At 32.5% G+C, this 72,089-nt stretch overlaps 5 protein-coding genes across 5 annotated transcripts in view; 4 read left to right on the forward strand and 1 right to left on the reverse strand.

The window, feature by feature from the left end:
- Nucleotides 1-1,066: 1,066 nt before the first annotated feature.
- Nucleotides 1,067-12,351, forward strand: LOC132759256 (trimethylamine monooxygenase-like). Its single transcript, XM_060750998.1, has 5 exons — nt 1,067-1,154; nt 1,408-1,572; nt 9,333-9,500; nt 11,006-11,696; nt 12,051-12,351. Exons 1-5 carry the CDS (start codon nt 1,082-1,084, stop codon nt 12,349-12,351), a joined length of 1,398 nt encoding a protein of 465 aa, XP_060606981.1. The 5' UTR covers nt 1,067-1,081.
- Nucleotides 12,352-12,508: 157 nt separating this feature from the next.
- LOC132759247 (trimethylamine monooxygenase-like) lies at nt 12,509-16,758 on the reverse strand. The gene is made up of 4 exons (XM_060750988.1): nt 16,457-16,758; nt 15,021-15,185; nt 14,136-14,832; nt 12,509-13,947 (listed from the first exon to the last, which is right to left on the reverse strand). Exons 1-4 carry the CDS (start codon nt 16,602-16,604, stop codon nt 13,593-13,595), a joined length of 1,365 nt encoding a protein of 454 aa, XP_060606971.1. The 5' UTR covers nt 16,605-16,758; the 3' UTR covers nt 12,509-13,592.
- Nucleotides 16,759-19,281: 2,523 nt separating this feature from the next.
- LOC132759260 (trimethylamine monooxygenase-like) lies at nt 19,282-28,815 on the forward strand. The gene is made up of 4 exons (XM_060751000.1): nt 19,282-19,554; nt 24,061-24,228; nt 25,436-26,126; nt 27,722-28,815. The coding sequence occupies exons 2-4, from the start codon at nt 24,096-24,098 to the stop codon at nt 28,062-28,064; spliced, it is 1,167 nt and encodes a 388-aa protein (XP_060606983.1). The 5' UTR covers nt 19,282-19,554; nt 24,061-24,095; the 3' UTR covers nt 28,065-28,815.
- Nucleotides 28,816-42,081: 13,266 nt separating this feature from the next.
- On the forward strand, nt 42,082-43,820 carry LOC132759248 (craniofacial development protein 2-like). The gene has a single exon (XM_060750989.1). It carries the CDS (start codon nt 42,243-42,245, stop codon nt 43,818-43,820), a length of 1,578 nt encoding a protein of 525 aa, XP_060606972.1. The 5' UTR covers nt 42,082-42,242.
- A 5,033-nt stretch (nt 43,821-48,853) lies between these two features.
- LOC132759257 (sushi, von Willebrand factor type A, EGF and pentraxin domain-containing protein 1-like) overlaps nt 48,854-72,089 on the forward strand; it is a 26,006-nt gene continuing 2,770 nt past the window's right edge. The window contains exons 1-8 of the mRNA XM_060750999.1: nt 48,854-49,019; nt 55,849-55,912; nt 56,797-56,932; nt 63,314-63,441; nt 64,155-64,299; nt 65,807-65,980; nt 69,028-69,201; nt 70,873-71,046. Coding sequence (XP_060606982.1) covers nt 48,970-49,019; nt 55,849-55,912; nt 56,797-56,932; nt 63,314-63,441; nt 64,155-64,299; nt 65,807-65,980; nt 69,028-69,201; nt 70,873-71,046 — 1,045 coding nt within the window. The 5' untranslated portion in view covers nt 48,854-48,969. The remainder of the gene's footprint in view (nt 49,020-55,848; nt 55,913-56,796; nt 56,933-63,313; nt 63,442-64,154; nt 64,300-65,806; nt 65,981-69,027; nt 69,202-70,872; nt 71,047-72,089) is intronic.

Here is a 72,089-nt window from a genome sequence, read left to right on the forward strand (position 1 = left end):
AACTTTAATAAACCCCCCCCCCCCCGAAAAAAAAATCTGTCGTGGGACTTTAAAAAAAAAACTGTCACTCTCACAACGCAATCGTACGACTCCAAAGTGTGACTTAGCCCTAAATCTGATGCTCAAAACAAAAGATTTATCAATATTATAATATTCAAAAAGCATTATTTGTAAAGATATTAACGAATTTTACATTTCATGTTAATAAAGGGTGGTAATTAAAAGATTTTGTTCGATAAAGTCTAAGCCATTTTTCAATAACAAATGAATCAATTCATTTTTCACCTTTAATTAATATGTACGAGTATATAAACTTTTGCTGCAATATTTAACATATTGATGGATGCTTGGAAATTGTTTTAGAAGAATAATTATATACATAAATAAAACTTCACTTCACTGTATGTTACATCATTAATTACAACAAACATGATCGATAACATGTTAACTGTTTTCAATTTTATAAACTATAAGCAATAACATTTACAGATTTTTAAAAATGGGAGTTAAGCATGTTTGCAGTTTTACACATTTTGGGGTATATTCCCTGAGGTCTTGATCGTTGAAGATATATTTGATGTCACACAAGGGAACTGGTTCTTGTTGTTATTGTTCTTGATTCTGCTAAAACGGCATACGTTTATAATAAATGTTTTATAATCTTTAAACAAGGATAACATTAACGAAAAGCTGATTGCTTCAAATACAATTAAGGGCTTGTTATTCTTAAAGTTTAAAATAAAAACTTCCCCGCAGGAAACTTTTAAACTTGTTACATTACATAAGTTTATAACATATTATGTCGTTTACTGATATAATCATATCATGAAGATGGTCATAATCTACTTCTTGTGGAAATGTTATTCCTTCTGCCTTTTTAAACCTTTAAATGGTTAGCTGATACTATTTTAAGATTAAAACTACATTTAAACTTTGTAAACACTAACAAATCTTGCTTGTGGTGAACATGTCGAATAAAAACATCTGAATTTCTCTGTATGTTTGTTAAAAAAAAATAAAAAAGAAACATATTACGTATCACGTCCATCAAACGACAAATTTATACAACATTTCTGCTTCAATGAGTTTTACGCCAAATGACATCCACGACCAGATATATAAGTGCAGCCACTCTTCAATTGTCCACACGTGCCGTAAGTTTTAATGATAATTTACATATATTATTATATATTTATACATTAAATACTTATAAGAATAAATATTCGGTCTTTATGCAGGTGATGATTGTTTCTTATAAAACTGAAATTATTGTAGCAATTTGAACACTGTCAATACATGGATATATCTATTTAATGTTATAGCTTTTTTGTAGATTTATAAATGCCTTATTCTTGTGTCACCATGACTAATGATTTAACAATTTATATCTATCTTTTTGTCTGTTAGTAGGATTTAGAAGTATGACATCTAAGAAAGTGTGCATTATTGGCGCCGGGCCGTCGGGAATGTCGGCGTTGGTTCAGTTTGCAAAGCTTGATAAAATGCCCGACGTTGTATGCTACGAGAAGCAAAGCACGTGGGGTGGACAGTGGAATTTTACGTGGAGAACAGGTAAGGAAAAGTTTTTACTGATTATAGAAACTATAAACTAAATCCGTAAAAATAGTTTGCGTATTGTTTCCGTCTTCTGAACAGAATTAACACTGATAAGATATTACGATTAAAGGTATGCTATTGTTGTGAACCATTTTATTTACGTTATCATTAATAATAATAGATTTTCCCATATGAATGAACAAGAAAAAAATGAGTAAAATGCAAACTAAAAGAAATAATATCATTTTTGACGCAAAAATAAAAAAAAAATGATGGAGGCACTCTCCAAGTACGTGATCATCGATGAAAAGTATAAAAGGATATTTGTTCTACATAAAAATATAAATGTCTTTACTGGACTTTTCTTTCGAAATCATTATTGTATCATTAAGAATTAAGAACGACAATAACTTAGAGCGAATATTCTTTAAGGTGACATTTTTTTACATAATGTGTCTCAATTTTATAAAAAAAAGTTGTCGTGATATATATAACCTTATAACCGATCGTAAGAGCGGAATATATGCATTAATTAATAAACACGTATAAAACCTTTCAACCGAACATCTTATATCTTAATATGAATGAATACAAAGTTAAAAGAGAGAGAGGGACCATCACGAATCTTTGCACGTTTTATTATTGTTGTATTGTTGCATTATTAAAAGAACTCCGCTGAGATCCAAAAGCCTAAAAGATTGAATTTAAATATATCAACTTACACACTTAAAACAAAAAAAAACTGTAAAAAAATATACTCAGAAATAAATTGAAAATCGTATTTTTGTGATATTCTTATCCCGATTTGAGTAAAAAATCGTTGCAACGCTTTTCCAGGTTTGGTTATTTTTCACAATTAGAAAGGGTTTTCTAGCACCGCCGAAACGGTAGATAATCCTGTCTGATGTGCAAGAATAAATATTCTAGAAAAATGGTGTGAGCGAATGACCTGCAAGTTTGAACACACATTATAATGAAACATATTATTTATATCGAAAAAAAAAATTATTTCCCGTCATGTCAATTTAACATTTGGTTAGCTTCAAAGCACATGAACAAAGTTATGCCTCGAAGTACAAAACTTCATGTCGCATTATTGAAAATGTCAGGCGGATTTTTAGATGAAAACTAAAAAAAATATACTTAATTGATCTATAAATACTACATTTATGTTTATTTGTAATATGTTTTGTTACAATAATTGTCAAAATTTAAGAAACAAAGGCTAACTTTAATTACAGAGAATTTTGTTTCGGATTTTAAATGTACGTTATTATTATAATCATATCTCTCGAAATATTGAACTTATCATCTTTAGACGGTGAAATGTCTACGTGACGAAATTATTAACTAATAACTCTAAATAGAAAATTTTAATGCAGTTTCAAAAAAAGATATAAAATCATGACAAATTGAATGTTTATCAATGTTTTATTCGTTCGGCAATTTATTTGCCTCGAGCTTATCGTTGCATAATGTTCATAGCTAGATCTAAATATGAAGATTGGGTGAAATTCAATAAAAGATAAAGTGTATTTATCATACGAGAGAATGCATGACAAGTAAGGAACACATTTGCTTGCACGAAAATAAGTTTACGATTAAGAAAATAACATTTTATGTTGGTGCTTCAAATAATTGTCCAAAATTAGTATATTATATTTCTGTTTTATCATACGATAAGTACGATAATCCAATCATGCAATCATCGTATGAATGCATTGATTGCTACCGATAATCACGTGCACGTTTTATACGCGTGCACGTGTTGCCCCATTAATACCGCCTTTCAAATAGAAACACGTTGTCCTTGCATTGTCTAATTAAATTCAATTCAATTCAATATTTTATTCGGCAAAAACATATAAATGTTCATCGCCAATATAACATATACACAATGGCGGTACAAATACAAAGAGAAAAGCATGAAGTCATATTAATTAAATCAATCGAATTCTTACAATAACAAAACAAAGAGATACTATATATGATCTATAACATACATAAAATAAATCCAACATTACACAGTCATATCATGCCTGATAGTTTTCGCGCCAGAGATTAGCATTGTAAAACGTATTTTGCAAGTTTATTAATAGTATTTACTTTGTTGGCAATTTAAAAAGAGATTTTGAATTTAAACAAAATTTGGCCAATGACAATAATAACTAGGTAAAATATTAAGTCTAATCTGTCTGTAAAAAGGACATACTAAGAGGAAATGATACTCATTTTCTATACTATTCATATTACATTTCGTGCATATTCTTTGACTTCTATTAATGTTTCTATATCTCCCTTCTTCTATAGCTAAATTATGAGCAGAACACCGGAATCTAGACAAAGCAATTCTATAGCTATCATATTTAACACAACTTAAATATTTTTCTAATTCAAAACTGGATTTAAATAAACAGTAGGTATCAAGTTTAGGAGATTCTTTGAGCTCTGAAAACCATTGCTGTAGATATTGGTCATAAATAGTTCTTATTACTGTTTGAATTTGTAAGTTAGTGATTTCTGTATTATCCATAAATAAGAGTATCCTAAATTATCTAATAATTGTTTAACACTTACAGACCAATTGTTAACTAATATTTCCATGATCATCACGCATATTAAATACTTTAAAAACTAAAGAATTCGGGGTTTTCATAATTCTGAACCAATATTTTATCATTCTGATTTTACGACATATAATCATCGGAACTCGTCCAAATTCACCGTAAATCGCAGAACTGCAGTCTTGTTGACGAACTTTTTAAAACGTTTTTTTAAAAATTTTAAATGAATTTTTTCTATATCGGGTGCCTTATGTAAACCCCAAATTTCACATCCATAATTCAGAATCGAAGTGATCATGGAATCAAAAAAACTTAATTTTGTCTTTTAATGTCTAGTGATACAGTTTCAAATAGTGAATGTTAAGCGAAAACAGAGCTTTCATAGCTTGTCCAGACAATGACTTTTTGCCTGGAAAAAAACTTCCATTAGCAGACAGAGTAACACCTAAATAAGTAAATTAGTAACAATTTTAAGTCTATGATTATCATAAAATATATCAAATATTTCAGGTCTATTAGCCTTTCTTTACATATCATCACTACGGTTTTATCAATATTAAACACTGATACCCCAATTCGCAACAATAAGAATGTAAATTATTTAGAAGTTTTTGTAACCCTTCTTTGGAATAGATATTAACACCGTGTCATCCGCAAAAAAGAAGTAAAAAGAGATGTAATTCGTCCATAGTGAACGAGTCAATAGAGTCGTCATATAAATATTGATACATATCATTTATAAAAAATAAAAACAACAGAGGGGATAATGGTTCGCGCTTGTTTAACGCCCCTTAAAGCTCTCAAAATTATCACTTAGCTGTCCATTTACACGTACACAAGATTTAACACTTTCATATATTTTCTGTAACATATTGACAAACTTTGTGGAAGCTCCATAAGATAATAATTTAAACCAGATTCCGTTCCTGTAAACTACATCAAAGGCTTTTTCTGAAATCGACAAATGCTAAATATAGCTTCTTTTTATCATGCGAAAATAACTTTATCTATGATTGAAGTTAAAAACAAAAATACAGTCAATGGTACTTTTATCTTTTCGAAATCCAAATTGAAAATCACTTAACATATTATTGTCCTCGGCCCATTTTCGGAGTCTTAAATCTAATAAAGTTGAAAAGATTTTGAAAAAATAACTTAATGTTATTTCTCTATAATTATTGACATTATTAAGGTTACCTTTTTTTTTGGGGACAGGAACAATAACACCTTTAGTCCAACTATCTGGGTAAATACAATGAGTAAACATAAAATTAAATTAGTTTACATAATAACGGTGCAATAATATCTTTACACTCAACAAACATCTCGGGATTAAACAATCTATTCCACCGCTTTTACCACTCTTTAACATATTTAGAGCTTTCAATACTTCATCAAGGCTAAACAAAATATCAAGTTGTTCAACATTGATATTAACATCACTGTTTAATAAATTTTCAGCATCATCATTTATAAATTCGTTGTCATCAGAAAAACATTTTTGAAAATGATTGTAAAATTCGTCTTTACTAATATTACTCCCTTTTGGCGTTTTTGATTTAAATTTTTTAATTTTCTTTCCAAAACTTTTGGGGCTGAGTAGAAGCCAAAGTATGTTAATTGTTGTTTTTGGTTGGCCTTAAATGTAGCACGTGCCTTGCGCTTAGCCAATCGATATTTACGACGCTTTTCAATGAGCAGTGCACCGTTACAATTGGTTCTATTGTTTTTATAATGCTTATTTATTGAGCGAAGCTCACGTCTAGCCGTTTCACATTCCTTCGTGTACCAAGGACTCTTAAACTTACGGTTATTTGACCTAGACACATTAAATGACCTTCCAAAAACGCTATAGGCTTTTTCATAAAGAATAGATGAAAAATTTATCTACACCCGTATTAATATCGGTATCATCTGAAATTATGCTATTTTACGATTGACTCAAGATTTGTATATTCATTTTCTATCAAAGATTTATATTCATAGCTTCTATCATCATTCCAAATAATTTTATCAATATTTATTTTGTTTTACATTATTCAATGTTAGATCACTGTTACAACATAGGTTAAGCTGTATAGGTAAATGACTAGAGCAGGTATATAAATCATGTACAATAAAATCACTTATAACGTGGAAAAAAATCTTGCGACATAAGAACGTAATCAATCATGCTATTTCCAGTTGACGACATAAAAGTATAACTACCAACACCTGCATCATCACCAATACGGCCATTCACAATTTTTAAGTCGCTGCTTACACAAATATCTAATATCTTCTTACCAGAGCAATTAATCATTTTATCCATAGAAAATCTATAAGAATATCATTTATGCTAACTTCCGATTCATTTTTATCTAAAGTTGAAATATACTTATCAAAATTATCAGTACATTCTAAAATATCAGACCTTTCACCACATCTAGCATTAAGGTCGCCATTACTGACACTTTTCCATATTCACTATATTTACGAATATAATGTTCAAGTGATTCAAAAAAACCCTACTTCATGTGACATAAAATAACACAGAATTGCTAGGAGGGATATATAAAAAACATATATATAAATCATACTCAAAACCAAAAAATGTTTTATCAAGTTTGACCCATATAAAACCAGTGTTATCACATTCTACAATAGAAATACCGTTATTCAATCGCTCTTTAAATAGTAGGCAAATTCCACCGTGTCCGCGTTTAGATTTAATACTTTCAGGTCTGGGAACATAACAGAATCATATCCTTTCAAAGAAAAAACTTCAACATTCTTTTGCCATGTTTCACTAAGAAAAAATGATATCAAAATTTTGGACCAAGTCTAAAAATCTTCATCATCTACGCAAGAATTTAATCCTCCCACATTTCCATGAAATTATTTTCAAATTGTCACACTTTTCTCTGTCCCCCTATTTAGAACCATATAATTCATTATCAATATAAAGTTTTATCCCCTGACAAGAACGCGCGTTTTCCCTGTTTCCTAGCATCAATCATCACTGGTATAAGTTGCTTCCGGCGGTCTTTCACTTCCGGTGGATACTGATCTGCTACATTGTAATCTGTATGCTGTAATTTAACATGTTTAAGTGACTCTTTAATCAAAGATTTTGATTCTGAATCAAATTTTGCAACGATGGGCCTAGTTTTGCCTGATAATAAATTTCCCCACTCTATGTGCACGTATTATGTTAATCTTAGAACGAGGATCATTAATGCGCAGGATTTTGTCAAGAAAGTGAAACCTTATCAACAAAATTTTCATGATCACTTTTTACGACAGAAGAAAAAACAAAGCTGGTGCACTAATACTACCATGTCCAGCAGGTTCATGGAAATCATCAGACGTCGAGATTGTAGAAGTCTGGTTAGTAGAAGTGTTGTCAGTGAACCCCGTAGAATCCGTCACGGTTGATTGAACACCGCCAAGAGGAGCGGGATTGAACGTAGTACCCCTCGGCAACTCCGAAGAACAGGAGATTATCTCGCATAGAGCGACATTTCAAATCAATAATATTTTCGTTACATGAATCGTTTGCCGACTTTAATTTTTCATTCTCAGCAGTCAGAAATTTGACATCACTACGTAATTGAGAAATATCGCCTTTATTTTCGATAGAACGTGCCGTTACAACACTATCATTACTGTTCGCTTATAAAAGCGTGACTACGTTCAATCTCGTTGAACTTTTGATCAAGGCTGTTTAAGCGTTCCGTTATTTTCTCGACAGTTGATTGAATTTTATTCAATTGGCCAAGTTTAGCGTCCATACTGTCCAAAACGTTGTATAATCCCTGTAAAATGTCCGTATTTAAATTGTTTACATTTTGCTGAGATAATATAGGTGATGTTTGATTTGTTACGAAAGGGGATGATGGATGATATACAGAGGCGGCAGCATAAAAGACTGACCGATACCATATTGACCAACCTGTGCTGGAGAAGCTGCTTGTTGAAGATTTGGAGACTGAAAGTTTTGTTGAGTGTTTGCCGCCATCTTTCTCTTTTTTTCTTTGTTATCGTTTCAACGGAGAAAATATTGTCCTTTTTTACGTTTTCTTGTCATTAGAAAACAATAAAAGTCCGTATTATATATGAAACAGATATAAATTAAGATGCCAATAATGTATTAATTCATTGTAGAGACATTTATATATCCATATATATGTTCTAATCACCGATTTTTCTAACTATCGCAAACATTTGAAAAAATAAGTCCGCCATTTTCGAGCATGCGCACATGATCTTCCAAAGCAATAATGTTAAATATTGATATAGTATTTGTTCATATAGATATTTTTATGCATACTATTTTTTGTTTATCTCTTAATTTCGAATATGTTATTTTCATACAGATCTTATATTCGTATAGTTCATCATACGGTCATCTTAAATATTTTCGTATTATTAATCTTATTATGAAATATGTATATATATTATTTTCGTGTGCATTATATTTTCATATAGTTAATTTTTTCATACATGTACTATTTTAGTATAGACCTTATTTTCGTATCATTCATGTCTCCATATACGTCTTATTTTAGGGGGTACAGAGATTTATTTTCATACCTGCATTATTTTTATATATCGTAGATTTTATTTTCGTACAGATCTTACCGACCGAAATTATTTTCGTTCTGATTTTTTATTCACCACAAACTTTAATTGTCTTATAAAAGAAAATTTGATTCTTATAATGTTATTTACACAAATAACTATTAAAAAAAACAACATTTTAATATAAGGTATGAACCATGTAAATTTTGTTTTTGTAGTGGCCATCTTAGGTTATTTTCGCGTGCGTTATTTCTATACTATTTTGGGTATGCATAAACGTCTAATATTTCATTACAAAAAATATCATTCTTTAAAATATTAGTCATACAAATCTTTAAATAACTAAATAAATACGTTTTTGATATACTGTTAATATTAAAATAAATCTTACTTTCATAGCCCCGATCTTATTCGGCGAAAATAGCTTATTTTCGGTATTTTTTAATATTATGATTTATTCTCACAAAAGTTTGCCATTTCAACATATTAACAGGAATTTCAAAATACCGCTAATTGACAAACTGTTTCTGTGGAATATAGCTCATGACAGAAGAATTATTAATCATTCTCATAAAAAGTTGCCATCTCAACTAATTAAGGGAATTGTCAATCATTAATTGTCCATCTTTTTCCTATTATGAAATTCAGCTCTCGACGAATACGGAGAACCATGTCATAGCAGTATGTACAAAGACCTCTGGATAAATGCGCCAAAAGAAATCAGCCTCGAATATCCGGACTACACGTTTGAGAACCATTTTCGTAAACCGATATCCTCCTACCCTCCGGTCTCAGTTGTAAGAGATTATATGGAAGGTAAATATACATTTTTTCATTTTCTAAGTTGAATAACTAAATTTGTATGCCATAAAAATTTTTTTTTCTTTTTATGTTTACTGTGAGCTGAAAAATGAAATCATTGTGAACCTATAACAGCACATTTATCTGTCGGACGTCATATATTTTAGCTCACTCGAGCACTAGATGCTAAGGGTAAGCTATTGTCATCACTCGCCGTCTGTCAGATCGTCCGTCCGTTCGTCCACATTTCTTTAAACAACATAATCTCCTTTACCGCAAGGTCAATAACATCAAACTTTCTAGGATTGATCCTTTGGTAATATTTTAAAGTTGTTAAAAACCATTACATGCATTTCTGAAGCTATAAATGCTATAGCTTAGATATTTGACAGTAGACCTCTACCATGTTTGTTCAAATAAAAGCCACTGGGTAAAAATTGGCTCCACCCATAGGGGTCATGAGGTTTTCCTATATGTTTATAGTAAATTCTTTAAAAACTATCTCCTCCTAAGATAAGACTATAAATATTTGACATGAAAACTCATTGATAGGAAAACACTGAGGTCAAAAATCGCACTGACTTGGTGGTCATGGATTTCCATTATATGTATATTGTGAAGTTTTTAAAACAATCTCCTTTTAAACCATAAAGCCTGAAGCTTAGATATTTGGCATGGCATGAGTAAAAAAGGCCCTGTCCTTGGTGTCATTAGTATACCTAATGTGAATACATCGAAATCTTTCAAATCATCTCTGATGACTGAGATAAATGGCATGAAACATCATCCAGTGGACTTCTTCCAAGCTTGTTCAAATAATAACCCTGCGGTTGAAATTAGCCCTGCCCAATGGGGTCATGCGTTTTCTGTATATTTTTATAGTATAGTCTTTAAAATCATCTCCTTTGAACAATTAAGTCTAGCTTAGATATATGGGATGAAACAATGTGTAGAAGACTAGATGAACTCTACAGAAATGATAATTTGGCGGTCCTTTACCAAATTGCTCAAATACTTTTAGTATGCTAACAAGATGGCGGCCAGATTTAAAATCGAAATAAGCTTACAGGAACAACCCTCTTCAACCATGCTTCATATTAATTAATGAACCTCTGCATGAATGCTCTTCAGGTGGTCGTTGACAACAATGGTTGCTTGAATGGTTTCATGCTTAATCCAAAAAATATATTAATTTACATCTTCTCTATCCCTTAGATGATTTTAATGAAAAAGACTTATAAGAAATGCGCAGGTAATTAAATCTTGTCCCTGCAGACTATATCGTCTGGATATAACAAATAATATGCTATTAATTTTAGATTAAAATTCGATTTTAAAATGTTTCAAAGTTCATGAGCCATCAATATGATATTATTTTCTAATCATTAAAGCAACCTTTTTAACTGATTAACCGATACGCTCATCTATTCTCAAACCTTTTATTTATTAATGTATATTGCAACTCTTCTCATGTGAACAATTATAAATGTATTTTTCTATTGCTTTTGTTTTGAAAACAGGTCACTGGAAGAACGCAGGAAAGCATGATCTTAAAAGATATGTAAGATTCAACACTGTTGTCAGACATGTTCGTTTCCAAGACGACAAAGATAATTTTCTTGTCATAACTGAAAATCTAAAGACACGAAAGAGCAATGAAGAAGAGTTTACACACGTGATTGTCTGTAACGGTATCTTTAATGTTCCGAACATGCCTTATTTCACCGGATTCGAAGATTTTAGTGGTCGCATACTGCATTCACATGATTTCAAAGAGGCTAATGAATTTAGAGGACAAAGGATTCTGGTCATAGGGTCAAGCTATTCAGCTGAAGATGTGGCAATCCACTGTTTGAAATTTGGAGCAAAGCATATTATCATATCTTACAGAAGTAAACCTACTGGTCTTAAATGGTTGCCAGGTATCGAAGAACGTCCATTGGTGAAGAACTTCAAAAAGAAACAGGCGTTTTTCAAAGATGACACACAAGCAGAAGTTGATGTAGTAATTTGTTGTACTGGGTACAAGAATTGCTTTCCATTTTTGGAAAGCCGGTTGAGAGTAGACGAGGAGACATCCTTCTATCCTGAAGGACTTTACAAATCGTCGCTTTTCCTGAAGGCTGGAAACAGTAAATTGTTTTATATAGGTGCCCAAGAACAATTGTACACATTCTCGCTTTTCGAGAATATAGCCATTTGGGTATGCAGGTAGATGTATAAAATCTTCTGATATATTTGCATGATGTATTATAGAATTTCTAAATTGTTTCAGCATTTCTTCCATTAGAATAACGATTGCACTTGATTTATTTGGGCAAAATTTATCGAATATTCTTATTATATTGTTATACAAATATCATAAGTCAAATGAGGTTTTAAAGATATATATGTCAGCATTGCTACAGACACTATTTACTTACTAAAAGTAAAAATGTACTTCATTCGTGGAACAATCATTTACTTTTTTCATTTAAAGATACGCTTACAAGATTAAATTACGCATACATTTTTATTTAAAAACAGAATGTTATCATAAAAAAGTCAGTTTGTCTTTATTTGCAGATACATAATGGAAACGCTTCCTGGTGAGCCGGTATCACAAACAGACATGGAGAAAGACTCTAAAGAGATGCATGCCCGGGCGTCCATGCTGTCATCCCATTATGATGTCTTAGAGTTCCAGACAGAAATTATGAAAGACCTCGCTTCTCGCACAGGACTAACAGTGGACTTTGAGAAGGCTGTCGAGTATGTGAAATTATGGTTTCAACACCGTGAAGAAGGAATTGAGGATTACCGAAGCCATCGGTTTAGGTCAATGTACACGGGGACACTGTCACCTAAAAAATTTCCCCCTTTTTGAAAGCATTTATGACGTCTGGAAAAACTTTTTTTAAAAAAAAATTAAAATTTATTTATTTGGAAATCTAAAAAAAATGATTATGAAGCCCTTTTTTGTTAAAAACAGCAAAAAAAATAGCATTAACATGTAAATGATTTCCCCATATTATATAATTTTAACCCATATTTAAAAAAAAGCAATATGTTTTATATAAGTTCTTATTTCCTATTATTTAGATAATATATAGTTCACTGCTTGTCATGTGTTTGGTATTCATATTGAATATGCATGTACTAATTTTCTATCTTGTGTGTATGTCTCTACAAATAAAAACATTATACATAAAGTTTGTTACAATATTCGCACTTGCAGAGAAAAAAGACTAAACATTTGTATATATTAAGTAAATTTTAAAGAAAGAAAACAAAGAGAAGAAAACACAAAAAGAAGTATATACATTACCACTTAATTGAAGACAACTGTGTCCAACAATTAATTTTGCATTAGCTTTTCAATGATGCCAACATATTTTATATATATTTAGCTTGACGTTCACTTTCTTTTGTCCAGAAAGTATATATGACATTTAGATATTTATCCTTTTTTTGGATAAATATTTGAAATTACGCTTGTCTGGCCCAATAATCAGCTAGGATTGATCTTACCACTCAAAAATACTTCACATGGAATGAAGATGCATGTACTTCACAATATGTTTCATATATGTATATAAAAATATCCTAATTTTGAATTGATAGTCTTGAGATTATTTAGTTTAAAGAGTTATTGCAAACAAATATTGAAATAAACATCGTTAACCAGTTTGCGAAAGCGAAATGAAACATTGTAAAGTAATGAAACACGTTTAAAAAATGAAGAAGCGTTTAGACATTTGCGTAAACTTTCTTTAAACTGCATGCCTTCAGATCAGCCAAAAAAAAAAAAAAAAAAAAAAAAAAACATAAACTTGAGAAACATTTACAGAGATTTTAATAAAAGTTAAAAGATTCAAGTAATAATTTAAAAGTTATGTGCTTTTAAATTCATAAATTTGTAAAACATATTTACCAAGTGCTGGTTAACTGATGATTGAAAGCTTACATTTGGTAACGTAATGTTTTACTCTACATAATTATGTATGCTTTTTGTCGAAAGTCGCTTTAAACAAACTGAAAATGAACATTGAAATATACAATGAAAAATAAGCACACAGGAAAATACATGCGAAAAGAAGCAAGTTTTAGATAAGTATATACAAATGTCTAAACACCAAACTTCAAGTACGCCTCAATGCTATCATCGTAATTCTCCATAAACGGTGTTTGCTTTGGCGCCATTATTCCACTGTGGATATTTGCATAACACATATCTCTGTAATTCGCAAGGCCTGTATCTTTTTCTTTTCTATCTTGGATCCATCCTCGGAAATATGGCACAGTTTTCATGATATCTTTTGTATATCCTCCGAGATTAGCTAAATGGTCAACAAGGTCAGACTGAACTTCAAGCATATCATTTTCACTTCTAATTGCTTCGCATCGCGAGTGCCAATCTTTAGCATCAGTTTCCATCTCTTCTTTAGACCTTGGCTCTTCTTCAAGCTGACCCATTATATATCTGAAATAAACCACATTCATCTTTTGATAGAATTAACAGGGATGTTTAGAAGTTCAAACTAACAAATCCGTATTTATGATACAACTGTTTTGACTGATTAGCTAGTATCATCTTCATTGTACACTTATGTATTAAGATTAAAGTGAAAGCAAACTATATCGTGTAAGGATTGAAAAAAAACAACTTACTTAACAGTCCAATTTGTAAGGACTTCAAAAAGATGAAATGAGTAAAACTGATCTTGTACTCCAACGTAGAACAATTTATTGTTTCCAGCTTTAATGTACAAAGCAGCCTTGTATAATCCTGCCGGGTAAAAATGCGTTTTCTCATCTATCCGAAATCTACTTTCAAGGAAAGGAAAGTGATTAATGTAACCTGTACAGAATATGACAGCATCAATATCAGCAAATGTTTTGTCAATGAAATGGACTTTTGTTGTATCAAACCTATCAACCTGCGGTCTTTCTTCGATGCCATCTGGCATAAAACATGTGGAACTTTTTGGGTTAGTTCTGTGAGATAAAATAACCCGTTCTGTATTATATTTAAGCAACTGAAGAGCAAGATCCTCACCAGAATATCCAGCTCCTATGAGCAGAACTCTTTTACCTGTAAACTCTCGCGCATCGCGGAAATCATGGGCGTGTAGAATACGACCGTGAAACTCACCAATACCTTTGATTTCTGGTGTATTTGGAGTGTTGAAAATTCCAGTTGCAACGACAACATGTGAAAATATTTCTTCTCTTGTCTCGCCAGTGTTATGGTCATTTACTGTGACGATAAAATTGTTCTCATCATCATTAAATTTAACATATCTCACTGCAGTGTTAAATTCGATAAACTTCTTTAGATTTGTGCATGCACCTTTTGTCCAGTGACCTGTCAGAAATAAAGAAATTTATATCTACATTCATAATGACATCCGAACGACGCAATGCTAAATTGTAATAAAATCGCATACTGATATATACTGATTTCTCTTTTAGCCGAGCGGTTTAAATGTCAGATCTTACGTTAATAGCACTAATACAACATAAACATCCTCAAAGTGTGTTATCATTACTGACCTTCCAAATAGTCCCTCATGGCACTCCTAGGCATGTATGAAGGCGTTGTTTTACCAAAATGTGTTTCAAATGTATAATCCGGAAATTCCATCATCTCCTTTATTGTATTGCTCCATAGGTTCTTATACATTCCATTTGGACAAGGTTCTCCGTGCTCATCTATTCCTGATATGATATATATATATAATGAAGAACAAGCACGCACCGGTTTGTTTGTTTGTTTGTTTTGGGTTTTACGTCACATCGACACTGTATAGGTCATATCGCGACGTTCCAGCTTTATTGGTGGAGGAAGACCTCAGGTGCCCTTTCGTGCATTATTTCAGGCACGAACAGGCACCTGAGTAGAACCACCGACGTTCCGTAAGCTAGCTGGATAGCTTCCTCACATGAAAGAATTCAAAGTCCCTGTCGGGATTCGAACCCACAGCGGTGAGGGGCAAGTGATTCGAAGTCAACGACCTTAACCACTTGGCCACGGACGCCCCCCAAGCACGCACAAGTAACATTGTATTTATTTAGAGTTGAAGTTTGATTATGTGTGTATATAAAAGTTAGTACAAATTATTAAATGTACTGCGTTTTGTTCTTTATGACATATTTCATAATATATAAATATCTAGGAAAAAATGAAAAACCATATGATAAATACGATATAATATTATTGTAATTTAAAATTTTGTCGTGACGTCATTTGCGTTATACACATACACAAAAAGCGTTAAACCGCGCTAATGTAAGCGTTAATCTATAAGCGCGTCAACGATAAATAACTCTTTTTTATTATAAACTTATAAATATTCTTCCTAACATACACGCAAATCTTGAAACGCAAATATGTTTCAACGGAAAGAAAATTCCGTATTATGTTAGTTACAAATACGGTTCCATATATGGAAGTGCCGGGCTATTTTTGACGCTGGCTCCGACCTTAGCTGTGTATAACGTAGCATTTGGACACGGGAACGAACCAAAATTAAAAAAGGCGTGGCCGGTTTTTCAAATATTACGTATTCATCCGCCAGTCATAAATTTATTTCTTGACAGCTACTTTTCATTTTCTAAGATTTCTTATAGAAGTGAAATATAATGAAAATCATTTTACTTCAACCGAAAAGGTATATAATAAATAGCTTTCTGAGGCTATGCATTTAACTACTCGCAATATTGGAAAATTGATATTTCACTCGACCATCGCACGCGAGATATAAATTGTCCACGCTGCTCGTACCAAAATACAAAGTTTCAGAAAGCTACTACATCATGATATTCCTTATTTACCTGTAAACCGTTCTTATTTGTTTCAAATATATGATAAAAAGATTATATAATCCTGTAGATGCAATACCTAATTTATTGAACTTATTGACAAAAATATATTATGCTGGTATAACATAATTGAACTTGTTTAATCATTTTCACTATTCACACTGTACCTGTTCTCCAAGAGAAATTCCATAATCCTCCCCAAGTTCGCTGTTTCTCATAACAAACGACATCAGGCATTTGTTTTAATTTTGAAAAATGAAACAATGTTGCCATTCCGCAAGGTCCAGCACCAATTATACAGATCTTTTTATCCATATTTCACTTTCAATGTTTGTGTCGCCGATTGTAAAAGCTGTTTAAACTCAGTTATTTAAGCTCGTTTGTTTGACAGTGCATATCATATGCATTAAAGTTGGCCTAATTTGTAGGCTGTGGAGTGTTATCGCATCTTCTCTATTTCACATATGCACCGTTGTTTATGTAATACATACAATACATTCGTCTGTTTAAAATATTCTATCGATTAAGCGTTACCAGACCTTAAATTCAAAACTTTAAATTTCTAAACCAAGTACATTATGTTAATGATGTTGGTAACTGACATGCTATAAATGTAAGTACAAAATATCCCGTCAGTAACACATATAACACAAAAAAGTCAGAATTATCTTACTAGAAAGATTGGAAATGACTAATGAGTGAAAATTAACTATGACTTTCTTTTATCCCCCAAAGTTTAGTATTATACACTAACTACCGTCTTTATAACTATGTACCTGTAGAAAGAAAGCATCAAACAACAAAAAAATGTGCTAATTCGTGTAAAGAAACATATGTATAACTTCTGATACCCATGTATGGAGGGTGATTTATGCCAAACTTATATCTTGCTTTCTTACGTTACATCGTGCTTTCTAACTTGTACATCGTGCTTTCTAACTTGTACATTATGCATTCTGACATATACATCTTGCATTCTGACTTTTACATGTTGCTTTCTTACATGCACATTATGCTTTCTGCTGTGTGCGACTTGCTTAATTTTATGTTGACGTCGTTTTTTAACGATCAATTATTATTCTTTTGTTGATCTGGTATATTAATTCAATAAATTAACCTGCAACTGTTTGTATTTGGGTCTATTTACTCAGCTTGAATGACGAATGTCATAAGGCCGAAAGCCGAATGCAGCAAGCATAATACAACGCGACATCTGGTGTAATAATATGTGACACCCAAATTATGCTAACAGGTGGCGCTACAGTTATATTCTCGGTAAAGTCCGTATTGCAAATGGAAATTTTAAAACAAAGGGACGTAACTTGGTAAATTGAATCCGAACCGCAATACGGACTTTACCGAGAATATAACTGTAGCGCCACCTGTTACCATAATTTGGGTGTCACATATTATTACACCAGATGTCGCGTTGTATTATGCTTGCTGCATTCGGCTTTCGGCTATGCGCATTCTACCTTATGACATTCGTCATTCAAGCTGTGTAAATAGACCCAAATACAAACAGTTGCAGGTTAATTTATTGAATAAACATACCAGATCAACAAAAGAATATAAATAATTGATCGTTAAAAAACGACATCAACATAAAATTAAGCAAGTCGCACACAGCAGAAAGCATAATGTGCATGTAAGAAAGCAACATGTAAAAGTCAGAATGCAAGATGTATATGTCAGAATGCATAATGTACAAATAAGAAAGCACGATGTACAAGTTAGAAAGCACGATGTAACGTAAGAAAGCAATATGTAATTTTGGCATAAATCACCCTCCATACCCATGGAAGTTTACGCTACTGACAATTCATGAAGTTTTCGTTGGTGTCAACATTAACTATGGTGGCTGATTTGGTACACTTTGCGCGATGCGTTGTCGATAGCGACAACACAACCTTTATTATCATTGCCTTTTCATCTTGTCTTCTTGTCGCTAGGAAAACTCGCCAAACGGTGCGTTGTCGCACTGTTATCTTGTCGTCCTGTCACGAAGCACGCCAAACGGTGCTTTGTCGTGTTGTACGTTGTTGCGATGTTGCCATATATAGATATAGCCACCATCAGCCACCATAGTAAACCGATACAAAATCCGACGGGTAATAAATAGAAAGACCGAAAAAAGCCGACAATTTCTGTAAGTGTGAATTGTTCATGCTTCACTGCAATCATAAAACGATAAAGGTTATGTTATTACAAACTGCACACATGCATATACATTTGTGTACTTTCATTTATGATATTTCAAAATGTCACGTCATAGATCTCCTGACTGCTTCATGGCATTACTATTGACTTTATATTAACGTAGCACATGATTGTAATTTATGACATATCACGAGTCAATGGTGAAAACATGTTTAATTTATGATCAGATAAAAATGATATATTTTTGTTTAAAATTAAACACGCTTTGGTTTTTATAGTTTACTCTAAATTTAAGTTTAAATGATGATGATGATGATGAAAATCAAAAGGCATCAACCTTTTTTTGGATAAGCATATATTTGTTAATCCCCACACTATACATATATGTTTACATTTGTAAAACAACAATCTGCTTATTTATGATCATGATATACCTCTATCCACTCTATATCCGATTTATAGTTTGTAATAAATTACAACACGTGCTAATAATAAATTATAGATTGCAATAAATTGAAACACGTGCTTATGATAAAAAAAGAAAATGGACTAACCTGGAAATAAGGGAGGACAAAGTCGATGTTATATATTTCAATGGTATTCATTATCAATATATGATGATATGTTATAATAAATATTATATACAGTACATGTATTATGTAAAATAATAAGAATGAAGACATAAAACACGATAAAATTTAAGCACAAAGATATCAAATGACACGAGGAATATGTAAAATCTCTACCAATGATATTATATTTTTACCATTGAAATGTAGCTTCCCCTTTGCATTGGAGTTGCCCAAGTAAATAAACATGTTTAGATATTTTTTGTTTGTTTTGGACTGTATTTATACTGAAACATTGTGCATATCTTTATATTGTATACTTGTATTACACAAGTGAATTAAAGTTTTGCATCTAACTTTTTGTCTGTTAGTAGAATTTAGAAATATGACATCGAAAAAGGTGTGCATTATTGGCGCCGGGCCGTCGGGAATGTCGGCGTTATTCCAGTTTGCAAAGCTCGATAAAATGCCCGATGTTGTCTGTTAAGAGAAGCAAAGCACGTGGGGTGGACAGTGGAATTTTACGTGGAGAACAGGTAAGGAAGCTATTGTAAAATGTTATTGAATTACGTTTGATGATGCATAGAATTTACATGTTAGGGACAAAATGCTTTGTTAGTTTTATGAATTATTTAATTTGCCTGAATTGTATTGATAATAATAACAGCAACAACAACAACAATGTTTTTCCACATAGAAAATAATGACAAAATAAGGTATAAGAAAAAAGAAATTCTGAAATTACGTAAAGTATACATTTATCATTAATCATATAAGAGTTCAGAATTAAAAAAATCAGGAACGTCTGTAAGATAACCGTCTCTGTTTGTGTGTTAACATATTTTATATCGTTGTTCGTTTAAAAAAAAGCAAGAAATCTGAGTGGCACCGTGAACTCGAAACAGAAATGTATGTCATACTATTTTACCAGTTTTAATATTGAATGTAAGATTAAAGCAGCATGCATACAGACAAAGTTTCAATTTTACGAAAATGTTGAAAATAAAAGATTGTGATGAAAACAAAGAGAGTAATTTACACATTGTAAACCTCGATAAATACAAAAAGAGATCAAAATATGCAAAAGTAGCCTTTACTGCGTTATTTACCCAGAAGAAACATGATGATAAATACGGCAATATCAGTCATTAATCGCAAATGAAATATATTTTTTATTACTTATTACTCTTTAATCTTTTTTATCTTTCTTGAAATTTTGTACAAATTTCTAAAGTTTGATTTTCTCGAAATAGTGTGGCTCATTTGAATGCATGCAACTTTAAAGTTATGTTTAATTAATTCAATTTAATTCATTTCCAAAAGGGAAAATGTACACTTGCATATGAAATTTATGTATAATATGTAATGTTATAATACAATCCATAGATACGTTTCAGTATGGCAAGTATATATCTTTACGCTAATTGCCTTGCATAACTATTTGTTAAGATTGTAGTAATATCCCCTCCGAAATGGATAAATTTACGAAAACAATGAAAAAGTAAAATATAAACGTGTCAAAATTTTGAAACTTCATGCAAGAGAAACATTAAGGCCTTAGATGGCAAAGGTCAAAATTGTTTCTAGACAAGAGGCAAATACATAATTTATTTAATATAGAAACAGGTCATTTTGTCATATTCATGATATTTCAAGGTCAAAGTTCAATGCGACAGGTACTCTTGTACTTAAAAATTAAAATAAATTTTGAATGCGACATAAAATAGCCTCAGTGACGTGACTTTTCAATTTCAACTTGGATGTTGTAGGTTCGAATCTTAATTAAACATTATTTTTATGTTTCCTCTTTTATATAAGTTGCGAAAATTACACCAGTTTCATGTTTTGTGCATGAAAATCAATACTTGTACGACTTAAAAGATTGAAATAATGAAAAAGTTATATAAAGTTGTTTTTCCCTAAAAGCTCTCACTCGGACTCTCAAACAAAAATCATCCCTTTTCAGGCTAAAACCAGACAGTAAAACTTAAAACGTTTTTTTTAATGATATCAAGTTCTAAATCCAATCTTTGGTGCGCTACAATAATTTTTGATTTTCTAAAAATTTCTTAGAATATAAATATTTATCTTCGAGTCGATAAAAAGTCTGCTTTGAAGCATTTTGCAGGTGCGCGTTGATGTAGTATTCTACCATTGATATACCAAGACTCAAGACCGTGGGACTTGGCAATTTCTAGGATTTTACAAAATCTATATTGTTACCAATTTGGCAATCTTAAGGGCGTCTCTGTGATGCAAATCAAGACCCGTGGAAATGTTCAAAGCAAGTTCTGAACTAAAATATGATGATTTTGATCATTTAAATAGCCACAACAATAAAAAAAGTGATTGGATAATATCATATTTGAATGGGAGCTACGATGTGCTTGTACACTCTAAGTTCTGTGCAAGTTGGTTAGAAATAATTCACATGAAGATATATGATATCATGGGTATACAAATACCTAGCCCAGGGCATATTTTGCTAGATACCAGGGGCCTAGTCATGTCGCGAAATGGAAAGTATAGTACTAAAAGACTTTCCTGAAATCTCTTCCTCACAAATTCCTTAAAATACAATGGTATTTTCACAAAAAGAACAGGCCCGGGACCCTTCACAATTTGGGCACACTTTATTTCTATTATTCAAAAAGACTTAAAGATCGAAAGCGTTGAACGCTTTTCAAATCGAATTGTGCTAAAATTGCATATTGAATATTTCTTTTCTTTTTTCCCATCTAACCCCACCACCTCCACCAGTTGATTATTTAAGATTTGGACTTCCTTTAGAATCAAATGAAAACTAAAATGTTCTCATACAAATTAAGCATAGCGTGTCTATCTTATATCTGTCAAATATTACCTTATTACGTAGTCTCAAAAAGAAAACGGTGACCTACCTGTGATACAATTTTTTTTATCTTGTTATATGAATTAAGGTGACAACAGACACTTTCCGTGGTACTCACATAAATGTCATTTAAACCAAGTTATTTTAGTAATAATTGTTAATTATTTAATCTTTGTGCATTAAATGTCGTTGATCATCAAAAAATAACATATTTGAAGAAAATGCCTTTGTAAATGATTGATTTTGAATAAAAATCCTAAAATTTTAAATCATCATATCAAAGTCATTTTTTTTTGTCATCAAACTTTTGGAAAATAACCATACTTATATTATCTTGGGAACCGTGTCTCAATTTTTTTCTATCTTTTCTCAAACAAATATTTACGTAACATTTTATGCGACTTTTTTCACCATACATATTACATAATTAAAGATAATTATGTCGCTGATTGAGCAAACAAAAATCCCTGACAGGGTTCCCTCCGTATATGAATTTCCTTTTATGTGCTTTAAACCGCATGTTAATTGCTTGATTATTAAAAAAGTTATGCCGATTCAAAGTTAGTCCAACCCGCATCAAACGAAGTGTCATAAATCGGCTGTTCTCTCTCGGGCCCCTACGTTTCACGCTAAATAATTGTATAATACACAAATATCGCACCAGAGAGGGTCATAAGTTGCGGTAACATTCTCTAACAACATTTTATGACCCATGCCGTGACATCTGACCAATTTAAAAGCTGCTGATTAATATCAGTTTATAGCCGAAATTTCTTCAATTCTTAACGTGATTTACTGTCCGTCTGGTACCTGTCGCACATGTCACGTGACTATCGGTAAAATTTGAGGCACTCAGTGGGGGGAAATGGAACGCATTTGCGCACCGCTAGCGGGGTATTTAATTGTTTCCTTTTTGAAGTTTATTATTATTATAATCAGCATTATTATTGTATTATACCAGTGTCACTCTGCCTGTGTATTCGTGTATGAAATTCCGTTAAAATATAAAATAAAATGAAAAAAAAAAAAAAAAACTGAGCTTCTGACAGTCTTTTAAAGTCCATGGTAGATGAACAAATAAGAACGGGATTTTATATATTTTTTCCACCAACTTGATAATGCTTAACATATTTTAATATAAATAAAAGGTATTACTCGATCATTATGATCTGGCCGTCTTGACTTCTATTATCATGAATATCATCTATGCACGGCATAGAGATCCAGTTTCTACCGGGATAGACAATTAATTTCATACTTTGTCCCAGATTTATTAGACTGTGTCCGATTTACTGGCGAACAATTTATTTTCACTGAGAATATATTTTAATATCTTTTTTTTTTATTCATAGAGAAATAATCATCCTTAGACAATCTAAAATGGTTTAGAAATTTGTCAGGGACACCTTACCACAAGTCATATAGGCGTTCACATAAAAAATGTTGTCTGTTTTTGTTGTTGTTTAACTTGGCATTGTTAGAAAACGAGGTTGAATGTTAAGTAAGCCCTTGAATCCCAACTCAATGTAATATCTATCAGATTAACGGGACAGACAAAATTATTTTCACACATTATGGATATTTTAGCAACTACATTTTTAATCAACCCCGTGGTCGTGCGATTTGCCGCTATGCTTAATTATTTATGTTTCATACATTATGTTACGTACATCGGTCGACAATTTCTTAATCTATAAGAAAGGCTAAATGTTGAGATATTCATAAAAGATGTACGGTAGTTGTACGATACATGTATTACGAGTAGTATGGACCAGTATGGACCTGTAATTCACTGATATATGGAACTACCGATTTCCCTCATTGATGCCTCAACAGGGGATAATCGACAGGTTACGCGAATAGCAGATACGAATAGTATAGGTACCGTTTTAAAACGTTTAAAAACACATTTTTTGGACTAAATGCTTCCAAAATTAAATTACGAATGTGTTCAGAAAAGGTTGATAAATCTGCTTAGCAAAAAATCTCATTTTAGGTATTTTCAGTGATAATTGACTCCGTTGTCACCTTAAATAACGCATGAAGCTACTCTCTGTATGTATTGCAAAAATAATGAATGCGTACGTATAATATGAGATTATTATTGCACCAATTAGCTGTTGATTTGTGTTTACCAATCTTGTTGTTTATTTTCCTCCGCAAACACTCATCTTACCTTGACGAAATTCAGCTCTCGACGAGTATGGAGAACCTAGTCATAGCAGTATGTACAAAGACCTCTGGACAAATGCACCAAAAGAAATATCTGTAGAATATCCCGACTACACGTTTGAGCAACATTTTGGTCAACCGATCTCCTCCTACCCTCCGGTCTCAGTTGTTAGGAATTACTTGGAAGGTATGTATATCATTTTCTTATTTGAATTCATTAAGTATTTTTCTTACTATTTTATGTATACAGACGCTGAAAAAGGTAATAATTATTTAGAACTAATAACAGCACAGTGGTGTACGAAAATTATGATGAAGTGGCTGTCTATTCAATTTAAATGCTATTATCATAATACAGTCGACTCCTGTTATAGCGAACTCAATGGGACATTAAAATATCGTTCATTATATCTGAAGTTCCCTAAAAGCGAAGTAGCAACAAATTGCTGACTTGTTTGGATAGGGAAATTTGCCGTGAAAAAAGCCATACTTTTCACTTGTTACCGGTGTAACCGGTATTTTACTGCAGCGGTTATTAAATGGTAATTTAATGCGGAGCATTTTATTAAACAATATATTATGTACATGGTACATGTATTTATTCATGTTGTACTTGTCTATACAGTATTCTTTTGCTATTTGTTTATTATCGTTTGGTTAATATTGCAAACAAAAAGAATTGATTTTTTTGTAATTATTTGGTATTAACAGCAATCAAATGAGGGTGCGAAATACAAATTTTCCGTAACAAGAAGGAAATTATGTTGTAAGAACATTTTATCAAAATCTTTATTCCCTGAAGCCATAACTAACCTGTGCAATCATTCGATTGTATAATTATCGGATAGCGTTATTAATGTACTGATCCTAATCGAGCGCATTTCGATATGTCAATTATAACAGTTTGTTAGGAAATTTACATGTTATCCGTCATTTGGGGCTTGAAAAATTGTTCGTTATAGCCGAAAATTCGTTATAAGCGAGTACGTATTAAGCGATGTGATTTAATATAAAATAAGGAAAGAATAGGTCGGGGATGTCAGATTTAGTTCGCTATTAACGATAATTCGTTATAAGCGACTTCGTTATAAGTGGAGTCGACTGTATGGCATGTGGGGACATGTACACATTCATAGGGTTATTTCAAGAGTATGACTTTTTTAAAATGATTAAATGAAACGTTTGTGTCTGTACAGTAATTTTCACGGAACATTTGCTAAAATAATGTTAAAACAGTGTATTGAAAGGGGGAACAATTTTATTTCTCTTTTTACAAATAAATAAATTGGGTAATTCATATATTCTCCATCTTGTTACTTTGATACACATGACAACGATACGAATAACAAAATATATAAATCACATTTAACATTACACTTTTTTTTAAAAAACAAGTCGCTGGCAAAACGCAGCTACGCATGATCTTAAAAGATATATACGATTCAACACTGTTGTCAGACATGTTCGTTTCCAAGACGACAAAGATAATTTTCTTGTCATAACTGAAAATCTTAAAATTCGAGAGACGAAAGAAGAAGAGTTTACACACGTGATTGTCTGTAACGGTATCTTCAATGTTCCCAACATGCCTTATTTCATCGGATTTGAAGATTTCAGTGGCCGCATAATGCATTCGCATGATTTCAAAGAGGCTAATGAATTTAGAGGACAGAGGGTTTTGATTATAGGATCAAGCTTTTCTGCTGAAGATGTGGCAATCCACTGTCTGAAATTTGGAGCAACGCATATTATCATATCTTACAGAAGTAAAGCTACTGGTCTTAAATGGTTGCCAGGTATTGAAGAACGTCCATTGGTGAAGAACTTCAAAAAGAAAAAGGCGTTTTTCAAAGATGACACACAAGCAGAAGTTGATGTAGTAATTTGTTGTACTGGGTACAAGAATTGTTTTCCGTTCTTAGAAAGCCGGTTGAGAATAGACGAGGAGACATCTTTCTATCCTGAAGGACTTTACAAATCGTCGCTATTCCTGAAGGCTGGAAACAGGAAATTGTTTTATATAGGTGCTCAACACCAGTTGTACACACTCTCGCTTTTCGAGAATATAGCCATTTGGGTATGCAGGTAAATCGGAGACATTTGCAATGCTTACAAGATCTTTTTCATTTAAATTCGTTTCATACTAAATTCACGGTGTAGATAACTGTTTCATCTACTGAAAGTCAGAACAATTTCATCCGTATGGGTCACTTTGTCATTTATTGCAAGTTTACATGTATTGCATTTGGACGTTTATGACATAACGAGTTCATGAAGAAGATATGTTGTTGCACAATAAAGTTTATTTACAATGTGTAACAAGGAATGTTTTGAGAATATATAGAGGATATTTGTTTGTTTGTGTCTAAGATGAAATTTTATTTCATCGAGTGGGCTTTTTAAAACAGTATTCTCACGAGTGGCGTAGACACGAGTGAGAATACTGGTTTTAAAGTTCACGAGATGAAATAAAATTACATCTTTCACAACAAACAAACAAATTTTCTTTTTATTTTATGCTTATAAACAAGTTAAAACGAAATTTCCTTAATATTTACGTTAATATTAAAATCTGTTTTCCCCATTGAGAGCTTCAAAAAGTCGAATTTCTTATTAAATACAAGAAGTCATGGGCAGAAAAATAAGTTCCACAATCAACGTTAAATGTTGGTGATAGTATTCATTTTATTTAAAAAATATGTCTGATCATTTGTTTAAATAATAAAAACAAACAGTTCAATAAGGAGAAAAAGTCCAACCATCCATCCATATTTCTGTTACTGACTGCGACTTTATGTTAGACATGGCTTTGTTAAAAGTAAGCGGCTGCCATTTTTAAAGTTTTGTATTTCACTGGAAGAAAATAATTGTGTTTGATTCAGAGGGATATGATATGGATTTCTTAGCCATACACCTTTTTTAAAAGAAAGAAAACTTATTTGAGGATTGTAACAGACAATAAATAAGTGTTGACAGATGTGTAAACATTCAAAAAAGTGGATAGGAAATTGGAAAACTTGGAAGCCTTACGAACGCTGGGTTGTTTACATCTTCTTCGACTGAAAGCTGCCATTGCTTTTCAAGTTTTCATAAAACATACGGCAGTTATTGCTCGTAGGATACTTAAATATTGCCAAATGTCATCAAGAGCAGTTTTGCATGTGGAAGGAATGTATTTTTCAGACTGTAAAAATGAAACAAAAAATTAAAGAGACGATATTTGGTGATTGGTAATTTGAATGAATAGAAGTAACTCACTGTTATTTTTCTTCTTTTTATTACTTTTGACATATATGTTTTTTTATCAAATTCAGCTTTGCTTTTTATAAACAGCCTGACATTGTCGGAATAGTCAGCAAAAATAAAATTGAGGTACCACATGGGGAACATCTTAAAAAAGTAGTTTCGTCATTGAAAAGTGTAAAATAATATTTTGATAATTTTCACTGTGAAATTATTAAATATAATTTTCACGGATAAATCAGTAATCCACTGAAAAGCATAAAATAAATAGAGTTACCACAATGTACGTCGAGTTGGTTTAAATCAATTATTGTTTCAGGTACAATGTACGTACTTACGCAATTATTTTCATTTTTTTATATTAAAGCTTAGATAAAGTAAAGCTTGTAACATTAAACAAAGACAAATCATAACACCAAGTGTGTCTTTATTTGCAGATACATAATGGAAACGCTTCCTGATGAGCCGGTATCACAAACAGACATGGAGAAAGACTCTAAAGAGATGCATGCCAGGGCGTCCATGCTGATTACAAATAACGATGTCTTAGAATTCCAGACAGATGTTATGAAAGATCTTGTTTCACGCACAGGACGAACAGTGGACTTTGAGAAGATCATTGAATACATTAAATTATGGTTTGATCACCGAGAGGAAGGAATTGAAAATTACCGAAATCATTGCTTTCGGTCTATGTATACCGGAACTTTTTCACCTAAACAAGTTCCTTTCATGGAAGCATTTGATGACAGTTTAGAAACCTTTCTAAAAAACAAATAATTACACTCTAAAAATGATTGTATTCGCCATACAAAGAGATGTTTTGAAGGGAAGTTTTTATATGTACTTGCATTTTTATATTATATATGTATATTCAAGAGCCATATAGAAAATTCTGGAAACAAAGTGATCCCTCGGAAGCATTAATCACAACAAAATAACATAAGAATTGCAGATTCGGTTTGAGTTGCTAGCACATTTACAGAGAGCAGTTTCCGGGATTTACCAACAAAGGGTCTTTCCATGGTATATAAGAACAATTTATCGACTGAGAAGAATTCTAGGCATCAACTTTGTATTGCATACAGTGGCATATACTTTGAAATCATTTGAGCGTTTTTTATGTCAACACAAATTACCAAAAGAATGCGTCATTTGCGCATTGCTATGCGTGCTTAGGTATGCATGTGCTGGTCAAGATGTATTTAGTTGTAATGACTTTTCTTTTAATGTAAAGAGTATATATTACGCATTAATAGAGTGTTTGTAATATCATTATGAAAATTTAATAAATATTATTGAAACTATAGCTAATTCCGGGAATTTCTGTACTATCTGTTATACATAATGCGTTTTAAAGTTTTTAAAACATCGTGTTTTATACAAAAAAGAGTATTTGTATGAATAATTGTGACGATGAACTATTGAAAATATACCTATAAGAATTCATAAGTGAAGGAATACCCAAACATCAAAATTATTGTAATTCTACTTCAACAACTAAATAGTTTGTTTTAATTAATAAAGTCATATAATTTATATATATTTGATTGTTTACTTACGTCTTTGAAGTTTTTTAAATAACCGGAAAATTATAAAGCCATGAGTATTACAAGACACAAAATTGCTCCGATCCGCAAATTAGGACAGGTTCAAAGGCAATAGAGTTTCTCCGAAACGTAGGTTAGGACAGGGTCAACATCATGCCATTTGTAGTACAGAACATCCGTATCAAAAAATAATTAAATAAACTTGGTGACAACAATTTGAAGTTAGTGCATTCGGTTTGTCTGTTAACTGTCTGAACTCAAAACCTTTTAATTCTTAAAAGGACTCCACTGAGGTTTAAAAGCCTAAAATCATAACATTTGAATTTCTTACATCAATGAGCTGGGGCACTTAAAACAGAAATATATGCAAAAATAGTTAAGAAATATACTGTGATATAAATTGAAAATCGTATTTTATGCTTTTCTTATCCCGATTTGAGTGAAAAGCGTTTAAAACGCTATTCATTTTGGGTCATTTTTTTACAATTGAATAATTATTCTGGAAAAACGAAGTGCGCGAATGATCTGAAATTTTGCAAGATTTGTGGTCTAAACCTACATCAAATGGTACATTTATCTGGTAAAACTATTTTCAGTCCCATCATGTAAAAAACCTCAGTGGAGTCCCTTTAAGACGACACCTGTATATATCTTTCCTAGATTGTGGCAGATTTATATATTACTATGTATGTTCCATGCCATGATCATGTAAATGTGAAAGAAACGAATGAAGAATTCCAAGTTTGAGTGGCGGCTATGTCAGACAATAGTTTGTTTCACTGGCTTATATTTTAGCACAGTATACTAGTAATTGAAATTATTTTATGCGATGCATTGGTTTTAAAAGCAATGGCAAGACAAATATTTTGATTAATTATGATACTCAATTTCTCGACTAGGCTTAAAAGTAATTTTTATATATAAACACGCTTTAATATTTATACATTTTTTTGTAACAGAAATGGCAAAAGTTTAGGAAAAGCGACAGTGTTTCTTTTGAAAGTGATAAAATCACTTCATTAATTCGAGTGAGTAAAACAGTAGATTGATAGATAAAACAAACTAATAATATTTAATTGGTAATGTTTAGAAAATATGTTAAAGCAATCATCTTGAAGTAGATATGACGACTAAGTACAAATTATGTCAACCGCAATAACATTATTTGATACTTACAACATTATTGAAAAAGAAAAAAATTGTCTTGTGTCTCATATTTTTATAGAAGTTTCCATGTTTCTGAAAAAAAAAATATTGAAAGTTATAAAGTATAAATTAAGGTCAGACAATTACAATATCTTCTCCGGTGAGCCTGATGGAGGTACATTATAGTGGCAGAGTCGGGATAAGGCCGCCGACTTCAAATCCAAATCATCTTTCCTTGACTGCTGTGGTTGAAATCCCATTACGACTTTGGATTTTTTGTATGTGAGGAATCTATCAAGCTAGTTTACGGAAGGTCGGTGGTTCGAGTCAGGTGCCCGCTTATGTTTGAAATGTTTCTTTACACTAAAACAGGAATGTTTTCAAATGACCTCAGTGTCGTTGAACTTTAAAATGCAAGAAAACCAAACGTAACAAACCCTTTTTAAATACTTGCAAAATACGTTACTAGTATTTTAGATGGAAATTCCAACTTAAAATAAGTTTTAAGGTTGCCGAATTTCTCACTTAAATAATGATTAATCACCCTTTGGGTATTTCCTGCTTTTTAATTGTGTCTTTTGACAGCTTATCTAAGGTATGCAGGCTTCATAAATCATGTTAAATGTTGAATTCTGCTTAAGCCGGTGCTAGGGGGTATGGACGGTAGTTTGCACTTGACAGTACTGTCCACGAACAGGCTCAATCAAACCGAACCTGCAACATTTTAAATTCTGCCGCGTTGGGCTTTCTTTATGGATTCTTATTTCACTCTATTTCAGGACCTCCGATCCCCTCTCAAAATATTTTATTTAGTTTCACTCATTGTATTCTCGTTTAGGGCACACGTAATTTTTAACCTGGGGGTAATATGCCGCTTTTCATGGAATGGCAATTACGTGTCACATTGAAGGTTTTATGGTAATCGCCATATGAACACATCCACATATGTTAAAAAATCTTAAGTTTACCAGTTCATGTTTAATATGAATTCTGCTGAAGCCGGTGATAGGAAGCGTGGACGGTAGCTTGCAGATTCCACTACCGTCCATGAACAGGCTCAATCAAATTGATCATGCAACATTTTCATGTTTTCCGTGTCGGACTTCTGTTAAGGATTCTGTTTTTTCTCTATTTTATTAAAATCTTGAAAATTCTATATTGTAACCGGAAAACGCGATACTGTGGTGATTATTATAACCAAAGTAATACGAGACTCTAACATATACGTGTTTTCAATCGGAAGTTTTTTATTTCTTAATATAGAATAATTTTGAAAATATGTAAAAGGGGCGTTTCTTCGAGAGCAATCAAAGCTAAAATAAGTAAGTGAAGGCTAAAGGCTGGGTTTTTCAGTTGCTTTCGACCGATATTTCGTTCCAGAATTTCGATTGTATCCCTACATTAGAGTTAAAATAAGATCCAGCTTAAATATCTTACTTGACTTTCCTGCTCCTTCAATTCTTCTTCCTCCATATGGACAATTGTATAACGAAATGTGTGGGAAAAATTTACTCCGATATGAAATTGACCATCCCGTCTTACATTGTACTTTTTCTTGATCCAGTTTCACCAACAAGCATAATTGTCTTCTCATTCCCTTTAAAGTTCCTGTCCATGGTCCCTATAAAATTATTTACAAAAGGTTTTACATATCGACCTCACAGAAAAATGAAACCGAGTCATCATACTTCAGAGCGAAAATGGCTCAATTTTTATAAGGAGAATGACTGCATGTAACGTAAGGTGAAATCCATTTTTATTACAACTATCAACCATTTTAGCAATTTTCAGGCATTTAGTAATAACAATCAGAATTATAATAACAATAATAATAATAAAAACAAAATTCTCAATCTTGATTGTTTCCAAAATTACATACAAAGTCGATACTTTGAAAACATGGCTGTCATTTTTAAATGCTTGAACCCGCCTGTGCAACACGAGATGACAAATAGGCCAAGAATTTCTTAGAAAATGAGGAAATATGCAATAGACTAGAAAAGAAAAACAAACTTGTGGTCTTACCAAGTAAAATGTTAAATTACAAAATATAACCATCCATTGTAATGAATACAAATATATGAACATATCTCGAAAAGGCAGAACGACGTTTACAGAACGCTGTCCCCAATAAATCGAGCCAGAAACAAAAAATGCTAGGAAAGCTGTACGAAAAGCTTGTATCATAGTTTGGAGACCTTTCTGTTGAAAATGTGTCAGGGTTAAATCGTATACATATACATGCACAGTGCGTTAACTGGAGTGCGGGTATTAGTTACCCGCACTCCAGAGCATGCCCATTGATTGGCTCATTTTTGCTGGGGTTTACATATTTTGACGGCAGTGAAAGTGAAATCGACAGAAATGTCATATTTAGATGCTCGTTCATTGGTTCATTTTTGCCGGGGTTTCATATTGTAACAACAGGGAACGTGTTTTTGTGTTTGACTATGATACAAAAGAGAAAGAACACCAAAACACTCGGTAATCTGATTAATACTCGGGGGGCTACGCCCCCTCGTACAAATCAGATAACCTCGTGTTTCGGTGCTCTTTCTATTACTTATCGTACTAGCATATCTGCTTGCATACTGTTTTATCACATCAATGGTATGATACCTGATCTGTAAAGTTGCATTATGACAGTAATTTTAATACGCAGGTATTGGTCTCTAGTTCAATACCTATTTGTTATATCTTTGAACATTGTTTTCTCGTAAGTTCACGACACATTTTTGTGCGTTATCATAAAGGCGTTGCTAGCATACGTGGATGGTAGCTTTGGCACATTACGCTAATCCGATAGTCACGCCAAATGTATTTCCATGTATATATGCCATGTTTTGTGAATCCATTTAATTAGGATTAAACATTTTATGAGCATTTCGATCAAAATTCTAAAGATTAATTAATACTTTAGAACTTTGTACAAAGAAGGTGTGGAGAAGAAATTGATTTAAAACTCCTAAAATGTTTTATGTATTGCAATGAAATTGATTCTGTCGGACTGACTTTGTCTAAAATTTAAGTACAAAAGCATGACATGAAACCATTAAAATAGAGAGAAATAAAGAATTCCTTAAGAACGTACAAAACGACAAAATTGAAAATGTTGCAGGCTTGGTTTGATTGAGCCTATTCATGGACGGTACTGTCATGTGCAAGTTACCGTCCACGCCCCTAGCATCGGCTTCAGCAGTATTCAACATTTAGACATGAACTCGTAAAATATGGAATTTGAAACATCCGCAGATGTATTCATATGGCGGTTATCATGGAACCTTCAATGTGACACGTTATTGCCATTCCATGAAAATCGGCATATCGTCCCCCAAAGGATATGTGTCTGCCCTAAACTAGAAAACAATGGGCGGAACTAAATAACATGCAATTGTGAAAGGGGATCAGAGGTTATGAAGACTGCATATGGCACCAGAACTTCTGGAGGAAACAGTCTATAGTTTCAGCTCAGATGTGTACAGTATGGGTATTCTTACATGGGAACTTTGGTCTGGAACTCGATCGTATTCAGATACAGATTTTGCTGCTTTTGGTGTTGCCCAATTTATCGATGCAGTAAAACGAGGAAAGAGGCCAAAGTGTGATAAGGAATATACAATGATGCTTGAATTGATTAATTTGGTTCAACAATGCTTGAGTAATGACCCGAAAAGACGTCCAATCGTGCAACAAGTCGCCTTTTATCTGAGAAAAATCGATAAAAAATATCGGAGAGATATTTCTAGATAATTACCAAAATACTGTACCCGGTAATTTCAGTTACACAAAGCTGAAAGAAAAGATAAGATGCGTTTATATACTTTGATGATATTTCATTGCCAAAACACATTGCATAGAACCAATAAATGGACAGGTGTAGACAGTCAATCAATTTGACACTCAACGATTGCACATAACAGGTTCCTTTCCTGATTGATTTAATAGTGAGATCAAAATTTTGTAAGAACGGTTTTAATTTGTCATTGAACAAAAAAAATATTTCAGAATTAAATACGGTGATATATATACATATTGTTACTAAGGAGAAAAATGACGATTTTAGATGTAGAGCTATGAAGCAAAATAATAACATCTTTTATATATCTAAAATAAAAGCTTATGGATATATTGGTAATGAATTGCATCAATTGAAAAATTCTTTTGAAATATGTTTGTGATAATGACAATTTAACGAACCATAGTGAGAGGTAAGGGTATGAGTTACTGTTAGTTTTTGTTTATAACATATCATACCATATCATAATCTGTATTTGCACAAGCATTCACATATACAGCCGCAAATATACATTCATTTACAGTATGAAACGAGATAAACGTTTTAAAATGTTCACGGAAGAATGGTACAAATGACGCTTTAATAATCAAGAAATAATTATTCTAGAATTAAATTAGGTGAAAATAGGCATGATATGGAAACAATTAAAAAGAAACCAACATTTTCAGATGGATATTATTAATTCATTGTATTTTGTAGCTCTCTTTCTTTGAAATGCATTGTATAAAGTAAAACATTTGGATAAATTGATAAGAACTTAAGGAAGTGTCTGTAATTAGTTATTTGTTTTTAAGGAATATGATAAGAGCCTCCTTTATGAAAAGTATCCATTTTCAGAGAGGATGCGTAGTTTGTATTGGTTGTGGGTTCAAATCTACTTCAATTTCTGTAATTATTTTATTGTCTTTTTCTCTTCATTTATGGGTTTCATTTCCATTTTATTTACATTCTCGACTTAGGAAATATTTGCAAATTTACATTATACTTATAAGAGTTAAACAAGTGGGAATAGGATAGTTTTCAAAATTTAAATGCTAATTTTTCCAAATCAAGATTGTAACCATCCCTTATTATTTGCATAAACGTTTCAAATGGTTGCTTACAACTTCTGAAGAAAACATGAAATAAGTATATGTTGTTGTTTTATATAACTTATACAAAAATTTACCTTAAATCATCAATATGTTTGAGACAAGATGTTTATTATTTAATTTATAGAATATAATACCATTTAATAATGTCAAGTTTTTAATGCCTTTTGAAATTGAAACATTCAATTATACATCCAAATCCTAATAATATACCATCTACAAAAAGCTGGTAAACATATGTTTTTGTTTGTATTTTCGACAAGAATATGATGAAGTTTTGTTTAAAAATGTCTTGTTTGTTTTAATTGGGTTTTCCGTCACAACGGCGCAGTATAGTTCATACGGCGACGATACAGCTTTACTGGTGGAGGAAGACCTCCGGTTCTCTTCGATGCATAATTTCAGGCACAAACGGCCACCGGAGTAGAACCAACGACGCTCCGTAAGCTAGCTGGATAGCCCCCAAACATGAAATAATCCAAAGTCTATGTCGGGATTCGAACTCACATCGGTGAGGGCAAATCGTTTTAAGTGAAGAATCTTATCCACTCGGCCACGGACGCCCCCAGTTTCAAAATGTAAAGATTTAAATGTCTAAATGGTAATATTTTCATTTTGTACATTTACTACTTAAATATGTACAAAAATATAGTTTTAGATATAAGACAGCCAATTACTGTTTTTGAAAATGATCGCCTGTTCTAAAGCTAAAGCATAAAAGCTTGTACAAGCGACTGTCATTAGAACCATTTATTTTCATGAAAGTATAATTATTTCATAATATTGCATTTGTGATTAATTAGATTGTTATTTAGATTCATGACATTTTTCAGATAAATTTAATGAAGGTTAACATTACTTACTTATGCATGACATAGTTCTAACTTTATGGACTATTATCAAAATGCGAATTCAGAATGTTTGTAACAAACTGTTTACTATTTCACTTTTGGTTTTATCAATTATAGATGTCTTATATGTGCATACGCCATATATCTAAATGACTATGATAATCATTTGTTGTATTTACTGAGTTGATATAAAATAAGTGTTTTGATTCTGTATGTTCTTAAAACAATATCAATGTGCAACACAAAATATATGTCAGAAAAGTAAGTAGGTCCAATGTAAAAGTTAAATTTTTAGGGGGGCAATAACGAGACCTCTTTTATTTAGAAGCCATTCAGTATTTAATGTACTTTCACTATTGTCGTAGTTTTTAATACCTAAATACATTTTGAAGTCTACGTGATCATCATTTGTGTGAAATTTGTGGTTATGCTATGTCTTAAGACATGGAGACAGTTCATTGATAAATTCTAAAATTTACAAAAAATATCAATTATGTCTGGTAATAATAGTTCCCTTGATGTTGGAGTATTGTACATATTGGACATGTCCATTTAATTATTGGTGCGAATTTCATAATGTCCGAATAATTTTGAGGACGAACTGTTTTGCAGCGGTCTCCCCTTAATGGCCGAAGCGTAACCGGTGCGCAGAGTTTAGTGTACTTTTTTGACGGTTGAGGGAGAACCGCCTCTCTGATAGTGGTCATGGTGTAAGCTTTGTAACTTGTAATTCAATGATTCGACAAGTGATATTGATCAAAGTTGTCCTGGTTCCCTTCCGACTCGTCAATGGAGACTAAATGCTAGCATACGGAGCATTACATTTAATTTGGCGACAATTAAATATGGAGCGGAACTTCAACAGAAGCGGAGCAAATGAAGTGATTAACACTGCCTCATTTGTAACATCTCTCAACGGTTCAGTTTAAGAACGATCGATTATAGACTGGCTCATTGGCACGTTATTTATTAGGTAGATAAAATTAGATAATGATTAAAAGAATATGATATTCAATAATGGCACTATCACTTCAGTTAAACGTTTATTCTAATCCCCTTAAGCTCTGTGACATGCTGTACATAAAGAAAGCTAGTTAGACTTAGTTTCAAATCTTATTGAGATATATATGTTGACAAATAGATAATGTTACTTAACAAATATCTTAGTTGTGGGTTTAAAGATTTTTTTAAATCGAGTAACCCCAATGGCGGGGTGTCTTTTCACACAAGGGTCATAATTTGAACAATCTTTGTAGCGCACCACAAGATCATGTTATATACCAAATATCAAGGTTCTACATCTTCTGTGTTTGACAAGAAGACTGTTTAATATTTGTTAAAAAATCTCTTTTGGTTGCCATGGCAACCAGTGTTCTTCAAGGAATTAAATTCTTTCAAAGCCTTAGTAGAGCTTCATCCAATGAATATGCCTGCCAAGTTTCATTAAATTTGGCGGAGAAGTCATTTGAATGAAAAGGTTAAAGCACGGACGGACAGACTGACGAACGACGGGCGACAGACAACACGGTGTCACAAAAGCTCACTTTGTGACAGGCGAGTTAAAAAAAAATTGAGAATCAAAACAATACTTAAATTTTAAATTTAGTTATGGGAAGGTAGATTGGTCTACTTCCATTATACATGTACAATAATTATTAAAGCATCACCTGGAGGAGAAGTCTTAAGTGATAATATAAATTACTTTTAAAAATAATTTAACAAAACCATCATAGACAGGCTTGAGCAAGCAATCCTGGCTTTCAGCTCCAGGTAAAGTGGGCGAAAATCGACCCAGGGTCAAATGATGAATGTTAACAAGTGGTACATGAAAGAAAAAACAACCGATATAAATAATCAAAGCGCTGCAAGCACTGAGGTATACATTGTTTGATAAAACGGTCTGTATTTGTGTTAATATGCTACATATCAAAATTTAATACCCAATATCTTTATTTTTATGTTTACTATAAAGAATTAATTAATTTCTTTTATATAATCTAAAATTCAGTTTAAAGTATCTTTTTGGATTGACTTTTATTACAGTCTGTGCTTTTTGTGATACAATACTATTGTTTTCGGCACCTTAACTCAAAGTAAGCAAATGAAGTAATTGAAGACCGGTACCTTTAGTGTACTTCCTTTCTGAGTGGGGGATCTGAACATCACTGTCTGTCCTGTTCACCCTGTCTTGATATTGGGTCTGTCTTGGTACAGACCACCCTGTCACATGGTCTGCAAGTTCCTAAATGTATGGCCAGTTGTGACTGTTTAATGTCACCGAGGAGAACTCCATATAGGTTTTTGACAATCCATAAATATTTTATTACAAATAGGAAAAAATGATTCATGTAGTATTTTATTAATCTAAATCCTTTCAAGCTATCATTAGCGTGCAAAATGAAACTTACTGGTAAGGAGTTAATTAAGGGCTTCTCCCCATTATACAAAAAAGGTCATATTAAAAAAGTAGTACTGTTACAATGCCTTATCAAAAATAAAGTCACATATACATGTATAGACAATAATCAAATATTTAACAATATTGATTTAATACAAATAAATAATTAATTTATGCAGTCCAGCCAATAATGAGCTGAAAATATTTATCAATTATATCAAAGAGTGAGAAAATAAAATGCAGCCTCACTAAAACTTAAACCAGATACACTTAAAATACCATACCTCAGCACTACCAGAAAAACCCCAGAACCCTTGGAATACCAATGATACAGCAGCTTTACAGCTTAAACATTTTCAGTCTCATTGTTCTATACATTGACATAATCCCCAGCATATTGAAATTTGTCCTTATTCATTAGAACTCTTAAGTAACAAAGTGAATTGACATATGATTGAGTTATGTACCATGATAGACTTAAATTGTATATTGGACCCTAAAAGTAACAGGGTGAAAATGTCACAGGGTGAGAAAAAATGTGCAGTTTGACCTGAATCAAACCTGATTTTGTTTGTTTGGATTTTACGGCACGTCAACACATAAATGGCCATATCGTGCCAAATGCTTTAATATGCTTAAAATATTATGTAAAACTTTGTAAATGATAATAAAAAAGAGCCAATCAGTTCCTTGAATACAAGTTTATCTCTTTCAAATAACCGATGATGTTTTTTGATGGAATTGTATTAAAGAGTTCTTTGAGTGAGTTTACATTATAAAATCTGTTACGGGTCTGTGAAAAATTATGACATTCCAGAAGAAAATGCTTGACAGTAAAATTTTCATTACAACCTACACAGAAAGGGGCATTGTCATTCATGGGGAGATAAGAATGGGTAACTTTAGTGTGAATCAGAATATTATACATGTATGTGGGCTTTACTGACTCACTCAGCTGAGCTATCTACATGTAGCTTGCAATGTCAATAATCTATTATACATGAGCATAGAAGTCAAATAAACATTCATTGATAATGACCCATTATTAACAGAAACATCCCTTGAAAATGATATCATTTAATTTTTGACTACCACTACCTCCTAATGGGCCTAATCAAACTGAGCCTGCATAATTTTATAATTTTGCTGTCTGTCAGGCATTGCAATTTCTTATGGATTTCATCTTTTTCTCCATTTGAAGGGATGTAACTCATGCTTACTAAATAATTTGTTCTTATCTGTCTATCTTATTCATTACAGACTATTCTAGCTGTATATAAACGTAAGAAATTTTCTTTTATATTAACAAACAGAACATAATAAGATGAGAAATTTACCACTTGGAGAAATTCATCAAATGTATAGAGGTACAGGAATGATGAATATGGATAGAAATATTTTTTTGACTGGCTTTATGTACCTTGGCAAGGATTTTTATAATTATTCAGTAAAACCTGGTTTTTCAGGGATCTTCAGGACTCTAAATAAATTCATATACTTTTTTTGTATATGTGGTATCAGGGGAAATTAAATTACTATTTGTGCTAAAACTGATCATAAACACCAAATGTACCTGTAGGTGTTGTCATGTTCACTCTTCACTGAGGTTATCCCAGGTCAATCCTTCTCTTACTAATGGCTTTAATTTGACTGCCCGTGCAATCATAAGCTCATTTATGGCTAATAATTTTACCTATATATACCAATAGTCTAAAGAGTTATGAAAAAAATGTTAAGGGTGGCTCAACCTGACTGAGTGATTTGATTGTAAATAATATATTTCAAAATATATTTCTTAACTTGTGACAGACCTGAGGTTAAATTGGTGTACATTTCTAGTGGTGACAGGGCCTATGATGGAATTTTACACACACAGGGCAGCAAACATAAATCTTAACTACAACACCATTATACAGGTCCTTAAATAATGGGAAGAAAAGGTCTAGAAAAAATATCAGGTCTCAGAAATATCAAATACTGAATTCATATTTTATTAATTCTAATATGTGTCTATATTTTGTAAAGGACAACTCCCTTCTTATTTTTTTAATGTAGGCACATGGGTCTGAACCACCAGGTTTCGGAAAGAGCCATTCCGCCAGGCAAAATACTAAAATGTTAGCTATGTGTCAGGCGAAAACAGGAAAGTATGACAAAGTGGTTAATAATTTGTTGTATTTTTGTGTTTTTGCCTTGCGAAACAAATAAATACCAAGCACAGGACCCCGAAATTCTATCCAAAACAGAAAATAACGATTTAAAAAAATCCCCTATATAAACTATAAAAACATATATAGTATATATAGTATATAGTATATATAGGGGATTTTTTTAAATCGTTATTTTTTCTGTTTTGGATAGAATTTCGAGGTCCTGTGTACCAAGGCCATATTATTTTCTTATCTGTCCAAAGATATGTACATGCATAAATAAAACTGTTTACTATTTAGGGGAGATAATTATGTGTAACAAGCCGGATAGGTCAGATGGAAAAATGGTATTCCGAGAGTTAGCTACGTGTTCGAGTCCCTTACATGCTGAGACATTTCAATATATATTAATATGTAAATAAGAATACATGTAGAATTGGAAGTGACTGTCTGCATATATACATTTACAGATAAGCATTTTTCTAGATATAAATTCAATGTATTCAATTGTTTTAACACGTAGATATACTGATTTGCAGTAGGTAATACATTCAAAGCTGTGATACCACCTTGATTATTGTTAGTCAGTATACTTCACCATGTGAACTTACTGTTGACATTTTCCACATTATAGGTTTACAGAAAATTTTCTTTCTTTGACTTTTCTTTACATATTTTCTGTTGATTGTATTGATCTTTGCACCTGTATCAATTTGAAAATCAACTTGTAATCATGTTTGCTTTTATTTTGGATTTTTGGCCTATTTCGACACATTGTAACCAAAATTCATTTTCACTTGATGATTTAATTTCAATTTTGTGTATTTTCTTACAACTGTTCTATGAAATGTCTGCCGTCACATCCCTCACATAATTTACCCAATGCCGGACAGTTCTCTTTTCTAAAATCGTGATTGTATCCACAATATTAAAATTGTGATCGATTCTGATGAGGACGTTGTTGTTTCTTTACTACTGGTGGTTTTTACTGACGCGGTTGACTAGGACGATTCAACTGTTGTGTTGGACGGGTGCCTGAATGAGAATAAGATGAATATTTCTTCTCAACTTTGTGGATTGGTTGATCATTTGTATTGCGAACTTCTTTCACATGCTTATTCGATTGTTTGTAAGCTCGGCATATTTTGATTGCCTTTTGAAAGCCAAGATTTTCTTCTCTTAACAGCAGTTCTTGTTGTTTTCCGTAGCTGCTAAACACAATTTTATCTCTAACTAAGCATTCTTTCTTTCTGTGTATCAAATTTACAAAACTCAACATGCTTTTAAAACTCTGTACGAAAACCGTCAAATGATGTATATTCATCTGGATTTGTTACCCCAAATCTGTGTGATTCTAGCACTTCATTTTTTCTTGGATTGCAATACCTTTCTATCTTGTCAAATACTTTGTCCACTTTCAGTTTATGTTCTGCAGTAAATTGATCATAAATCTCTATAACTTTATGTCCAGCACAGTGTAATAGGATATTTCCTTACAGTATCGGCGCTTCGATTTGATAAAGTTATGTGATATGTTACCATTTTCAACATCTAAATGTCCATGGGATCTTAACGTATCTGCCATGATTGTCAGTTCGAATAATACCGATTACGAAGGCTAAGTTCGAATATTGAGTACGAATCCTTAGTTCGAATAGTATTGAGTACGAATCTTCCCCTTCCCGAAAATGGCTTTCGGGCGATATATTTCACTTAAGTGGCAGAAATACTTAACACTGCAGGTGTGCAACAAATAATTGCACAATCCTCCGATGCCACCGTGTTAATAGGGTTCTATTATATGCAATTAACTCCGCCGTTGCTAGGTCCCAAGCCCTAGACGAGAAAGGAGGAGGGTTGTGCGCTGGGCTAGCAACTCGCCACGTAAAAAATATCTCGCTACAGAAACACCAACAACTTCAGAAAACTATCAACACCTGGGTGAAACGCTGAGGGCAGAGACACTAGCATCTCATATGACGAGCAGGAGTCAAAGCCGAAAGGAAACGTCTGCCCCGACAACGTCCTTAGCATCACCCAAACAGCTGCTCAAGTTAGCGGCATGGAACGTTCGTACCATGTACGAGACAGGAAAGTGTGCCCAGGTGGTAGCAGAAATGCAACGGTACGGAATATGTATCCTCGGTGTAAGTGAAATGAGATGGACTGACTCGGGTATGATAACAATCAACTCTGGAGAGACAATTTGCTATTCTGGTCGTGTGGATGGTTTACACCAGGAGGGAGTGGGTCTGATACTAAACAAAGAAGCGAAGAAAAGTATGCTGGAATGGGAACCAATAAACAGCCGCCTGATACGAGCACGGTTCTACTCCAAGTTTGTAAAAACAACTGTCATCCAATGTTATGCCCCAACTGAACGTGATTCTGATGAAGTCAAGAACAACTTCTATACCAACTTACAAGATCAAATAGACAAAACACCACAGCATGATATTCTCATTGTGATGGGGGACTTTAATGCCAAGGTTGGTGCTGATAACATCGGATATGAAACCTGCATGGGTTGTGAAGGACTTGGCGACCGAAATGACAATGGTCGACGTTTTTCTGACTTATGCCTGGAAAATGGACTGGTTATTAGAGGTACAGTGTTCCAACATAAGGACATACACAAGTCAACCTGGCTTTCGCCAGATGGCAGGACCAGCAACCAGATTGACCATATCGCCATCAGCAGGAAATGGAGAAGATCCATGACAGATGTAAGAGCCATCAGGGGTGCAGACGCAGGCAGTGACCACAACCTTGTGCTATGTAAGCTACAACTGAAATTGAGGAGTAGCGGAAAAAAGAATAAGCAACAGCTATTTGACTCCAACAAACTTAAGGACCTGAATGTGAAAACCCAGTTCAACTTGACACTGAAAAACCGATTTGACATCCTAGAAAGCACGCCAGCGGATGACATCAACTCCCTATGCACAAAGATCCAAAACATCTATCTGGATACCAGCCAGGAGGTTCTAGGCTACAAGAAACGAGACAGAAAAGAATGGATCTCCACTGACACTTGGAACCTTATAAGGGAGAGGAAGGTCATTAAGCAACAGATGCTAACAGGAAGTCCCGAAGAGAGATCAAGGGCAGCAGAAGCTTACTCTGAGAAGAACAAAGCTGTTAAGAAGAGTGCAAGACAGGACAAAAGAGACTACACTAACAGTCTAGCAGTGGAAGCCCAGCATGCTGCAGAAAAGGGTGACTCCAGAACAGTCTACAAAATCACAAAGACCCTTACTGGAGGATTTACCAACAGTTCCACCATTGTGAAAGATAAGAATGGAAATGCTCTAACGAAGAATGAAGAACAACTAGAAAGATGGGCTGAGCACTTCGAAGAAATCCTTAACAGGCCAGACCCGGAGGAGGAAGCTGCTGTTGAAGACATGGGATTCCATATAGAGATGAAGCGTGGCAGTATCACCCAGCACGAAATCATAGAGGCCATCAAGCAGACGAAAGGAAACAAAGCTCCCGGGGAAGACAAAATCACTTCAGACATGTTGAAAGCTGACCCCCGAGAGAGTGCATAGCACCTTGTGGAACTATTCAACAAGGTTTGGGAAGAAGAAAGAGTCCCTGACTCATGGAAGAAGGGTGTCATCGTGAAACTGCCGAAGAAGGGAGACCTGACTCAGTGCGGCAACTGGAGGGGTATCAACTTGTTATCCGTTCCTGGAAAGATATTCTGCAGAGTTCTTCTATCAAGGATGAAGCAGTCTATTGAGAGAGTCCTCAGAGAGGAGCAAGCAGGGTTTCGGAGCGGAAGAAGCTGCACAGACCAGATCTTCATTCTTCGGACAATAGTGGAGCAGTCCCTTGAATGGAACTGTTCATTATACATCAATTACATAGATTATGAAAAGGCGTTCGACAGCATACACCACCCATCATTGTGGAAGATACTCCTAGCATATGGATTTCCGCCAAAAGTTGTCAACATCCTTAAGGACATGCACGCCAACAACCAGTGCTGTGTACGTCATGATGGACAGCAAAGCGAATGGTTCCACGTAAAAACTGGTGTACGCCAAGGCTGTGTTATTTCACCAACGCTGTTCCTTGTTGTAATTGACTGGGTGATGCGGAAAGCCACTGAAGATAGACACAGAGGTCTAGTATGGGGACTGACTGCCCGCTTGGAAGACTGTGATTTTGCTGACGACATCGCATTGATCTCCCATGTACAAAATGATATGCAGGAGAAGACAGATCGTGTCAGCAAAACTGCCAAAGGTGTAGGACTTAAAATACACGCTGGGAAAACAAAGCTGATGAAGGTGAAGACCAAAAGCAGCCAGAAAATCAGCATCAACAACACTGAGTTGGAAGAGGTGAAAGACTTCAAGTACCTTGGGAGTTACATCTCAGCTGATAGTAACATTGAGAAAGAGATCTCAACCAGGATTGGACTTGCAGCCCAGGCATTCAAGAGACTACAGAACATATGGAAGTCTACAGCCCTGCATACCAAAACAAAACTGAAGATCTACACATCCAATGTCCGCTCAGTCCTTCTGTACGCGTCTGAGACCTGGAGAACCAACACCAAGGTTGAGAGTAGGCTAAGAGGCTTCGAGAGTCGCTGTCTACGCCGCATTCTCAAGATCCGCTGGCAACAACATGTCACTAACGTAGAGGTCAACAGACGCTCCGGGATCACCAACATTGTTCAAGAGGTCAAGTCCAGACGATGGAGATGGCTGGGTCATGTTCTGAGGATGAACAAGCAGAGACATCCTCACAAAGTACTGAGATGGACACCACAAGGCCAGAGGAAGAGAGGTCGTCCACTAGGCACCTGGAGGAGAACCATCGAAGAAGAGATGAAGGCAGCAGGCAAGACCTGGAACGAGCTGAACTGGTTAGCTCAGGACAGGGATGGCTGGAGGAGATTTGTTGGTGCCTTATGCTCCACCTGGAGCGAAGAGGATTAAGTAAGTAAGTAAGTATTATATGCAATTATATGACAATACGTTTTCAGAACGTTAACTGTTATTCAATTCATACAGTCGCTTACAATGTTACATACCACTAAATAAGACATATATCTGTATAAGCTCGTTTTGTAAAACAGTTTGATATAGAAAACATATGTAAGTGTAAATTTAAGAGTTAATAAGGTTTACTTGTTTGATTTAATATTTATTTTGGATGTTGGACATATTTTATACAGGGTCTTTCGTAATTCATTCATTCTTGCACGCGCATGCGTGGATACGAAGTTTGAAGCGTATAGGTGTACACAAAGCTTTTATCAATGAAATAGTAAAATTCATATTTTTGGCTTTTAAAAATGTTTCTTAAACTGAAAGTGCATAGTTTTGGACTTTCAAAGCTTATTGACAACTATGCAAAAAAAGATATCTAAATGTGACAATCCTGCAAAATGAGGACCTACTTTAATCGAGGTTTCATCCGAAAGTGGACGTTGTTCAGCAAAACAGCCGACCCTATTGGTTTCTGAAATGCAGCTATAACTCTGTATACATTGCAAGCAATGTATACAAAAAGTAAAGTTCAAATATATTATTATTATATAAATAACACATGGGTTTGTGGGTAACAGTAAAAATATCATCCCGAGGAAAATACTGTTACCCGAGGCGTAGCTGAGTGTAACAGTATTTATACGAGGGATGATATTTTTACTGTTACCCACAAACCCATGTGTTATTTATTTTATTACCCCGAACATATATTGTGATGATCTGAATTTCTCAACTAAATCTTACTGTAACAAAAATAAGACAAAAGAAGCAATAACTAAACTGTCCTTACATTGCAAGTTTTAAGTGCACTGCAGGCCTACTTGAGAAGCTGTTTTTCCTTTATTCTTTAGGCAAGTGATGATATCTACCAGTCATAAACATAAAATAAGTTGTGTTTTATTCAGAAAACAAAACACTAACCCATTTACAAGGTTATGATCTGTGAAATCTGATCCTTCTGCATCCAGAATATTCTTCGCATGGTTTTTGACAAAGTGCTTTTAGAAAATAACGATGATATCCTACAGATGTCTGTCCACCAACTCTATCTGTAACGCTTCACTTGTTAAAATTGTTAAATTATCCCTTGTTGCATGCTTTAATTGTCTGCATGTTCCAGTTTGACAAAAAATTATTTACATTACAATTACTTCCGTTGATAACGGATGTTTCCTGTTAACTATTCAACAAAAAGATATTTAATACGCGAAAGGGACTCTAGGTTGCAAAGAACTAAATTTTATCAGAGTAATAGTTACTTCGGCGATGCCCTATCGTCGAAAATAAGAACGAATCGAGAGAAAAAATGGCGGCCATTTTATTTCATTTTATTTAGAAAATATACCACGTGACCAGATTTTATACTGTTAAAAAATACTGTTACCTATGTAACAGTACAAAATTCATAGTCACGTGGTACACTTGCATTAACAGTAAGAATAACTCCCAGAGGCCTATGGGAATTTAACATTACGAAAAAAAAGTGAGGGGTAATAATATTAATTGTCATTGTTGTTTTTTAATAATTTAAAAGTTAAAGAGACAGATATGATGAATGATAAAAGCGATGTAATTGAGGTTTATCTCTCGTTTAATTAAAACAAAATAGCAGGTTTATGATAACATCATTAAGTAAATCCCACAAACGGAAAACTCTACAAATTATAAGACAGCAAAATGCTCATAATTAAATTGAAAATTGTGTATACTGATAACAATCTGTGTACCTTAGCTTGAAGCGCTTATATTATGATGAATAACCCCACCATGAACCACAGCGTGTACAAACAAAACTAACTTTTGTATAATTATTGCCTCACTTTTATTTTGCATCGAATCTGTCATTTTTAATTACTTACGAATTATTGTTATTTTTATTATTTTTATAAATATTACGGAGCTATAAGTATTCCCTGTTTCCGCCCTCCAAGTCTCTAAAAAAGGATCTCATTTTATTCGCGTTTTTTTCTCGTTCTTTTTCTCGAAAAATAGTATTGTTATAAATAGCTTTATTGTCGTTTATTATATTTATTATACATGTATATCAGTACCCCTCTGGTTTGGCGTTAGACCTTTATAACTGTTGTTTACTCGAAAATATTTTTATCGCGAATCAAACTATATACATATACATGTATTCGTGGTTGTTTGTAATTTAAATTAACTGGATTTAATCCAACAAGTGTTACGTGAGAAGATACTGATCATTATTCAAACATTAACATATATTAGTGGCTTTAAATTTAAATAGATCAGATATTCTTGACATACTCTCTCAGCTTTTTATAACTCGAAGTGACTTCAGACTATAGCTTTATCAAATACTTCGTCAGGTTTTCTACCATTCGTATTTTCGCCTGCGGCCCCGCCAAGCGAAAAGTCTCGAATTAACAAGTTAAAAGTGCGAAACCGCAGGAAGAAAACACGCTAATAAGCAATGACGCAGGAAGAAGTTAGATAAATAAAACTTTGCTCCGCGGGGGACGGGGAGCGAGATTTAAGAAATAAAACGGCGAGTGGGGGGGGGGAAGCGGTAACACGCCCCGAGAATATATTTAGCGTTTTTTTCTTTGCGACCCCACCGTTTTATTCCTTACATCTCGCTCCGCTTCCCCACGGGGTGAAGTTTCCTTATTAAACTTCGCCCCGCGCCCCCGCTAACAAGCGACTTTTCGCTCCGCGCCCCCGCCATTTTAACTTAGTATTTTTTGAGTTATTGCTCGGTGGGGTCGCGGAGAGAAAACATGAATGGCACAAATCAGCCACCATAGGTTTTAAACGTCGTTTTGACCATTTGCCAACAATTTAAGAGCTTTTTAAAATGGATCAATATTGCCAATATATGATTTCTTGTATTTAGGTTTATAAAATGACTTAAGCTAAATTTCTTAATTTCATGTCAAAGCAGAACAGCCAAATGTTTTTACACAAACACATGGAAAGCATGACAAAGGCGAATCGTTACATGAAAAAAGTAAACGAAACATGTACTAACGACTTTCATACATATATTCTTTTATAATCACTAATCTTTCACTCATATGGAACTGCAGTTTTATATTTTGATTTTTCGCTCCTAATTTTGATGTGTCAGGCTGAGCACAGAGTTTACAAAGCTAACAATTATCTTTAAACTTTACTTTTAGAAATTAAATTACATGTATGTTCTTACACAATCCCCACAATCCCACATTTATTGGCAATTACCGTAAGGATAGTTAAATAAATTAAAACGTAATTAAATAATTGTTTTTTATTTCCTACGGCTGTTTCGAATTTTTCTATAGAAGCAAATACTCCGATATCTGTATAATTTTCATTTATCCGTTTGACTGTATAGGTGCATATACACAATGGATGTCTTGAAAATATTTTTTCTTGTCATGCTATGTAAGTATTTTAACTCAGCGAAATTGTAATATTTGAGAACAACTATTTCATTCTTTTCATTTAGGGTTAACTTTCTAATTGATAGTGATCAGTAAATTGAAAGAAACTGTTATTTTTTATAGCGAATCATTTATTTAATTTACATTGTCACGTATTTTTCATGTGCTGACTAACAAAAGGGCAAGTGGACAACATAGGTGCGCAGAAGCTACTTAGTGAGAGAGCCAACACTTTGAGGTCAATAGAAAAATTGATAGTGTATATAAAACTTGGGAATGATGAGGTTTGTGCTGGTGTACAAATGTCTGACGCTTGGATTCTCACCCTTGCTGACTGTGTCGATACTAAAATGTAAGTTGTATCATATTGTATAACCAAGTTAGGAATATCTGTTTTATATTAATATCTATTCTTTCAAAAGAGGTACCGTATATGCTTTTTTACCACTGGCCCCTTACCGCTACAGGTTAAAGTCACGCTAGCAACATAATCCTACACAACATAATCTTGTGGCTTTGTACATCCGTTACAGGTTCTCATTAATTTAAAGACGCTGAAATATAGCTAATTAACAATTATACAAGAACGCTTATTCAAAAAGAAATTATAGTATTAAAACTAATGATACATAACAGTGGATTGTTCGTAGAACGATTTTTACTCTCGGGAGAACAAATTAGCTACACTATTGAAAATATTATCAATTTGATATCAAAACTTTAAAAATAAGGATGTAATTATTAATTAATAGAATGTAAAATATTTTTTGTCAAGTTATGCCGAAAAAACTATGCGTCATTAAAGACAGAAAAGTTCTTATTAAAGAATTAAGTATTCATATCATTAAGGAAATTACATAATCGTTTTATGGATACACTGAAGTAAAACGAAACGTACTGATCAGTAGACCGACACTAAAACATTACCTACACTTTAAAGAGTAAATCACTTTCAACTGCATTGAAACCGAGGGGCGTGGGTTCAAACCCCAGAAGGGACAACATTTTGTGTCATTTATTTTTCTTTTTAACATTATTTATGTATCTCTTAGATGGAAAGAAAAAAGTGTTTGATTTTAATAATATAAATATTGTAGATGTTTATTTGCTAAATAATTTCAAATTTAATAGTAAATAGTACACAAGATGTTTTCAAAGTGTAATAAAATAAAGACTACACGGTAAAAGTATTTTATATGTTGCAAAATCAACTTTTGAAAAAAAAATGCAAATTTTGAAAACAGCACCTCATTGTTTTAAATTGCAGGGATATTTTGAATAAGGCTTTTAACATAGGTAAATGGTCAAATGAATGTTTAAAGTGGGTGGAGTAGGGCAACATTTTTATACATATTAAAACTTTTTGCCTAGACACAATCATTTTGTTCGTGTAATTTGTTACCTGAATGTCATTTTTGCATAAAAGCGATATTAAAGATTATTTCCTCATTTCTGAAAAAGAGCCCTTCTGATGGCAAAAATGTCCAACGCTCATAAACCACACGGTAAATTTTGTTTAAATTTTTATGCAGGTGACCTTTAAGGCATATAACTGTCCTATGTTGTCAATTTTATACAAATCTTTATAGTGCCCATTAGCGGTATTCTTCCATAAATATACATTACCATATTTGTTTAAGGAATTTTATTAGAACTCTCATGCACCCATTCGGTTATGTTTTAAACCCTGAAGAAAATCATAGTTTTTAATGGTTACAAACTATTGGTTTTCTAATGGGACTTTATAAGTGTAAAGAAATAAAAAATAGAAATTTAACTTTCTGTAATTTTGTGAAAGGTGTAAATTTAGAAAACACCAATAAAATCGAAACTGTTGGTCCGTGTAAATAATAATTATGCGATAAATAGGTTTAAAACGTCACATTTTGTTACTATTTATGGAAATAACTAAACTTTCTGGGTTCAATAAAACATATGAAATATTTATGTCGTAGGGTTCCTCTTTCCTAATAAAGGAGGAACTGTTTCGGCCTGTAATGGCACGGAAACAAATAAAATAATTTACAAAGGTGGAAAGAAAAAGCACACAGCTACTTCGTGGCGCAAACCAATGGAAGTATATTCAATGTGCGTTGCGTGCCATCCAATCCGGGTGAGTAAATGTTAAGAGGCCCGTCCAGATGAAAGTAGTTGTTATGAATTGTATAGAATGACATTAAGTGTTACATGCTGCAATGAATGAAAAGGATGAATGTAAATGAGAAAAATATGGGAGAATGAATAGGGCAAATATATAGGACATGTACATATATGATATAACAAAATGACAAACGTACAAAAAATATATAAGGACACAATATATAAGACATGTAAGACATACATACAAACAATAGATTATACATGACAGTATATTACCCTCGTGACATTTATAATTGTAGTCATTTTGTCGCAGGTCATCTAACAGGAATCATGGCCGATAAAAGTAATATTTTCGATTAAAATAAATCTATTTTAAACGTTGTTTAATGTAAAATGGAATTAAAAAAAATCGTTTTAAATAGTTATTTTTGCATCAATAATGTTCGTTATTTCATATTGATTCGATTAATATATGGATAACAATATATGATATAATGATATAATAGTATGTACATCTTTTAATTTCTCGGTAATGCCGGTTATACGGGATTTTCTTTTTTTATAACATAATAATGTCATTCTTAAAAAAGAATTTGAAATAAGGGTAAAATAAATCAGTTCCGTGTACTGAAATAATAATCTTTAAATACAATCGTAATGTCATTTTTAATATAAAATCTAATACTTCCGGAAATTTAGATATGAAATAATGATGAAATTTTGACAAAAGTACGATGTGTCATTCTCCATATATATTCCAATAATGCCGCCGCAAGTGTGCATTGGTGGTCTTTAAAGAGTCCCCTTTACTACTGCTGCCTATTGTGTTTTTGCATTGTTCGTTTTCTTTGTTAATTACACTAAGCCAGAAAATAGGTGCAAGTTAATTTCTATTTGATATCTACACTTACTTACTAAGTTAAATTTATATGCTCTCTTTTGCTGGAAAGTTTAAAAAAGAAGACATGTTTTACACTGCTTATATCTTACTACATGTACTATTCTTAATAGTTCAGTCATTTGTAAGATTAATTGTAGGAAATTAATCTTTTGTTTAATAACATTACTGTTTAGTAAGGATGTCTCTTAGTAAAAGCACACACAAACTTGTGTTTTAATTTTCTTGCTTTCAGTTGACAAATAAAGAATGAATTCTAAGAATGTAAAAACAAAAATCCGAATATTCAATAATTAATGGGAAAATGTCTATGATATCAACAATATCAATCTTTATGAATTATAAATCTCCAAATTTAAGAGCTCAATTTGACTTAACATATTTAAAGTATTGGAAGTTAAGAAGTTTATATTATATAAAGAATGCATTGTCTCGATACAATACTTTTATAAAAACATTTTTAATTAATTTTACCCATGACATGTGGTGCCATATCAGCCTAATATATTTCTTATTTGTGAAAAAGAAATACTAAAAATCCATAAAAATGAACGTGTGCGTAGTCAAAACTTATATTTATTTTTAGGACTACTTTCTTAGATGTTTATCTTTTGTAATGACTATCTTCAGCTATTCATTTCATCATCGGAAGTTATCTAATTATGCATTTTTTTCTTTTCGAAACAGTTATGACTCTGTGAATAATTGTGTATTGAATTCGAACCGCGTTATCTATTCATTACTGCTGGCTGAACAATTGCAACTGCACTAAACATGATAAAACTTCTATTAAATTATATTATTTCACTCCCCTTTCCGGCTCGTGAAAATGTATGGAATTTCACCACGTTTCATGAAAATATATTCTATATTTGATTCAAACGATAAAAAATATCCTCTGAATATTCACACATCTGTACACATGAAACAATTAATTTCCATTATTTTGATAGATAAAAACATTGAAGTGGAAAATATTCAAACTTAAGATATTGCGAAAATTTTATCAGATAGTTTCTTCAGCTGTGAGGACAATAACTTATTAATGTGCAGAAACAACAAAGGATAACGCAGCCAACATTATTCCTGGTTTATTAAATTTGTTTGTATGTCTAGTAAAATGAAATGAAAGCCCTCAACATGTATTGATTTTGTTACAACAATTCTTAAACTTTGATATTAATTTTCGGGACAAAAGTGTCAGTCATGTAATTTTCAGCTAACTCAATTAGCCGGAAACATATATCCCGCTATAACCCTTTTCACGAATTGTCATCAACAACATTGCACAAGATCTCCATTTATTGTTATTTATTTCTCTTTGCGAAACATGTGGTATAATTCAGGGGTGGCGTCATTGTATTTACAAAATTAAGAATATAAATGGACAATCCATTGTCGATTTTGTATGTTTAATATGACCCCAATTCGTGGAAACAAATTATGTCCAACAATATGAATTATAAGGTTACAACTGTTAAACACCATGACTGTTAATACCGCAAATCTCAATCGAAATTGCAGGACCTAATATGTTAATATTAATTTTTACCGAAAGGTGAACAGCTGACTTTCAAAAAAGTCGCTCATTTCCTGTACAAACAAAAAAGCTACATCCACACATTTTTTAATCGAAGCTGACATAGACATAAAACTGTTTTTGTCGAATTTTAACAGCCGTTCATAAACAACAGGTCATTCATTGTTCGTTAATGCATTGGTCTTTTTATGCATCCGCCATAAAATGGCTGGGGCATATAATGTTACCCTTTTCGTCCTTCCGTCATCATCAGTTTCTGCTCATTGTCTTAGAAACAGTTAAACACATTCAACTCAAATTTTACATATGGATATATCATGATAAAGTACAGGTCAAGTTCGAATATGATTTTTGACAAAGTTATGCCCCTTGGTGAAATTTTCAGTTTCCGTTCATTATGCTCAAAAATTAAACACAATCAACTCAAATTTGGCATATGGATATGTCAATGGAATGTGAAGGTCAAGTTTGAATTTGGTCATAGTTCGATGATTTTTGGCAGAGTTATGCCCCTTTCACTTTAAAAATAATGTGAAATTTTCAGTTTCGTTCATTATTTCCCCAATAGTATTACACATTCAAGTCAAATTTGACATATAGATATGCCAAAGGAATGCGCAGGTCAAGTTAGAATTTGGTCATGATCCGATGATTTTTGGCAGAGTTATGACCCTTTCACTTTGAAAATAATGTAAAATCTTTAGTTTCGGTTCATTATCTCCTCAACGGTATTAAACGTTCAACTCAATTTTGACATAATGGTTACGTCAAAGCAATGCGCAGGTCAAGTTCGAATTGGTCATGGTTTTATGAGTTTTTGCAGTGTTATACTCCTTTCACTTTGGAAATATTGTGAAATTTCCAGTTGTCGTTCATTATCTTCCCAACAGTATAACTCATTCAACTCAAATTCGACATATGAATATGTCAAAGGAATGCGCAGGTCAAGTGCGAATAAGGTCATGGTTCGAAGATTTCTGGCAGAGTCATGTCTCTTTAACTTTGAAAAAAGGAAATTTTTAATTTCCGTTCATTATTTCCCTAACAATAGTACATATTTAAGTCAAATTTAACATATGGATAAGTCAGAAAAATACATTGGTCATGATTAAATTTGGTCAAGGTTAGATGATAGCTGACAGAATAATCCCTCTTGAAGTTTAAAACAAATCAGAAATTTTTAGTTTCCGTTCATTATCTCTTCAATGGTTGTACACATTCAACTCAAATTTGATATATGAATAAGCAGTTCAAGTTCGAGTTTGGTCATGGACCAAGGATTTTGGACATAGTTATCTCTCTTGAATGTTGGACAAATTTTGAATTTTGAGTTACAGCACTCATACTTGGAAATGTTTGTAGTAATTATTTTGGCTACAAATATGCAATATACAAATTAAAAAATGTGAAAACTGAATAGTGTCAGTGCCTTGAACTTTGTATAAAAAATTAATAAATGGTTTGTATTAACATTGAATAGTTTTAAGGGCCGTGAACTTAAAATGAAAAAAATAGTTTCTTGAAGCAAAATTGAAACTTAATATTATAACATCTGAAAGTTTGACTGCATGCGGGGGCATCCGTGGCGTGACGACACATTTCTAGTTATTTGATAATCTGTAAACTGTCGCTTATGGATAATTGTTGTCTTTATTTGATTGATGTAATTTTGAACTGTATTTTTTCTACATATCTTGTTCAAGTATATTTTCCTTGCGATCCATAGAAAATATCGTTAAGCCTACTTAGAAATATTTGAGAGACATGATTCGCCGTGATTCCAATATTGAATGTGGTTAATTGGTGTCATGTGAACTTGTTTTTAATGCGGCAAAACACAAACATGGCTGCACCTACTGCTTTGAAGAAATCAGGGATGATTTGGCAACTTACCTTTCCTGTAAAAGCTTTAAATACAATGCTGCTTTAAATGCAGAAAATGTGCAAAATTACTATCAATGTAAAAAAGTAATTGCTAATTTTTCATTTCTGCACCGCCTTTCCTTTTGAGTATTTGAATAATAATGTGATTTATCATGAAAAAGAATGCATAAGTGACGGTCTGTTTCGGGAGAGGTGTGGACGGTAACCTACTGAGCCCAAGTTTTATGTTGGTCTTTGGCGGCGTACTGCTGATCCTTACGCAAGTTTGACACTATATTAATCATAAGTTTGCTTACGATTGTTTACTAAGACATATGAAATATAACTATCTCATTCAATTACCTTAGCATTTCAAACAGACGGGCATTTTTGCACACATACAAAAAATAAAATAAAAATAAATCATGAAAAATGAACTGATTTGGATAGTTTTGATGTACATTTGTGATACTTTTACGTTTTGAAAATATCTCATGCATCATTTATGTCATGTGTACACGTATAGGGGAATAATTTCTCGCTCATGACTTTATTTCTTTTATATATATTTCTATGTATGTGAATTCTCAATCTAATAATATGCCGACCGGTTTCAGGAAAAAATAAACATAAAACTATAGTGACCAACGTCAGTTGACGTTATTTGTGTACACATGTGCACGCAACGTTAAAAATGTCGACATCATTATCAATTTTGTGTGTATGCAAAATTGCCCGTCTGTTTAAAATGTTAAAGTTATTTATTCTTTGAAATTTTAGCAAGCTCGGAAAGTATAGTATCAAAATTCAAGATGGTTCAAAACAGGTCATTGCTGAAGACAGGGTGAGTGAGATAAGTTTTATTATATGTGCATTATACAATATATTTTTTTAAGTGGATAGGTCTACAATGCGCACATTTTTCATATTTGTGGATACATTTTGGATATTATGATTGTTAGAAAAATAAAGTTGATAAAGTTCTTGTTGATTTATAATCACCATTTATATGATAAATAATGATATTTTGTTCTAGAACATTTTAATATATGCTAAATAAATATATATAATATCGGATCATGTAACTCAAACTTGGCAACAACTTCCAAAAATAATAATTTCGGCATTTGTTGTTGTCTGATACTTAATTATTTATTGTATTACAAACCATCTATTACACAACGGTACTTCAATTGTGTGGTGTTAGTTTAAGAAAATTCCGAGAAAATTGTACAAAGTTAAAAAAAAACCGATAATCTGTCCTTCTACATGAAATGGATATGAACTATTTACTTTCTAGCATTGTACATAATTTAATTGCAATTTCGTTGAGAATTAAACATTTCAGCTAAGAACGATTTTAATCAATGATGAAAAATACTTCATATCAAACTTGACTTTATTATTCTATTACAGCAGCAGTTAAATGGAAAGTACTTTATACAATGACATAACTTATTTCCTTACATGACGAGTTTTGAACGTTAATAATTCAAACTACGCTTATGTCCACGGTCCTTAACACAAAGACATTCAGACCCTGAAGTCCTTCGTACTGTTAAACTTCTTTTTTAAGTAAAAAATTTCATTGTAGATTCTATTTGTTTTCAAAATGTGTGGTGAATATGTCTTAAGTCTCTTTTTCTAGTCAATATCAAATCAGATATCAAATTTCAAAAATATATGTTTAAGCAGCTAATGACAAAATATTAATATCTTATTTTTCAGGACTCCGTTGGCGAAGAATTCGTTTTTCTTCGGATTAAGACAACTAAGGAAACAAAAACTAAATTTGCAAAACTTTCTAACTTAAGATTGCCCTCACCCGACTACGATTATCAGCTCTACAGTAAGGATGAGTCCGGTAAATTTTAAATTGTTTGGTTGTTAAATTGCATTGCCATCATTTCTTTCTTTTCTCAACATTCCAATTTGCTAAAGAATATTTAAATCGGTTTATCAGGTTGAAGTTTGATACATTAATTTTCAACGTCTGTAAACTCAGAGGCACTTATAACCCGACATTTACATTTTTTGGGTATAACTTGGTTATTTGTGAACAGATTTTGTTCAGTTTTTGAACATATAGAATTCAACATATATTCTTATTTATCTAGAATTTTACTTCCAATTTATTAACAGGAAAATAGACAAAATAACAAAACAAATATGTTACAGTAACTACAAAATGAAAAATCACAAAATGACTGTAAATATCGTAACACAATGAAAAGTCTCTAAATCCAACTGATTCTGAATAATAACCAGTTCTAAAAGTTTCTGTTACTATAACAAGGGTATAAACACCTGTCTTATGGTAAAGACGTAGTGAAGGCTTGGGGAATATTTATCCATTCTGGAATAAGGGCTTTCTCGAGTTCCAGCAAGTCCTGCATCCAAAATCACCAGATCTAAACATCACATTTGTCGGCTGAATTGAACAGGCGTATGAGAAAGCGGCCGAAAGCTCCTCGCAATTTTCTGGAACACGAGCAAGCCCTTATTTAGGAATAAAGAACTGTGAGACAGAGGTGTTTACTTTGTTATAGCCAATTTGGAGGCCATACTAAGTGTTAGAACTGGTAAACATACAGATTTAATTGGATTCAGATACTGTTCATTGTTTTACGATTTTTATAGTCATTTTGTGATTTTTCATTTTACAGTAGCCTATTTGTTTTGCTATTTTTTTCTATTTTCATATCAATGAATTGTTGATATAATTCCTAGTAGTAAGTATGATATGTTGAATTTTGTAAAGTCCAAATTTGAACAAAATCCGTTCACAAAAAAACCTATTTATACAGAAAAATGTCAGTGTCGGGTTATAAGTGCCTCTGAGTGTATACGACATTTCATCAATTCCTATGCATTATAAACAAAGCGGCAGTCACTTTTCATTTTCTTGAAGAAAAACAATTCTGTATTGTTTAAAAGTAACTATTTCAGAAATTTTATCTTGGTATATTTCTATATAAGCATGTTAAGTGATATGCATTTGTTTGCTTTATAATTCATTTTTCAATTTTGTTAATAAAATCACTGTCTTTTATGAACTTAAATACTGAGGTACGAATTTGGCCAGCTATTTTATGTGGCAGATCAAAAAGTATGCATACTTCTTGTTTATTCACTCTTCTTCAAGTTCAAATATGGATGATTCTATATCTTTGAGTTGTGCGCTGTGAAAAAGTACATGTTCCAATGTTTTCGCCTATTTACATGTAATACAATTGTTATATGCCCTTTTAATCTTGAGTTATCTAATTTTAGGCGTGAATATATTCTATCATGTTTTTCTTTTACATTAATATGGGATGAGTTTGTAAGGCAGATTTCTATTATCTCTATACTATTTATATTCCAATATTCCTTCTTTTCTGTTATGTTTCTACTTATGAAGCTGTATGTTTCTTTCATGATAAGTGTTATGTGTAATACATTTTAGCCGTAACTGCCAGTTTCGAGCATTAATCAGCTCGCTCATTTCGGAAAGACCTACCGCTGTGGGGGTTTAAATCCCGACAGGGACTTTGGATTCTTTCATGTGAGGAAGCTATCCAGCTAGCTTACGAGACGTCGGTGGTTCTACTCAGGTGCCTGTTCGTGCCTGAAATAATACACGGAAGGGTACCTGAGGTCTTCCTCCACCAGTAAAGTTGGAACGTCGCGATATGATCTATACTGAGTCGATATGACGTAAAACCCAAAACAAACAAACAAAAAACATGGCTAGGATTTCATACTATTGCTACATTGTACTTAAAGATTTTCCTTTTTAAATTCGGAATAATTTTCAATATATGGGCATTTAGATTTACTGTTGTCCGTCCGTCTGTACGTCCGTTCATCAGGGCAAACATAAAAATGTCTATGAGCTTCATTTCTTCCATTATCCTAGTCTAAAACAGACAGGAAGGAAATTCAATAAACGACTGGTTTAATATGTGATAATTTCACTGGTTTATGTAGATAAATGCCACATAAAAGTCAAAGAAACAGCACATAAACCCCAAATGTAAGCACTTCCGTCCGTTTTCATTTTGTGTCGCTAGTACCTTAAAAAGACCCAGAGTCATGAAACTTTTCAGAAATATTAATCAGCATGTGCAGTTGTGCACACGGGGTTTCATATGATTTTGTTTTGCTTTTATGTCCGATTTATTGCATTTTGACTAAATAAAATCTTGCAATTTTCAATTTGTGTTGACCGCAGCACAAGAAGTATTAACCTACAGTAATGGAACCTAGTAGGAATTTTGGTCAGCAAGTGTAGTTGTGTACCTTGGGTTTCGCTTGTGGCTTTATCCAGTCACTCAGTTGAGTTATTGCCAATTGAATTAATACAGAAAATCAGTTTTCAACTTGGGTCTTGTGTGACTCAAAATGTACTTGACCTTAATTAGTGAAACTGTAGAAAATGATGGTTGGCGTGCGTTGTTGTACACATGGTGGTTAGATTATGGATTATATGCAGTGTTTGAGGAGTAAATGCCCTTTACTTAGTAAAAACCGTTCCATTATGTTGTGTTCCTTGAGTGCTTGAGTTAGAATCAACCACTTTACAGAAATAATGATCAACATTTCTGTGAAGCTGTGCACCTGGGGTTTTGCATGTAGATTTGTTTCAGTTTTGTTAGAATAATTGCCCTTGATTTAATATAAATTTAAAATTGTTCATGCATAGCTCAAAATGTATTGGACGTGTAGGCCTGAAAGTTTACAAGAATGTTGGACAACATGTGTTCTTATGCACCTTGGGTTTGCTTGAGGATTTATTCAGTATTTGTAAAGTTATTGCCGTTGACTTAGTAAAAGATTTTTAGTTTTCACTTTGTGTCACGTGGAGCCCAAAATATTTGACCTAGAGTCATACGATTGACAATTCGATGGAGTGTGGGACCACAAGTGTCACATTCCTAGTTTTATTTGTACCTCTTAATTGGATTTTGGTCAGTTCCTATGTATAAACAGATGCGAATATGTTTTGTTTCATTTTGGTTTCCTCGATTATATTTCCAAACCTGGCTTATTCAATTTTTCCCGCATCTGCTGTACCATTATAACCATTATTTTTTGCAATTTGATTAAATGTTAAAATTATCTGAATACATTCTAAAAATATGTAAATTGACCATTACTAAGATTTCATTATTCATGCTACTTTTATTTATTTTACAAGTTTAGTCTATACAATTATTACTGTTTCGCAGCACGGTTTGTCTCGTCCAGTTTGTAGTCTTTGATTAATTGTACTACTTTCTTAGCAAAAGATACTTTTATTTGATTTCGTTAGAGTAATAATAGACTTTTCCGTTTTAAATTGATAATAGGCATTGTTGGCAATATTATACTGAGACAAGATGTTGTTTGTTTGTTACCGTAATTTGTTAAGAGTAATTTTTACAATGGTATTGCATTATTACGGAATTGTCACCTAGAAGTTGCAAGTTCTGATCTTGGACCGACCTTTTTGTGATTTTAATAAACTGATTTGTATCTGTTTATTATACAAAACACGAGTAGATAAAGTTTAAACAGCATCTTTTTGACCGCCAGTTCTTTTGATCTTGATATAATCTAGAAGACGAATCATTAAAAACAATTGTTAAATGTGTTCTTTATTGTTTTATTTGGCTCATTACATTTCTCCATTGTTTCGCTTAAGGTGTTCATAATCAACCTAAAGATTATTGGATTTCAGACACTTTCTTTCGGCATCCATTTACTGTCACTACTATTTCTTAAAATAAGCCATTAAGTGTAACTTGAATAGATCTTGTTGCTAGAAATTCTTTTATCCAACCAAGCATACATCCTTTAACACATTAGCAACACATATCGATAGTTTATCAAACACATCGCTCAAGTCAAGGCAAACAGCTGGTGTAGGTTTGTTTCAATAATAGTCCTTCTAACGCCCGCTTCAAGCCCAGTTAGATTATCCGTCCCGCAAGCTATTTATTACGCGTCATACACTAACGTTTGTCGGACGTACATGTAAGAGGTAAAATGTGCCATTCTTGTGACGAATTTGATTCGAAAATGACACAAGTGTGACATATTCGGTTGATTGGATTTAGTTACCATATTCGATTGGATTTAGTTTTCTATGTTCATTAAAACCTTTTTTGTCACTTTCCGAATCGTGAATAAAATGAAATTAGCAACGTTTATGTCACGTGTATTTTCACCGCAGATGAAAATTTATATCTTGGACAAATTGAAGGACAAAAACTCTAGTATTACTACGGAAAATGACAAGCAAACCCCTCTGTTGAAAAAAAAATCATTTGGTTTAAACATATTTATTTAAGCTCGATTACGAAACAAGAACTTGCAACTGACATTAATCACTTTCAAGTACTCTTCCTGGAACCAACCAGTATTGGTGTCGTATGAAGAAACATGGTAGTGACATAATTAGGGCACAGACCCATGTTCCCTGGGTTGAGAGGCAGACACCGTAACCATTAGGCCACCGTTCCCCTTTAACAATTCAATTGCTGACAAACATTCATGTAAAGTTTCATGACCTAAGCTAAAGTATTGTTTGAGCTACACGCGACCCAAGTTTAGAATTGCAATTTTAAATAACTAAGAGGCAATTATTCTGGCATTCCTGCCCGAATCGACAAGCCAAACCGTAGGTGCACTTAAGCTGACCAATATTTCATGACCCTAGTTAAACTACCATCGGATCTATGCTACACTCAATCATTTGGGATGGACGTCAGCACGTATGCGCAGACACAGGAACGGACGAACAAAAGTAAATCTTAATACCTCATCCAAGATCGCCGTCATAAAAGTTGATTTTCAAATCTATAGATATCAAATGCACATTATTTAAACATTTTTTTCTTAAAAAGAGCAAAGCTTGTCTGTAATGCTGTAAGACTGGATTTAAAGCATGTTAGCAGCTTATCACCTGAAGATAGAAGTTCTTGAAATGAATTAATTTGCCATAGCAAAATCTGAAGAAAAAAGATGTTTTGACTCTCATTCAAAATACTTATTCACTTTATTAGTAGAGTTTGCCAATATTCTAAATTTGTATATTGGGTGGTGGTGATGATAATGTTGTATTGTTGTTGTTGTTGTTGATGATGATGATTAAGATGATGATGTATCGTTGACGTTGATGAGAGCAAGGTTTTGCTGCCGCTAGTGACGACGATGATGATAATATTTGATTTACTGTATAAATTGTGTGACATAAACGGTCAGGCATTTACTACCAAATTGCAGAAACGCATTTGGCACATAAAGAAAGCTGTGATTCATTCGGCCGAATATGTTTCACACGTGTGACAAATACATTTCGTGACATATACGGTCTGAAAGACATTTGTTTCTAAAAGAAGATCGTGAAACAAATCGTCAGCCTAAGTAATCTAAATATTGGGAACATACCGATATGATAGAAGTATCGAGCGCTTTCTATTTTGTCGTCGGCGAATTTGTTTTTTTTTTCTACCTTAATTCTTTTTACAATATGCAACTATTAATCCAGAAAATAGCATAGCATTGTTTACCTTTAGAATGATTATTCAAAGGCCTAATTAACCGACTCGAGAATCCTTTTACATATTCTTTATATCCCAAGGTTGTAAACTCAACCACGATCATTCGGTGCCTAATATTTTGTTTTCAAATGAGCAAATCTATTACAATTTAAAGCTATTGAAGCACCATATTTTGAAATATTTGGCCCTGTGCATGTAAATGTAAACTTTGATTTATGTTTGCTACCACGAGTCCAATAATACACATTTACTGGTAGTATAAATTTATATTATGTAAACATGAACTAATGTATTGGTATTTTTCTTTTTATTGACATATGGTTTTGTGTTTTTATAATTAATGAATGTAAGAATCAAATTATGTATAAACATGTTTGTCTTTTCACTTATGACATCTGTTGCTTTTATTGCATATGTATTAAATTGCGTAAATTGGTTCATGTTATTATATTTTATTACATCGGTGGTCGTTTTCTTTTAAATACTTAACGTGTATATTACCAATACCAAAATTGTTAATTAGTTAAAACAACGAAATTGATTTATGACAAATATTGCTTTCAGATTAGATATCGTTTGTTCATAATGTACAATTATTATCATATAACCAAAGTCTGTTTTAATACATACGTCAGTAAAGCTATACTACGAATATTTAGATTGCTTATACTACTTTCATTAATTTATTAAAGCCGATTATTGCTTTGATATTACAGATAAAGTTACTGCAAATGATGTTATTTTTGTCAGAGGCAATCAATGTGTGGAGAAAGGCATTGAAGGCAATTTTGGAGAGACACACAAATGTTTTCAAGTCAACATGAGCAAAACTACTAAATGTTTCGTATGTTCAATTGTTATGATTTATATCTCTTTATGAAACTTTTTTTTACTTTCTAACTTTCTTCTTTTAAATATGTCTTAACATTCAGTATATAGTACGATTTATCCAATTATGTTATTAAATAAATGAATAAATTAGACACTTTAAAGTGTAAAAAGCTACATGCATGCAGTAAACAAATATTGTAAAATAATTTTGGAAAAATAAACACCTGCAGATTATATAAAATATATATAGTTATATATTTCTTTTGAAGATAATGACGCATGTACGGTGAAACCGTTAACGTATTCAAAGAAGCTTCATTCTGTTAACGTAAAAATATTTGAATATCAGAGACACTTCTTTTACATTATTTACGAGAATTGACAAACTAATTAAGGAAACAGCAAGATTTTGCTCTTATGTTTTTGAAATATTATAAAATGCATTCAAGCGAAAAGAAAAGACGTTGCATGCAAACATAGCTTTAAGTTTAGTTTGCAACAAGAATAAAAAACCTTATAAGTTAGATTCAACGTACATATGAATAATGCCATTCCTTTTATGTGCCTTGCCTTGTGGCAGGAATGATAAGGGTGCGTTGGGATTTCAATTTGTTTCGAAAATGTTCACCTGCTCAAGTTTACAAAATCCCTTCTTGATTTGGTCTTGCTGTTTTGAAATTACATTTCAAAGAAATTGATATCTGCATTCTTTTTTTATAATTTTAGCCGGGATACCCAATATTTGGATCGAAGAAAAACAAAATTATGTTGCAAGGACTAACAGTTGCATCATCAGATTCTTGCTTATCATCGCTTTATTCATATGCGGTCATAAAACCGCAAGTGAGATGGATAAACACGGTCATTTTGGGTATATATCACTATTTAATACTCCTGTTGTTTGAAATTGTGATATTGTACATCATAGAGACGGAATGAAGATTTTCTTTCTGGTACTAAATAATAGGAAATTATTACCAAAGTAATTCGTGTATATTCTTTATACGCTCGTGCGATTGCAGCGTCAATTGTTATACACCTGGTTGTCTGTATGTAAGTCTGTCTGTTAGCAATTTCGTATTCAGCCAGCTTTCTTTTTAACCAATGGAAAGGGGTCACGTAGTTAATATATACTTATATGAATTTTATTGTGTCAAACTAAAGTGCCAAGAGTATAAATGTTCTGTGTGTAGCATTCCTTTGTTGACCTCTACAAAAGTGACAAAAAACATGATCTTCATGTATGGAAAAGCCCGACTGGTACCCCTTGATAAAAATAATTTGGGTCATCAACTTGCCATGACCAATGCACCTGTGAAGAATTGGAGTCTCGGAACCATAGGGCAACGTGATACTGGTCGGAAACCATTTTAATTGCAAGACAAATGTGACATTGACTGAATGGAGCATTCATTGGGAAAGACATAATTATGTACCTTTGAAGTTTCAGGGTTAAGGGCCTATGGATTTTTTTGTTTTTGGTAGGAAACTGTTCTTTCATACAAGGTTCATGTCTTGACATTTGACCACTTACTATTCTAACTTCTCAATACATGAAACACCAATACAGTAGATTGTGAAAAAAGCCGAACGAGAAACAAAAAAGACTTCTTAGTAATCACATTTTTTTGTATAAAACAAATGTTTTCTCACTTTTTCGGATCTGTTTCCCCATTTAATTAAGTACTTTTAGTACTGTGTTTCTTATATCATACATAACTTATAAAGAAACTGTTAGAATTTGTTAGATTTGGTGTGTAAGGAAAAACCAAATTACAGATTGCAGCCCTGTTGAAAAATATCAAAATTGAAAAGTGACATTTGAAAGACTTTCAACCATTGACAGGAGCATCCGCGACTGTTAAATGTGATACTGTTTTTAAAGCAGACCAAAAGAAAATATTTAACCTTGAGAAAATATAGATGCCGATTCAATATAAGATATAACAGCGTGAAAGGTTTTTATCAGAGTAACAATATTTAAATTATTTTCTGGAACTTACATTTTAACTGAACTGATGTGAAAAAGTGCATGATGTTATCACCTTTATTTGTTTTCATACTGTCTTTGAGCTTGTGGGGTCTTAGATGAGGTACTTCGCATTTTAGGTGGTAAAGAGCCAGAGTGAAGCAAAACTAATATAAAAATGATAATAAGATACAACAATACAAACAAACAAACAAACATATCTTCAAAGTGATTACTTTATTTCAAAACCAAAATTATATATTTCAGTCGAGACTGTTCCATAAAAAATACCTTGGGTAAATTGCATTTTAGTTATAGGTTTCCAGTTTTATTAATTTCTACATCGTGCTATTGTAATGAAATAAATTGAACTACGTGAGATTTGGAGATTTTAAAAAACATTTTGCAGATTGTGGCTCAGTCGAAAACATTCAAAATGGAAAGGTTTCTCTCGACAAAAAATCAAAAACGTCCATTGGAGCTACGGCGACTATTGAATGCGATCCTGGTTATGTAGCAAGTCAGCAGAAAATTGTCTGCCTAAAAACCGGTGAATGGCAAAAATCCATTTGCGCAAAAAAAGGTAAAATTAAATTTTATATTATAATAATAATGTCTTGATATATATGATTTCACTCAAAGAAATTATATATATCTTTGGAAAAAACAGCCATGCATCGGACAAGCAAATAGGCTGTCACAGAGGTTAGTTGATGATATGCCATGTTGTTTCTATAAAATAAAGCATGGGTTACCATATGAACAGGTTGAAATTTAGAGTTTTATCAATGTTGATTTCTATTAAAATTATGAAAACAGTAATTCATTTTCTTTCATAATTCGCATGATTTGTGTCCTTTAACAGTGTAATGTGTAATGATGAGATACCAAAGGTACCACTGACATACTGTAACGTCCAAAGTCAACGTAATTTGTCAAAACAGTAGATATTTTATTTTAAATTTAATTAAAAAAGAAATAAGATTAAGTTTTGTGCCTAAAGGTAGTTATATTATAAGATATAACTTCAATTGCTTACTTTTCGCTTAAAGATTGTGTTAAAGTCACATAAAGACATGACAAAAATGATAAAAACTGCTTTCATATCATATGTTTAAGGATATTAATAAGTGCATAAAAGTTTGATAGACATTTTTCAGTTATATGACTAAAGTTGATATTTAAGTCATTATACACGCTTTTCTTATGAGAGACATGTAGTTGAATCTCTAAATATCTGGAAAATCCAGTATGAGGATTGGCAGAGTAACTTGCATAATTTTTAATAACTTCCCTTAATCCTGTACATCATATTAACGCTCCCCCCTTTCGGGCCTCAAATAGTGAAAAATCCTGTTTGGGCCCCAAACACTTGTTTTTGTTGGAGAAATGTTGTAAGGAAAAAGTGATCATACTTTCGGCGCCGCCCCAAACAGAGTGATACATCAGGGGGTAGGGGGTGCCAGATGGGTGATGTGCCCTTTTCTGTTTGGGAGTTTGAAGGGGTCACCTGCCCCCCCCCCCCCTGTCATCGCCAAGAAGATTTTCGACCTGTGAGAATCTAAAATTAGCCTCAGGTCAATCAGAAGGTAACAAGTAACCAATGCTAAAAAGCCTTTGCCTGTATCTCAATCCATTGAGAAGTTGCAGCACTTTGAAATCAGTTTGGATGGAAAAATTCAACGCAACATAGTGATATTTTGGCAAGTTTGATATGTCCGATATGTCCCTTAATTGCCATATTAACAGGAAATGTAAAATTGAACTTGCCGTTATAAAGGCCATGGTGCAGTCAACACTGGTGCCAAGTTTGGTGAATATTAAACTACCTTTTATATTTTCATAGCAATCTAAACTTGTATCATGAGGATTTCAATGAAAACAGCCATTGTGAACAAAGTACTCATTCAGTTAAGGGTGTTTATCACATACCCGGGCCGATTTTGCGTCTCCTTAAAAACGGTTTGTACGGCCGTGCATATATTCTGACATGACGTCATTAGCGTTATACAAGCATAGTGTAAGATGCGTTAAATATAACCGTTATATTATAGGCGCGTCAATGAATAAAATAGACTCTTAAAACGGTCTTTACTTTGGGAATGTGATAAATAGAATATTTAATTCGTTTCAATTCATTACTGAATTTATTCAACTCGTTGAATGAAATAATGGTATCCTCGCCAGATGTTTGCACAATATAATTTTATTCAACTCGTTCATTAAAGTAATCAGTATTTAAGATACACTTACTCAATATCGCCTATAAGATAAAAAAATAACTGTCCTGCATACAGTTTCTTAACCATCAAAAATGATTTTCCTACTGAATGACAATGTTTGTATTGAGAATTATTTTATAAGTATTAAACGAAATTTGATTTAATTTCACATAATTATAGATATCAGTGAAAGGAAGTCTTCCTACTTTTTTATAATCTCCCATTATGATAGTATTAATTGTCCGATTGTAACTGCTTTTAATCAATGATATAATATTGAAACTTTTTCTTAGACTGGAGACAGAAAGTGAAGTGTAAAAGAACTCTATCACGAAAATAATTTAAATGGTATTGAAAGAATTTGTATAGCTAGCATTTCAGACCGTGATAAGTGTTAAGTAAAAGGAATGAGAGTGTTAAACAATCATAACTCTATCCCAAAAATGATTTGAAATGGTATTAAATGAATTTGAATAACATCTTATCACATTTTAAACAGTTTTATGATTAGTTATAGGAAGAACAGTGTACAAAGTCGTTATTTTATCACCCTTTTAAAGTAAAGTAAATATCCCGCTTGTTTCTATCAAAAAAATGTTTTGGTAAAATGATAAAAATAGATCTCCACATCTTTGTTAATGAGACCGTTTTCTATCTTCTAATAATTATATTACTTTTTTTATACAATCTTTAAATGAAAATTCCTCATAAATCTAAACTTGTGATGTATTAACAATATTGAAAAAACTATTACAAACTTCTCAGGAAAAATTGGGAAATTATTAATAATTATCAAAACCAATGAATATATAACAATGAAATGATTAAATCGTGTGTTTTTTGAAAAGGGAAACAAGATTAAATCTATTTTTCTAATAAAGTTAAACAATACTTAGTTTACCTTTATCCAGGCTTATCAAAAAAGACTTACCATGTCTGTTGTTTAAAAATCAAATTATTTCATAAAAATTTCCTGGATTTAACTATAGGGAAAAAATACCCACTGTCTTGAAATGAAAATATTCCTAATATAGCATTGGGTTTCAAAATTCCTTTGATTCCATCATTTTTAAAGAGTAACATAATAATAAAAAAGATAAAACTTCAAATGTATAAATAATTTGTTAACAGAATCAAGTTCTTTTGTTTTGTACCATTACTCATAGCAATGTATGGTCATTAACAGGTCTCTGCGATCGGTCATTTCTTAATGACTTAAAATAATTATATAAACGTTTTAAACGTTATTCCTTTTGACTGAAGTTTGTTCAAAGGATACCCTTTAATTATCGTACATAAGTTATGTCATGCATTGTCTTGTTATCGTAATACTTTATGGAATTTAAGTGGGTAAACGTGATCTGCTTTGAATGCTTTTATTTTATACCATATTTTTATGCATTGTCAGACTGTGGTCCTGTTAAAAACATTGTACGTGGACGAATCATCCTTGACAAAACAAAAATGTCGACATATGGAGCAACAGCGACAGTCGAATGTAGCCCTGGTTATAGAGCAAATCAAGAGAAAATAGTTTGTTTAGATACCGGCAAATGGGAAACAGCAAGATGCAAACTCAAAGGTATGTTCACTGTTTATAAGATACAAATTATTTACGGACGTTAATAACTATTATTCTCAATATATGATATTAAAAATATAATTAAAATGTTTAATGGTTCATTTGTGAAGATTTACTTGTTTATCCTTGTTATACTGGAAATAATGTCTGATTTTCCTTTCTCATTTATAATTTGTCTATGTTATTTACTAAGTATTGTATGTAAGGTATGTTAGACAGGTACCAGTCAAACAACTTTAACAATTACAAATATAGAAGATGTAAATACTTTTGGGGGTTATTACGACAGAATGTTTGTTTGCAAAATGTGAAAATGTTTAATTGTTTTAAATATCTTTTGAAGAAGAGGAGCATACTGTTTAGTTATGCCATCGCATACTTAATCAGTTTTTTTCCAACTTTGGTCTCACATTTCATGACAACATAATTGTAGCTAAATGGTTCTCACAAACATTGCGCTTTTTTCCATTTCTTCGAGTCATTACGTGATTTCTTGTTAATGAATTCATCGAAGATATGAATCAAGAGGTATATGATAAACATAAATTACCAATATGTAGAAATACAAGGAAATATGACTCATAATACATTTTTAATGAGCAAAATTGAATAAATTCAAACAATATCTTACTAATTGTATAAAATCATCTATCAAGTATGTGAAACAATACATTAATACTTTGTAGTTCAAACGTTGAATGAAAATTCAATCAAAATGTATTTAACTGTTAATGTATGCTCGTACAATATTGAAGAAAATGTGATTACATATTTAAAGATTTGGATTAAACAGAGTATGCACAATGTTAGTAGAATCACAAACGTTCTACAAACAAGTCGGATATATAAGGATCTATTTTATATTGGAACAACAAAATATAAAAGCAAATCACTTTAGATAGCTTGACAAGTAATTGCAGCTTCACCTGTATTCCTCGCTAATAGACACACATTTATGAAGCAGAATTATTTTACCAAATTTTTCCCTGAAATTTTGTAGTATGTCATACTTTTTTTGAAAACTACTATTTTCTATTTACCTGAGAAATAAGAATATTTCCAAATTATATGCCAACCTTGTATGACATGAATTCATTGACTTCCTTCGTTGTTCCTACAAAATATAAGGTTTTAAAAAACGTTTGGTATCACTTCGAACGTATACATAATTTGTTAATTGAATTATATGGTTTTGTCACTTAACTTATTGCAATATAATAAAACAACAAGAAAAAAGATCAACAAGGCAAAGGCAACGTTCACAGGACGCAGCCCCTGACACACCCGAGCAGGGCACCAAACCAAAACCGGGAGTGGATGTAAGGGCGGCGAAAGGAGAGGGACATATAATGTGTGAAATGATAAAAACTAAAACGGGCACATATGCGAGTAAAAGGGTGAATGTGGGTGGGGGTATATGGGAGGGGGTGAGAAAATAATGCAATTAACTGGTCACTGCGGCTAGCCAATTTCTAATTATTTAAAATGATTTTATGAGTGTTTTTGACGTTTGCCTTTTGACTGAAATATGTTCAAAGGACACCTTCCAATAACCGTATATAAGTACCGTCGTGCATTATCATGTTATCGATATACTTTATGAATTTTAAGCGGATGTATATGATTTACTTTAATGTTTTAATTTTTTACCATATTTCTGTACATTTTCAGACTGTGGTCCTGTTAAAAAAATTGAAAATGGAAAGGTCACCCTTGACAAAACAAAAGCGTCGAAGGTGGGAGCAACAGCGACTTTGAAATGTAGCCCTGGCTTTAGACCAAATCAAGAGAAAATAAGTTGTTTAGACAACGGGAAATGGGAAAGAGCAAGATGCAAAATCATAGGTAAAAATCAGTATTCATTAAGCAATTAAGCACAGCCGTTATTAACTTCTCAATATCTGATATCAAACATATTATTAAACCGCATGATAATACCTCTGTCAAAATTCAACTCTAACTGCTTATAATACTTTGACATATTGTATGTTCATTTTTCTCTTACGTAAATAATGTTTTCTTTTATTATTTGTCTACGTACTAAATGTTTGCTATACTAGATTGAGATTGCCACTTTATGGACTATAAATGTTGAACATCTCTTTACCTTTAATCGTGAATTCAACATTCGAAATACAATACATAAACAATAAAGAGATGTTACAGTAAGATGTTTTTTATGACTATGAATCTGGAACATGGAAATGTCACTATATCTTTTGTTATTACTTGTAATCACATCTTGAAATGTTTTAGAGCGTCAACGTTACCTTCAAGATTTAGAGAATCATGTTACTCAAAGTCAAACTTCTTGAGATAATTACGCTTGTAAAGTAAAAACATAACTTTGTTCTTGGTTATTGACGCTTAAATACCATGGTCAAAAACAAACTTAATCTGTTAAATGACTTCTGAAAAATTTAAAAAAATTTTAAAGTTAATCAACTTTTATTCCCTTTTTATTTTTTTCTCGTCAATGAGTAATGAATCCCCATTTTTATTTTCTTTGTAAAATTATGGAAAGTCATTGTTACAAGTCTTTAATATTTATCCCATCCATCATTGATAACGTTTTATTTTAATGTTTGTTAATGACCTGTTTTAAGTATATCTAAATGTTTACATATTTCGTTCTATATAAAGCCCTTAGAACTTTAGCGTAATGTATTTTAATGTACTGATGTTTTAAATAGAAACTTAAAATATGGATAGATGTCAGTCTTTAGATTATGCACGTCTTTTTCCTATGTTGAAACAATGTGTTGCTATTGCAACAAATAGACTTTAAGTATGCATATATAACAATATTTGTGATAAATAAAAAAGTAATGAAACATATCTATGAAACTTTAAATGTGGATTGATAGCAGTGTTGAGATTAATCACTT

The sequence above is a fragment of the Ruditapes philippinarum genome, unplaced genomic scaffold, assembly GCF_026571515.1.
Source record: "Ruditapes philippinarum isolate M1 unplaced genomic scaffold, ASM2657151v2 ctg865_1_1_1_1, whole genome shotgun sequence".
NCBI classification, from domain to species: domain Eukaryota; kingdom Metazoa; phylum Mollusca; class Bivalvia; order Venerida; family Veneridae; genus Ruditapes; species Ruditapes philippinarum.

Bases quoted from the DNA above. Each gene is read 5' to 3' on its own strand.
- LOC132759260 (XM_060751000.1), top strand. From the start codon at position 24,096: ATGTACAAAGACCTCTGGACAAATGCACCAAAAGAAATATCTGTAGAA. The intron at 24,229-25,435 runs GTATGTATATCA...TTTAAAAAACAA, and splicing joins TGTTAGGAATTACTTGGAAG to GTCGCTGGCAAAACGCAGCT. The intron at 26,127-27,721 runs GTAAATCGGAGA...CTTTATTTGCAG, and splicing joins ATAGCCATTTGGGTATGCAG to ATACATAATGGAAACGCTTC.
- LOC132759248 (XM_060750989.1), top strand. From the start codon at position 42,243: ATGACGAGCAGGAGTCAAAGCCGAAAGGAAACGTCTGCCCCGACAACG.
- LOC132759247 (XM_060750988.1), bottom strand. From the start codon at position 16,604: ATGGATAAAAAGATCTGTATAATTGGTGCTGGACCTTGCGGAATGGCA. The intron at 15,186-16,456 runs GTACAGTGTGAA...ATATCATATCAG, and splicing joins GAATTTCTCTTGGAGAACAG to GAATAGATGAGCACGGAGAA. The intron at 14,833-15,020 runs GTCAGTAATGAT...TATTTCTGACAG, and splicing joins CATGAGGGACTATTTGGAAG to GTCACTGGACAAAAGGTGCA.
- LOC132759256 (XM_060750998.1), top strand. From the start codon at position 1,082: ATGAGTTTTACGCCAAATGACATCCACGACCAGATATATAAGTGCAGC. The intron at 1,573-9,332 runs GTAAGGAAAAGT...TATGAAATTCAG, and splicing joins GAATTTTACGTGGAGAACAG to CTCTCGACGAATACGGAGAA. The intron at 11,697-12,050 runs GTAGATGTATAA...CTTTATTTGCAG, and splicing joins ATAGCCATTTGGGTATGCAG to ATACATAATGGAAACGCTTC.